The following is a 67299-nucleotide window of genomic DNA, read 5'->3' as shown; positions in this document are numbered from 1 at the left end:
TCTTAAAATAAATAAATAAAGGCTGATAGGCCTGTGTTTGACTTGTAGCACTTTTGCTAGCTCTATGATCTTGGCTAAATAACTCATCTCTTCCAGCATCGATATCTTCAGATGTAAAATAGTAATAATAATTTTACCTTCCATGGAAGTTGTCAAAATTAGAAATGATACAGTAAAATACTTGGCACATAGGAAGTACTCAGTAATACGTAGCTCTGTTAAAACCTCTATTAAAATTGTCTTTTCTGTGGATTTATTAACAAGACATTGATCAACACACTTAGCAAGTACCTTCTCTAAATTTACATCTGGTAAAAACAGTTAAATCTGTAGCATGACCACAGAGTTCCTATGCATGGCTTTCTCCATTCTCTACACAAGTTTTTGTTTTTCTCCATGTTCTTCTAGATATTTTCCTTGTTCTGAATGATTAAGTCAGTTCGTAACAGCTAAAAAACTTAGCTAGAAGAAAATGTAAAGCAAATTAACAGAGGATACATTCTCAACATAGGAACTTGGTGCCAATCTGTATAACTTGTAATCAGTGTCATGAATGAGAGATACAGAATGATATAAGAGCATATGAGAGAGAACCTGACATAACCTAGGGTTCAGGAATTATGAGTTGTTTCAACTGAAAATTAAAGGGTAAAGAGGAGTTAGCCATGTGAGTGAGAAAACTTGCCAGCCAGAAAGAACTGTACATACAGATGTTTTGAAGCAAAAAGTACAGAGCATTCTAAGAATTGAAAGAATATAGTAAGAGTATACCATGCCAGCAGAGTTGTTTTACATGAAACTAGAAAGGTCAGCAGGGTCAGAAGATCCCATAGCCCATGTTCAAGACCTTAGACTGTATCCTAAGAGAACAGGGAAACTGTTGAAGGACTTTAGGCAAGAGAACCAATGACTCTACATCCTTTACACATGGAAATAAGTGGATTGGGCTCTCTCAACCAGCATCCCTCAAACTGTAGCCCTCAGGCAATTTTTTATTTGGCCCAGATGCTAAAAATAGTTTTGACATTTTTAAAGAGTTGTTTAAGGAAAAGAAAGAAGAATATGGAACAGAAACCTTATGTGACTTGTCAAGCCTAAAATATTTACTGTCTCACCTTACTCTAAACCATTCTTTGAATGCTGGGACTTTGTGTTGCTCAAAGTTATTTAGAAATTTGCTTTTGAGAGTAAGACAGAAGAAGAGAGAAAATGAAGTAAGAGTAATGGCACCGATCTTTAATCTCGGCATATTTAGTAACAGTGCACCTGGTAAATGTGTGATCTGTACCTTTCTAGTCTTTCATTTTCTGGCTCACTGGCAAACACGCAACAAAGAAAATGCGAGCAGAAGACATCTGCAGACGGTTGCAATTACAGCTGTTTGCCATTGGGGGAGATGGTTTGAAAGGTGTTCTTTGCTTCTGCCATCCAAATGACAAGAGGACGTACTAGTACACTTAAATGTAAACTTGCAGTTCATTCTTCAACAACTCTTCAGCTTCCCTACTGAGTTTCTATTCAGTGGGTCTGAAAAGGCACCATGGGACAAATGCTTTCAAAGTATTGTATGCTATATTTTACAATGGTAGTTCATATTCGGTGAAGTAATCAATATTCTTGAATTTCAGGTTATAGAATTATAATTTGATAATGATAACAAATAAAATAGCAACTATTCTAGGTTTTCAGCTTGAGGCAAAGAAATATACAAACTCTGAGGTGCCTGGGTGGTTCATTTGGTTAAGCATCTGCCTTTGGCTCAGATTCTGGAGTACTGGGACCAAGCCCCACGTGGGGTTCCCTGCTCAGCGGGTAGTCTGCTTCTCCCTCTCCCTCAGCCATTCTCTCTCTCTCTCACTGTCTCTCAAATGAATAAAAAAATCTTAAAAAAAAAAAGAAATATACAAACTCATATTTGAGTTTTTATATCAAAATGTAAATATTTTTTATAAATTGGTTTTTAGAAGCCATATAGTGATAGAGATAGACAGTATATTTGCATTCTGCCTGTAGAAGTTTATGAAGTAATAATGGCAGTCTTTATCAGTGACTACAGGAAGGTTTGATTTCCTTTTTTTTTTTTTTTTTAAGATTTTATTTATTTATTTGTCAGAGAGAGAGAGAGAGGACAGGCAGGCAGAGTGGCAGCAAGGAGCCTGATACGGGACTTGATCCCAGGACACTGGGATCATGACCTGAGCCGAAGGCAGCTGCTTAACCAACTGAGCCACCCAGGTGTCCCTGCTTTTTTTTTTTTTCTTTTAAAGATTTTATTTATTTGACAGAGGGAGAGACAGCAACAGAGGGAACACAACACAAGCAGGGGGAGTGAGAGAGGGAAAAGCAGGCTTTTCAGAGAGCCCAATGCAGGGCTCGATCCCAGGACCCTGGGATCATGACCAGAGCCAAAGGTGGACGCTTAACGACTGAGCCACTCAGGCGCTGCAAGGCTTTTATTTCCCTACCAACTAGTGTTCCTGATCATTTCTCTTCTAATTTTACAGATTGCATAATGTTAATAATGTATGTCAAATGAACAAGAAATATATTTCAGGCAGTTTAATTGAATAGAGCTTCCTAATTGATGTTTATACCTCAGCTGGCAATCTCCCAGGTCTACTAGCTGCTGAAAAGTCAATTTTTTTACGAAGCTATTGTGTAGGTAGATAAAGTTCAGCTCCATTAACTCATGCAGAAAATGTATAGCCAGTTGGATACTTTTAAAAATAAAATGTTTGTTTGTTTATGACTTAGTAAGCTTTATGCCCAGTGTAGGACTTAAACTCATGACTCTGAGATCAGGAATTCCATGCTTTACCAGCTGAGCCAGCTAGGTGCCCCTAAAGCTTTTTATTTTTATTTATTTATTTTAAAAAGATTTTATTTATTTATTCGACAGAGAGATTACAAATAGGCAGAGTGGCAGGGAGAGAGGCAGGGAAAGCAGGCTCCCCGCTGAGCAGAGAGCCCAATGCAGGGCTCAATCCCAGGACCCCCGGATCATGACCTGAGCCGAAGGCAGAGACTTTAACCTACTGAGCCACCCAGGCACCCCCTAAAGCTATTTTAAAATAACTTTTTACCTCCTGACTTAGAGATTTGGTATGCATTCATTAGGAGCAGTTTGAAGTACTGAAATTTAAAATAAAATGCACATATGAGAGCATTGACCAAATAAAACATTCATGAAATTTCCACTTAAAATTGGGAGTCCAACTTATTAATCAGTTAGTTTTTCTTTTTCTGTAGCTGAATTGTATAAACTGTGCAGATGACTGTAATCTGTTTTTTCCCCCTCTTGTAGCTTGTAGAGACTTCATTAAAAGGAGAAATTGCCTTTGATCCCAGAAGCGCCTATTACTTGTGGTTTGTGATGGATTTTTGTGACGGCGGAGATATGAATGAATATCTATTGTCCAGGAAACCCAATCGTAAAACTAACACCAGCTTTATGCTTCAGCTGAGCAGTGCTCTGGCTTTCTTGCATAAAAACCAGATCATTCACCGAGATCTTAAGCCTGATAACATCCTGATTTCACAAAGTAGGTTGGATACCAGTGACTTGGAACCCACACTGAAAGTGGCTGATTTTGGTCTCAGTAAAGTTTGTTCAGCCTCTGGGCAGAATCCAGAAGAACCTGTCAGTGTAAACAAGTGTTTCCTTTCCACAGCCTGTGGAACAGATTTCTACATGGCTCCTGAAGTGTGGGAGGGACATTACACAGCAAAAGCGGACATCTTCGCTCTGGGGATTATCATCTGGGCAATGCTGGAAAGGATCACGTTCATCGACACAGAGACAAAGAAGGAACTCTTGGGGAGTTATGTAAAACAAGGAACTGAGATTGTGCCTGTTGGAGAGGCGCTTCTGGAAAATCCCAAAATGGAACTTCTCATTCCTGTGAAGAAAAAGTCTATGAATGGGCGGATGAAACAACTGATTAAAGAAATGCTGGCTGCAAACCCTCAGGATCGTCCAGATGCTTTTGAACTAGAACTCAGATTAGTACAAATTGCATTTAAAGATAGCAGCTGGGAAACGTGACACATACATTGTTTGCAAATATCTTGGATGATATGCTGCTTATGTTTTAACAGTGATGCAACAACATAATGTGGCTGAAAAGAATATAAAAAGCTAAACTCCACCTTTTAAGGGTTTAGATTTTATTGTGGGGTATTTTTTTTCCTCATTTTTGTTAAGTCCAAGCTGGCCATTTTGTTAGTATGTTTTAAATGTGTATTACCAATGTGGGTGTACATTTTTAAAAATGATCATTGGTAGAAGTTTGGCAGGAAAATTCTCTAAGAGCCAAGAAGAGAAGAAAGTCCAGTTCTCTGGAAATAAGTCTTAAGTATTTTAGACATTCCTTGTCAGTATTAGGAATTTCCATGGAAGAAGAGGTTTGCATGCTGGCAATGCAACCTTTGAAGCTTTGTAAAGGAAACATATATGTATATATTTATGTATATGTAAGTATGTGAATGTGTGCATTTTGCATTCCATATGAAGAAAATGCCACTTCTGTTTAAATTATTTGATGTAGGTTTGGGTTTTTGAGATTTGCTGGTGAAATCAGTGATGAAAAATAAAAGAACCTTCCCTCATCTTCCTACCCTGCCCCTCCCTCTAATGAAATCATACTACACTTTTTATTTTTGTAATATTATATGGCTTTTTTTAAGGCATCATTTTGGAGGGTCTAAAGTTATCCAATTAAGCATAAAATTAAGTGATCCAAAGCTGCTGAAGTATGTTTGAGCTCTCCAGTGCCCTATAGCTGCAGGAGTCGAAGTAGCCATGCAATCATGTGGTAACAGGTTGGCAAGGACCTTGATGATTCAGTCGTACCTTCTTTAGGTAACCAAGCATTCAATTAACCAATTAAACCATTGCACTGGAACATGTCTGCACTTGAGCATCTGCAATCTGATACAGATCTGAACACAGGATTCCTCTGTTTCTGAAAACTTTGCAATATATGAACTCTACTACTTGATATAGTAAGTTTTGATTTCAAGACTGTCTAAGCCTCAGCATAAAGTTGAAGAAATCAAATGAGCTCTATCCTCACATTGCCTGTCCTGATACGGTCTCTTGTTTAATCACTGGAATTCCTTTCCTTTTGGCACTAATGCTGTTTTCTCTTGCCTAATTTAACACAGTAATGATAGTGATATGGTTGTGTTAAATGTTGATCACCTTTTTCTGAAGTGGGAGATGATACCTATACAGCGTGGTAAATGGATGAAATATTGTGGCATCCACTATATCTTTCAAGTAGAAACTTGCAAGTTACCGATTTTATACAATCACTTGGTATGGTCTATGTCAAAAACCAATAGACTGTTACTCTAATTGAAGTTAGTTTGATTTTTAACCCTAGATGGTTGCCTCCAATTTGTTTTCCTATAAATGCAGATAATTAAAATCTAAGAAAGTTTTGCTAAAACAGAATATTAGCCTTTAAGGTTAGATAGACTTTAAGGCCATTGTATCTAGGTTAGTCTTTATAAAGCACTAGAATCTTTGGTCAAAGTAAAAAAATATATATATATATAAGAATACCAAAATTATTAATAGTTGCATAGTCTCCTCAGCTTTTTTTTCTGAGTTTTTTTGTTTGTTTGTTTGTTTTTTAATTAAAGCATAGTTGACACCCAGTGTGTCTCCTCCTCAGCTTTTTCAAACTTCCATAACTTTTGGAATTTTGCTATCATCATATTTTCCTTACTTAAAATATATTTGAGAACTTGAGAAGGTGAAAAAGCACAAAGAATTAGAGTATGTAAAATTTCTGAATTCTGCATTCATTGGCCTGGAAGTTTAAAATTTGGAATGAAAGGTTTTACTGAGATAAAACCTTCTATTTTCTTCTTAAATAAAACCTTTTAAAATTAAAAAAATCGTATACTTTGAACATCACTTTCAAGCTAATAAATACAAGATTTTGTTGGAAATGAGAGGTGGAAATACACTGGAACCTCATGATAATTGACCCTGTGGATCTCCAAATTACTGTAACACAGATCTGGCCAAGGAGATTGAGTTACTGGAAGTGGGAAGAATCATCATGTTGCATCAGTAAATGGCATTTCAGCAGAGATTCATGGTGATTCGGTGGTAGTGGGCCAGTGCTTCGTTTGCTCTTCAAATATCTATGTGCTTGGAGCCCCCGTTTCCTAAGTACATAGTTTTTGGTCTTGCCTCATTTAAAATAGCTAACGATTATCATTTATTTTGAAAGATTTCACCTGTGAAGTGAATTCTTTGTTTCATTGGCAGCAAAGGTATGAGGGGATCAGGAAGTTTCTCTTGGAATTTTCTCAAGTCCTTATATTCTAAAATAGTCTATGATACCAAGCAAAAGGATAGTAAATTCTTTGTTTTTTTTCAATCAGGAGGTATTTATTCAGTACCTACTGTGAGCTCAGCACTAAAGGTCCGGTGGTAAAATGACAGTTTAAAAAAATGGCCTACAGCCACAGGCCTTTTCCAGCCAGGAGTAAGAAATAAAAGAAGGTTGATGATACTTGGAAATTCCTGGATATTTATTTGCTAGAGGAAAAATGAAAGCAAAAATTTGTGCACAGTGCCTTGCCCATAATAGGTACTCAATAAACAATTATTCCTCAGAGTCTCTTGCCATGGTTTATAGTGTTTTATGAAATTTGTCTTAATTGAAGAAAAGACCAAATATTTCAAATAAGCTTATAGGCAGCTGTGGCCAGTTAAAATATGGGGTTGTACAGTTAGTTCCTAGAATGTTATTTTGCACTAGTTGTCACTTAGAAAGACGGGGTTCCTGTAGATTTTTGGTGCTAAGGGATACTTTGTCATTATGATGAAGTAAGTGTTAAGTGTCAGATAAATAGCACACTGAATAGTTCTTTCTGCTGGTCTGTTTTTCCTCTTTGTTGTTGTTGTTGTTGTTTTTAATTGTAAAATGTTTATCAATCAAACTATTGTAGCAGCTACAAAATAATTCACCAGCATGACAAAATGGTCAAAAAATAAGTCATCAGCACTTCAAAAATGAAAGCAACTTTTGAGATTTTCTTTTAAAATTGTCAAATATATTTTATGAAGAATTTATAAAAGGGGGAAATGATTGTAATTTATTGTTCATGACTGTTTTTTTTTTTTTTAAATAAAGTGAGTTTCAACAAAAAAAGAAAAACTACCCTGAAAATTTTATATTGTTGATTTGGTGGCTCTGTCTAGTTCTGTACTGTTTTACTTCAGGAACATAAAATATAGAGGGTATAAAATTTGAAACAATATCATTTTCATTCAGCCTTATTAAGTGAAACTTTCTGTAATAGAAGCTATTGCTGAGGAAAAGATTATTGAAATTTAGGAATTTCTTTCAGCATTTCAAGTTCTCCAATTTTATTTTAAGAATTTATTTATGTCAGAGAGAGAACACACAGGCAGGGGGAGAGCAGCAGTAAGAGGGAGAAGCTCCCTGCTGAGCCAGGAGCCTGATGCGAGACTAAATCCCAGGACTCTGGGATCATGACCTGAGCTGAAGGCAGATGCTTCACTGACTAAGCCACCCAGGCGACTCTCAGGTTCTCCAGTTTTAATGCTTTCTTTCTGTTTTTGTCAGAAGAACTTGTATTGCCTAAAATAAATGATTTTTTTCATTAACCCTTCTATCTCATTAAGATGAAGATTTATCCCAGACTCAGAATGAAATATGGTAAATGTGCCAGGAAGAGGTATTATTTCAAGCTATAACTTGAAAGCATGGTTTCCTTTCTATAAAGTCAGCTGGCCTACTTTTTTCTTTTATAGCTTTTATTATAGATGCCTTCTTCAGAATAAACAAAGTACTGAAGACACAGTGCACTTACTGGTCCAAAGGAGCAGCAGAGGGAAAGATGGGAGACAGAAAACATTAATGCTACATGTGATCTAGTGACAAATAGGAAAGCAGGCATCAGGAATTGTGGCTGCTTCTGACTGCCACCTTGTCCTGGCATAGCCTTTGTAGACAGGCAAATCTGGCTTTCTATTTAGTGATTAATTTTTTTTCATTGCATCTTAAACTATAAATATTTGCATTTACTAGCTTTTTTGTAATCCTTGGCAGTTTACAAAGAACATTCACTGGTTTTTATGTGTCTTCTTAATGGGTTTTACTTAAAACAAGGACTGGTTTCTTGATGAAATGAATAGTAATACACCAGTTAGGGTGGTAATGGTGTAAGGGTTTTAGAACCTAATCTCAGACTCCAGTTGGAGTTTTCTCTAACAACAAAGCTTTATCTTCCTCACTGAAGGACTGACCTCTGGTTGTTTTGGTCTTTTCTTTAAATTCAAACGTTGCTCTCCTAGTCAACCAATCATAGACGTCCTGTGAAATGCAGTGTAATGACAGACAGTTGGGTTTGTGGTTAGATAATAACTCTTACTTGAGAAAACCTTCCCGCCACACCTCTTGAGGGCTCAGGGCTGTCCTGCCGTCTCTTAAAGGCAGTACTTTCTCTTTTGCAATGATTTCTCATTGGTTAGAAGGGAATTGTTTGGAAAAAAAAAAAAAAAAAAGATGTCTTTGACTTCGCTCTTTCACTTCCTGCTCATTCCTGGTATTTCAAGCTTAGCTTGTTCTGAACAGAAGTTAGGCAACTTGGTATTACTGAAGGCATCATGGCCTAGCAGCTAAAGGATAGGTTTGCTGTAGCAGATCTATTAAACGCTAGCTTTTGCAAATACCTGCCTAATTAATATGTGGCATTGGGCAAGTCCCTTCATTCTGAGCCTTAATTTTCGTATCTATAAAATGGAGATGATACATTGGATGATGATATGTACATTTCAGAATTTTTCTCAGGGTCAGAGATAATGTAGGTAAAGTGCCTGGCATAATACCTGGCACATTCAGTTCTCAAATGGTAGCCATTGTTGTTAATTGTGTTCTGATATTGATAATATGTTGAATGAATGAATGGTCTCTCAATGAGCCAGGCTTAGTAGCTTTCATTTTTCTCCCCTTTGGGAGAATCTGATGAAGGCATTAACATCCTCTCCCTCAGGAAAATGTCTGCCTGTGATTTCAGGGGAAACGGGATTCATAGGTTTCATACATATATAAGAATTCACCACAGTACTTAAATTTAGATACTTTATTTTACATCAGTTATACTTCAATAAAGTCATTTAAATTTTTAAAAAACTGCCTCTGCCTTCGGCTCAGGTCATGATCCCAGGGTCCTGGGATGGAGGCCCGCATCGGGCTCTCTGCTCAGCAGGGAGCCTGCTTCCTCCTCTCTCTCTGCCCGCCTCTCTGTCTACTTGTGATCTCTGTCTGTCAAATAAATAAATAAAATCTTTAAAAAAAAAAAAACTGATCCTTAGGATCCATCTCATATTAATAAAATGAGAATTTCAATAGGAAGGGTACTCACATTAGTATTTTTTAAGTATTGGCGATTCTAATGTGAAAATGGTAAAATATTACAATTGAAACAGTACTGGTCAGACTGTAGGATAGGCAAAAATCATAGTGTAGTAGTATTTTTTAGATTTGCTTACCTTCTAACAACCAACAACACAGACCCGTTTCAGCACCCCACCCCAAACTCAAGTCCCTATCTTCATTTTCAGACTGTTTCTGAGAAACAGAAGACATAATGCATTAAATCATTATCAGGTATGTTATTGTAGGACTGGGCTTCTTAAGTAGGAATCTAACAAGGAAATCCAGCCTTGTCAGTGGACCCACTAGAATTATAAGTAAAATTTTATGTGAATATGACCTCAACCCTTCTGCTCTAATCATATCAATAAGGTGGGTCTTCTAGTATTTCAAAGGAGTGTCAGTGCCTGTGGCCTACAGTGGGCTGCGGAGAAGAAAATGTTCTTTGAGGATAAATTACATGATTATCTGGGTTCACTTTAGGCCGAGCCCCATCCTTAGAAAAGAAATTTCGTGACTTTAGGATTTCTTTTAGGGACATAGGACCAAAAGAGTCCAATGGGGTGGTAATTAATTACCATCAGCACTAGCTAGTTAGGAGCCCTTCCAGTTCTAAGATGCAATGAGTCAATTCGACATGGAAAATTACTAATGGAAAGGATTATGAGACTTACAAAGGAAGGGTCACACATCCCTGGCCCTTGGTTGAGAAAACAAAACACACAATGTGTCACTATAAATTTCCTCAAAGACACCAAGACATAAGAACCACCACATTCCTTCATCCTTCTTGAACAACCATGATTAGAGAGAACTTCTCTAGAATCATCCACCAGACCTGGAGAAAGTCCTCTGGTCTTAACTCTGTCCACTGAGACGCTTACTGACTAAATCCCTAGGCCAGCCCTACGCAAACACCGAGGCCTTAGGCCTATTCCTTCCCATCAGAAATCTCTCTGCCATGGGTCACTCACTATTGGAGCTCAATTCTTACAGAAATCAGCAATACACCGTCCATCCCTTCAGTCTCGGGAGACCCCACCTTTGCCGAGGTGGGTCAGGGTGCTGGTCCTCCTGTCCATTTCATTGCCCTTGAGACTTTAAAAGCAAAGCACTTTTCTCTCCATTGGGACAAGTGAAGCCCTAAGCCTCCAGCATAGAAAGCACTATTGCCCTCTTCAAATGGCAATTGAAAAATTGCCTTTCAAGAAATTTGCACCACTGGGCTGCCTGGGTGGCTCAGTGGGTTAAGCCTCTGCCTTCGGCTCATGTCATGATCCCAGGGTCCTAGGATCGAGCCCCACCTCAGGCTCTCTGCTTGGCGGGGAGCCTGCTTCCCTTCCTCTCTCTCTGCCTGCCTCTCTGCCTGCTTGTGATCTCTCTCTCTCTGTCAAATATATAAATAAAATCTTAAAAAAAAAAAAAGAAAAGAAATTAGCACCACTGTGTGCCTGGGACTTTTTAAGATACTTTTTAAAACTATTGAATTTATATGTGTTAACTAGCTGGAGTTTAAATAAAAATGTGAAACTACAAAAAAAAAAAAAGTGACAATGTTTGGTTTCCAAAAAATAATAGCAGAACTATTTTATTTACAAGAATCCTCTCCTAGTTGACCACTGAACTGGAGGATGCAAATAATGACCCACTCTGCAGGGGAGAAGAGTAAAACCACCTCAAACATATCTGCAGTCCCTGGGTGCCCCTCTCTGCTCTGAATGCTTTCCGTGCATTGACTCACAGAATCCAAACAACCCTGCAAAGTACTTAACACTCTTTACCATTTACAGGTAAAGAAACAGAGGCACCAGGAGGGAAGATAACCCCCCCTTGGTCTACAGTTTGCTCAGGATCTGAACCCAGGCTATGAGAGCCCATTATCTTAGTCACTGCTTCTCACTGCACAGAGCCAAGCCACAAACTGAAGAGAGATCATGCAGATGCCCAGAAGGGCTATTTCGGGGAATGCATGTCAGGACACAGAGTGCACGAAGACAGAGGGATCGGAATACAAAGGGTCTTGGAAGACAGGCAGAGGAATGGGAACTTGTGATCAAGGCTAAAAAATGAATGTGTCTTTTTGTTGCAGCATCTGCTCTCAGTATTATAACAAACACAGATTCTTCATCTAGAATCCATGGACAGATTTCGTAGGATATCAAGCCCCCTGCAATCTTAGTGTATTGGTATCAATGTACATGTTTTTGGAAGAGGATCTAAAGCTTTCCTCGTATTCTCAAGGGGGTCCATGTCTTCCACCAAAGTTTAAGAACCTGTGGAGGGTAAAAACCAATGGCAAAGTCCCTGTTCAGTCATATAGTTGCTGCAACCTTGGGCAGAACTCGGAGCCTATGTTTCCTCATCTGTAAAATAGAGATGGTAATGTCTTCTTTTCTGCAGTAAATGGGAGTGTTGAATCACTATATGGTACACCGGAAACTAATATAATACCGTATGTTAACTACACCGGAATTAAAATAAAATAAGGTAAAATAATGATACCTACCTCCCTGGGTAGTTGTGAGTGTTAAATGGTATCATTATAAATAATAATATACACAGTCATACCATATATAAAGAGACTATTAAATGTCATAAAAAAATAGGAGTTGTGATCATGAAACCTATGTTTTAAACTTTTTCCCAACAATATGGTGAATTAGAGATCTAAGGGACCCTCCTGATGAAAAAAATTAAAATGTTGCATAAAGAAAGTTTGTTGTTTTTTTTTTAATTCTTTTTTACTATGCTGCTAGAGCTGCCATGAAAGTTAGGAGAGTGCCAAGCCCCAAAATGAAGTAGAGAGGAAAGTAAATACCCAAATTGTTCTTAACCCTCAGGGAGCCTGCCAATGCCTGGACACCATGACATCCTCCTTCCCTGTCTGCATAGGACATAGGATACAGAGCATTCCCAGGGCCTTTCCCACTGATAGGAGACCCCAAAGGATAATAACCACAGCACAAGGGCTGATACGAGACAAACACTGGCACCCAGAAGGGAGGACAGTTAAAACTTGCTTGTATCACCTTTGGTCCTGGGAAAAGGGGGAAATAAAATTTCCTTTAAGAGTTCATAATTTGGGGCGCCTGGGTGGTTCAGTGGGTTAAAGCCTTCGGCTCAGGTCATGATCTCAGGGTCCTGGGATCAAGCCCCACATCAAGCTCTCTGTTCAGCGGGGAGCCTACTTCCCCCTCTCTCTCTGCCTGCCTCCCTGCCTACTTGTGATCGCTGTCAAATAAATAATTAAAAAAATCTTTTTTAAAAAAAAGAATTCATAATTTGCAGGGCGCCTAGGTGGGTCAGTCAGTGAAGCTCTGCCTTCATCTGGGTCATGATCCCAGGGTCCTGGTATCGAGCCCCGCATTGGTCTCCCTGCTCAGTGGGGAGCCTTCTTTTCCTTCTGCTGCTCCCCCAGCTTGCTCCTCTCTGTCAAATAAATGAATAAAATCATTTAAAAAAAATTTTTTTAAAGATTTGTTCATTTATTTGATAGAATGAGTGTGCATGAGCAGGGGGTAGAACAGAAGGGGAGAGAGAGGAAGAGAACCTTAAGCAGATTCCCCTGCTAATTTTTTTAAAAATTAAGAGAGGGAAAAAGTACAAAACTACAAATATACATTCCAAGATGAGAAACATAAATAAAAATAAATTAATCTCAATGAATGAGTTTAGAGATAAGGATGCCCGGCCAAATAAAAGAACAAAATCCAGGTGCCTGGGTGGCTCAGTGAGTTAAGCCTCTACCTTCGGCTCAAGTCATGATCTCAAGGTCCTGGGATCGAGTCCTGCATCGGGCTCTCTGCTCGGCGGGGAGCCTGCTTCCTCCTCTCTCTTTCTGCCTGCCTCTCTACCTACTTGTGCTCTCTCCCTGTCAAATAAATAAATAAAATCTTTAAAAAAAAATCCAATGATGTTCTGTTTACTAAAGGCAGATCTAAACATCAGAACACAGACCGACAAAGTTGGGGAAGAGAAATACTAGGCTAAAGAAATAAAAGCTATATTAAGGCAAAAAGCGTCACTAGAGATAAAGAGGGTCATTATATAATGACGAAGTTCAGTTCAGCAGAGGGGGAGAAAGAGAACATTTCTAAACTGGTATGCATCTAATACCATAGCCTCAAAATGCCACGGAGAGAACTGGACAAAGCCACCGTCCCCTCATGGGCTTTATTAACACACCAATCTTAGTAACTGATAGGCCAATAAACAAACAAAAATTCTGTAAGAACATGGGAGATTTGAACCGTATCCTTAATAAGCTCTCCATGGTCCAGTGATCTGCTTGTCTATCCCCTACTGTCAGTACTTCATGGTCGCAATTACTGCAGAATTAAACCAATTACAAGGCAGCTTGTACACCTCCCAGGGCATAGAGCAGGTACCCAGGAGATGTCAAAGACAGCCGCACCAGAAACTGAGTATGTGACTTTACTAAGTGTAGCCGCTTCACTCTGTGAGCCCGTTACCTCTTCTAAAAAGCGGCTATATAATAAATTATCTTTTCAAGTTGCTTTGTAAATGAGAATAATATATGTGAAGATACTTCACAAACTGCAGGAGAAAATATAAATGAAGGAATTACTGCTCTTACCGGTTCACTGGTATTGCAAAGCACCATGCATCAGGGTAAGTAACCATCGGAGTGGGCAGCAGGGAGACAGCAGCGCTGAGGTCGTCTGGGGAGTGCAGAGTAATGCCAGGCAGCGGCCTGGACCCTGGGGCTATTGGAGCTCAGACGGCAGAGTCCGTAGGTGAACGTGAATGGGGAAGGCTTCTTGAAGGGTGAAGCCTGCCCTCTGGTGGATACGCCTGGAATACTTTGCTCCAGTGCAAGGGGCCCTGTGCGCGTTCCAGAGAAACCTCTCAGCAGTCTGAGCCTATACATCCCCTGGACTGAACCGCTGTGCTTCCTCTAGACATTGGAGGGTAGAGTGAGATAATTTGGAAACACAACGCTCACTGTGGCCTTTGGCTCAGTGCCAAGCTTGCCTAATCTCAGAGGCTCATTGGGAGGCAGTCCCTAAGAAGTAAGCAACTGACCACATATGCCGTAGAGCGGGCTTGGTCTAGGCTCCTGACTATCAGTCTCTTCCTGATCGCTAAGGCTGGCAGGCTTGGCCTCCTTACCTACGGCTGGAACCACAGGAGGCCGAGGGGAGCAGACCACTCAAGGTCTAGGCCCTTTATGGGGAAAAGATTTAATCCCACTCTATAGGGAAGGCATTTAAAAATTATCAAGGCTCTAGAACTAGTGGGTGCTTAATATTCATTTGCAGAGCAAATGTTGAAGGGAAGACGTGGGAAAAGGTGTCTAAGACTCAATAAGTAGAAAACTGCGTTGGAGAAGCAGCTCAGAAGCCCCCTTCAGGTTGTGGGGAAGATAGACCCATAACCAGTAAGCAAATTAAAGCAGTCATCAAAAATCTCCCAACAAACAAGAGCCCAGAGCCACATGGTTTCCCAGGGGAATTCTACCAAACATTTGAAGAAGAATTAATACATTTAAAGAAGAATTAATACCTATTCTTTTGAAACTGTTCCAAAAAAATAGAAATGGAAGGAAAACTTCCAAACTCATTTTATGAGGCCAGCATTACCTTGATCCCAAACCAGACAAAGACCCCATCAAAAAGGAGAATTTCAGACCAGTGTCCCTGATGAACACGGATGCAAAAATTCTCACCAAAATACTAGTCAGTAGGATCCAACAGGACATTAAAAGGATAATTCACCATGATCAAGTGGGATTTATTCCTGGGATGCTAGGTTGGTTCAACACTAGCAAATCAATCAATTGATACAATACATTAATAAAAGGAAGAACAAGAACCATATGATACTCTCAATAGATGCTGAAAAAGCATTTGAAAAGTACAGCATGCTTTCTTGATCAAAAGTGTAGTGATAGCATCCTTTCTTTATCTTCACAGTGTAGTGATAGAGGGTACATTCCTCAACATCATCAAAGCCATCTATGAAAAACCCACAGCGAATCTCATTCTCAGTGGGGAAAAACAGAGAGCTTTTCCTTAAGGTCAGGAACATGGCAGGGATGTCCACTATTACCACTGCTATTCTACATAGTGCTAGAAGTCCTAACCTCAGCAGTTAGACAACAAAAAGAAGTAAAGGACATCTGAATCAGCAAAGAAGAAGTCAAACTCTCACTCTATGCAGATGATATGATACTTTATGTGGAAAACCCAAGAGACTCCACCCCAAAGCTGCTAGAACCCATACAGGAATTTAGTAAAGTGTCAGGATATAAAATCAATGCACAGAAATCAGTTCCATTTCTACACATCAACAAGAAGACAGAAGAAAGAGAAATTGAGGAGTTGATCCCATTTATAATTGCACCCCAAACCATAAGATACCTAGGAATAAATCTAATCAAAGAGGCAAAGAATCTGTACTCAGAAAACTATAGAACACTCATGAAAAAAACTGAGGAAGACAGAAAGAAATGGAAAACATTCCACGCTCATGGATTGGAAAAACAAATATTTTTTAAGATTTTATTTATTTATTTATTTATTCATTCATCAGAGAGAGAGAGAGAGCACAAGCAGGCAGAGTGGCAGGCAGAGGCAGAGAGAGAAGCAGGCTCCCCACCAAGCAAGGAGCCCAATGCAAGACTTGATCCCAGGACCTCAGGATCATTACCTGAGCTGAAGGCAGCAGCTTAACTGACTGAGCCACCCAGCCACCCCAGGAAGAACAAATATTGTGAAAATGTCTATGTTACCTAGAGCAATTTACATATTGAATGCAATCCCTATCAAAATACCATCAACTTTGGGGTGCCTGGGTGGCTCAGTCGGCTAGGCCTCTGCCTTCAGCTCAGGTCATGATCTCAGGGCCCTGGGATTAAGACTGGCATCGGGCTCTCTGCTCAGCAGGGAGCCTGTTCCCCCCCACTTCCCCTCTGCCTGCCTCTCTGCCTACTTGTGATCTCTCTGTCTGTCAAATAAATAGATAAAATTTTTTTTAAAATATCATCAACTTTTTTCAAAGAAATAGAACAAATAATCCTAAAATCTATTTGGAACCAGAGAAGACCCCGAATAGCCAGAGGAATGTTGAAAAAGAAAACCAAAGTTGGTGGCATCACAATTCCAGACTTCAAGCTCTATTACAGTGCTGTAATCATCAAGACAGTATGGTACTGGCACAAAAACAGACACATAGATCAATGGAACAGAATAGAGAGCCCAGAAATGGACCCTCAACTCTATGGTCAACTAATCTTCAACAAAGCAGGAAAGAATGTGCAATGGAAAAAAAAAAAAAAAACAGTCTCTTCAACAAATGGTTGCTGGGAAAATTAGACATCCACATGCAGAAGAATGAAACTGGACCTTTTCCTTACACCAGACATAAAAATAGACTCAAAATGGATGAAAGACCTAAATGTGAGATAGGAATCCATCATCTTTGAGGAGAAAGGCAGCAACCTTTTCCACCTCAGCTGCAGCAACTTCTTCCTAGAAACACCGCCAAAGGCAAGGGAAGATAGGGCAAACCCGGGACTTCACCAAGATAAAAAAAACTTTTGCACAACAAAGGAAACAGTCAACAAAACCAAAAGACAACCGACAGAATCGGAGAAGATATTTGCAAATGACATATCAGATAAAGAGCTAAAATCCAAAATCCATAAAGAACTTATCAAACTCAATGCCCAAAGAACAAATAATCCAATCAAGATCTGGGCAGAAGACAAGAACAGACATTTCTGCAAAGAAGACATCCAGGTGGCCAACAGACACATGAAAAGGGGCTCAACATCACTCGGCATCAGGGAAATACAAATCAAAACCACAATGAGATACCACCTCACACCAGTCAGAATGGCTAAGATTAACAAAACAGGAAATGACAGATGTTGGTAAGGATGTGGAGAAAGGGGAACCCTCCTCCACTGTTGGTGGGAATGCAAGCTGGTGCAACCACTCTGGAAAACAGCATGGAGGTTCCTCAGAAAGTTGAAAATAGAGCTACCCTACAACCTAGCAGTTGCACTACTGGGTATTTACCCTAAACATACAAATGTAGTGATCCGAAGGGGCACTTGCACTCCAATGTTTATAGCAGCAATGTCCACAATAGCCAAACTATGGAAAGAACCTAGATGTCCATCAACAGATGAAAGGATAAAGAAGATGTAGTATATATATACAATGGAATACTATGCAGCCATCAAAAGAAATGAAATCTTGCCATTTGCAATGATGTGGATGGAACTAGAAGATATTATGCTTAGCGAAATAAGTCAGTCAAAGAAAGACAACTATCATATGATCTCCCTGATATGAGGAAGTTGAGAGGCAATGTGGGAGGTTTGGGGGGTAGGAAGAGAATAAATGAAACAAGATAGGATCAGGAGGGAGAAGAACCATAAGAGACTCTTAATCTCACAAAACAAACTGAAGTTTGCCGGGGGAAGGGGTTTAGGAAGAGGGTAGTGGGGTTATGGACATTGGGGAAGGTATGTGCTGTGGTGAGTGCTGTGAAGTGTATAAACCTGGCGATTCACAGACCTGTACCCCTGGGGCTAATAATACGTTATATGTTAATAAAAAATTTTTTTAAATAAAGATTTCCTAATTAATTAATTAATTAATTAAATGTCCTGATATTTCTGACAAACTTCCCAAAATTCAACTTGTAAATTCTATGGTTTTGGAAGGCTTTCAGGACCTGGAGCTTGCATCACTCCAGTCCCAAGACCCTCAGGAGAACTTCTCAAGACCCCCCTCCCAGTCTCTCCATGGTTTCTTCAAAATCCATTCATGAAACAATGTATTGAGAAACCCACTAAGTCTTTGGCCACATGTCAGGTGCTGGGAACACATCCGTGAACAAAGTAAAGGTCCCCACCCTCAGCGAACTTACATTCTAGTTGGGGAGACATGTATGAGCATGAACAAATATGTCATTTAGTATGATAGAATTGTGAAGTTATAAAACAAACCGACAAGAAGATGCAAAGGAGAAGTAGAGCACGGCAGCCGTGTTGGGAACACTACAAAAGATGCTGGCTGACTTATTCAGTGAAGCGGTCAGGGGAGATCTCATTGGGGCAAGAGTTTAACAAAGTCTTAAAGGAGGAGAAGGAGTTAGCGAAGCTGAGAGCTAAAGGTAAGGCATTCCAGGCAGAGGGTCAAAGCCCAAAGGTAGACATGGTCGTGTGTTCAAGGAGCAGGCCAGGAGGCCAGAATATCTGTGGCAGGGTGGGTGAGAGGGAGGACAGCCAAAGATTCAGGTCAGGAAAAGCTTTGTAAGCCTTTGGGTGCATTGGGTCTCACTCCAGTGAAAGGAGGAGGAGCCTCTTTCAGGAATTTGGGTTGGAAGTGACTTGGTGATTAACTTCCACTTTGGAAAGGATTGATCTCTGCTGGGTGGCCTGAGGTTAGGAGAGAACCCTGGAGGCTATTGCAGGAATGCCAGCAAGAGAGGACAGCCTTTGGCCCAAGGTGGTAGGAGTGGGGTGGGACAGAGATAACTTAAATCAGGAGATATCCACAATGATGTGGATGGAACTAGAAGATATTATGCTTAGCGAAATAAGTCAATCAGAGAAAGACAACTATCATATGATAGTTGGCTTTGACACAAACTCACTCTTGGTCTGGAGCAAGTCACACTCTCTTGTATTTCAGGTTCTGATATGTTAAAAGGAAGAAAGCAAATTTGACCATGGCGCCCCAATGCTATTCCTTGGTGGATTCCAAATGGCTACATAAAACTTACCTGCGGAGCTTGCTAACAAGACAGATGCCAGACCTCTGCTTTCTGAGAACCTAATTTAGTAGGTCTAGTGGGGAGTCTGAAGATAGGCCAACAGATGGCTTATGGATTAGATGAGGAATGTGAAGGAAAAACATGTGTCCAAGATGACTCCAGGCTTTTGGCCTGAGCGGTTGGAAGGATGCCGAGATGGATTTGGGGGCATAAGAGATCAGTAGTTTCATTTCAGACATGTTAAACAGTGGGTTTCCAGAGATAGCATCAATTCCAAAGTAAATATCTAGTCATGCCTAAAAGGTCTGAGTTTTCCCATCCCCCGTCCTTAGAGGAAGACAGACACTGACACACTATCCACTTGTGGGACCTGGCCTCCTATTCGGTGGGGACATCAGCTCTGTGAACTGGCTTGGATGTGGAAATTAGATGCAAGGCTGAGACTCTCCATTGGGACAACAATTCACTTTAGGCTTCTGGCCACAAGACGTGGAGGGTTTTCTGTGATACAACTCAAGGATATCTAATAAGCTGCTCATCTATTTCATTCCTAGGACACTGATCAAAGATCCCTGCAAGTGAACGAAGATCACCTCATCCTGCGGGGAAAGTGTCCACCTTGACTCTGGCAGCCCTGGCCAAGTTCAGCTTGACCTCTACTCCTTCAGGACACCATCACCCCTAATGAAATCAGGGAGCACATCTCAGTGGTGCCTCTCCCAATATACCCAAATCGCAGAAGACAGAGACCATAAAACTTTCAAGAATGCTGGTGTTATTCTCACTTAGGCTAATCTCAACACCTGGGCAAAGAACTACCCTCTGAGCCCTCATTGGGGGAATATATGCAATCTCATGTGATAAATCTCCAACATTCCTTATCTTTTTAGACGTGAGACATATTAACCAGAAAAATGCTGACATCTCAGCCTTAGTGACTACAGGCCATGTTGAGTACCTCAACTGAACAAGCAATATTAGAGCTACCTTCAGCTGCAAGAGATAACACATTAAATCTAGAATCTCTAGTAAGGGCATTCATATCAATAAAATCAGTCTGACCTAATGTAATATTCTTTCCTTCTTGACTCCTCACTAGACCTACTAAATTAGGTTCTCAGAAAGCAGAGGTCTGGCATCTGTCTTGTTAGCAAGCTCCGCAGGTAAGTTTTATGTAGCCATTTGGAATCCACCAAGGAATAGCATTGGGGCGCCATGGTCAAATTTACTTTCTTCCTTTTAACATATCAGAACCTGAAATACAAGAGAGTGTGACTTGCTCCAGACCAAGAGTGAGTTTGTGTCAAAGCCAAGACCAGGACTTTGGTGTCCTGACCCCTTATGAGAACTTCAACTGCTCTTTCAAGTCAGCTTAAAAACAACAACAACAACAACAACAACAACAAACAAAAACAAAAAAACCTGGAGGCATTTGCTGAGCATTCCAGAGAAATTAGTGTAGAGATGGGTTGCGATAGTAAGCAAAGGAAGGCTGTTCACAGCCCATGCTGCAGGCACTGTGATGAAGGTAACACAGTTCTGGAGAGAAAGTTATCTCCTTCTGGTTTATTTTGACTGTAAGTAACTGAAAAACCAACCCAGCATGGTTAAGCCAAAAGGAAAGGTATTGGCTTCCCTACTAGTTTGCTTCAGATATGACCAGATATAGAAAGCCCCCTCCTCAAGGTCAGTTTTCACTGGCTCTGACTCTCAGGGCTGCTCCTTCTCTGCTGACTCAGTCTTTGGGCAGGATGGACCCTCTGGGCTTCTTGCATTGTAGGGAAGAGAGAGATCTGTTGCCACAGTTTCAGCAAAAGTCCCCTTGGCTGTAATTGAGTTACATATCCATCTTTAAATGAAATATTGGGGCCAGAGAATCATGATAGGCTTTTTGACCCAAGCCTAGGTCAAGCACCCTGCTCTAAGTCAAGTTACACCACTCTGAGAGCACAGGTGGCCAAAGTCAGGGTAGGATGAGAGCAATTGTTGAATGGCAAAACTCACAGATGTTTACAGTGCTAGGAACCATGGAGAAGCTGACAATGACTGGGAAGGAGTGGATGATTAGAATTCGGGGGTAACACTAAGATGTTAGTTATAATACGAGGTTGATATTAGGGGTGATGGTTATAATACTCACCTTTTGGGGTATCTGCCTAGCTCTCAACCTTCACCTTCTCTGTGAATTACCCTCCTCACGTACAGAAAGGTATGTCCCCACCATTGGGTATATTCAGTGTGACACAGCAGCTTACTGGCCATAGCTCAGTGCCACCCTTAGAACTAGCTAGAGGTAGGGATGCCTGGGTGGCTCAGTGGGTTAAGCCTCTGCCTTCAGCTCATGTCATGATCCCAGGGTCCTGGGATTGAGCCCTGCATCAGGCTCTCTGCTCAGCAGGGTGCCTGCTTCCTCCCCTCTCTCTCTGACTGCCTCTCTGCCTACTTGTGATCTCTGTCAAATAAACAAATAAAATATTTAAAAAAAAAAAAAAAACTAGCTAGAGGGATCCATGCCCTTCAAAGGGGACATGATATCAAAATCTCCCCAAAAGTCATTTATTATTTTTTTTAATATTTTATTTATTTATTTATTTGATAGAGAAAGAGAGACAGTGAGAGAGGGAATACTCCCCTACAAGACAGGGGGAGTGGGAGACCCTGGGATTATGACCTGAGCTGAAGGCAGAGGCTTAACCACTGAGCCACACAGGTGCCCCTAAAGTCATTTATTAAAGACCATACAAGCATCTCGGTGCTACACAGCATAAGCTGTAATCCTCACCATCTGCTTTCATACCTGACACCATTCAGCCCTGGGGAAACAAACGCTTCTCCACACCTCTTGCTCTATGTCCTTGAATCAGAAGTCGACCTCATCCATATACCATGAAACTTTGCACTGCTGCTGACATCACAGCCAACCACGGTTCAGGGCATGGAGAAGACTGAGTGTTGACGGACCTTAGGTGAGACAAATGGGTTCTCTGGTCAAATCCTTCCTCTCAGAGATTGGAAGTGCTGTAGTGAGAATGGACTGTTTCCAGCAAGTACTGAACATCCATTTTCTTGCTCCACTTCAAACCTTCCGATGTGTAGATGGATTTTGCAATAGTTAACATATTATGGCTAAAGACTATCTTGCAGGGATGCCTGGGTGGTTCAGTTGGTTAAGCAGCTGCCTTCAGCTCAGGTCATGATCCCAGCGTCCTGGGATCGAGTCCCACATTGGGCTCCTTGCTCAGCAGGGAGCCTGCTTCTCTCTCTGCCTCTGCCTGCCATTCTGTCTGCCTGTGCTCGCTCTCTCCCCCTCTCTCTCTGATAAAAAAAAAAAAAAGACTATCTTGCAATATTAAACAATGCATTTTACTCTTCCATTTGTTTTTTGTCCTTTTAAGTAAGCTCTACACTTGGGGCTTGAACTCCCAACACTGAGATCAAGAGTCACATGCTCTAATGACTGAGCCAGCCAGTAGCTCTGCAACTTTTCATTATAGCAACATACTTGGTAATTTTGCTCAAATCAAAGCAAAAAAAAAAATAGATTTTATGGGATAAAGATGGAACAATTTGTGAATTAGTCACATCTTTATTTTCTTACTCATCCAGTATTGCTATCCCTTGACCAAAATACCCATATATGTTCAATAATAATTAAGTTCTGTCGTGTTTGATATTTTCATGACTTTCTCTGTGTTAAAAAAGGAAATCGGGGCGCCTTGGTGGCTCAGTTGGTTTAAGCCTCTGCCTTTGGCTCGGGTCATGATCCCAGGGTTCTGGGATGGAGCCCCGCGTGGGGCTCTCTGCTCAGCAGGGAGCCTGCTCCCCCCCCCCCCCCGCCTGCCTCTCCGCCTACTTGTGATCTCTGTCTGTCAAATAAATAAATAAAATCTTTAAAAAAAAAAAGAAAGAAAGAAAATCAAGCCGCATTTTTCAACATGTCATTATGAACTCGTAGTTGTCAATACTTGCCGGAGGGTAGATTTCTTGCCGCTGCATTCCACAAGAACCCCCGTTTCTTGCCCACATGTTCCTTCCTGCACTAGGTGGAGACAGGATGGGTTTTGTTCCTGGTACTGGATGTGGAGGCACCTTGCTTAGGACAGCTTTGGGAGGTGGGGATGATGGAGGTGCTGAAGAAGACGCGGACACGGAGCTGGAGGCAGTGAGCACTGCAGCTGGGGCTGCCCTCATTCCAGGCTTCGCTTGCAGGACCGGATGCTGCAGGTACTGCCTTCTGCGGGGCAGGGAGCTGGGAGCTCGTTCTGCAGGCCCTGCTCTCCGGCTGCCAGCTGTGGACCTGGCTGAGATATTTCTCTGACCCGGGCTGCTCCCTCACCGCATTCACATGGCATTTGGTGAGAAGCGGGCGGGGGTGGGGGGGGGGTGGTTACTGCACAGAGTGCCCTGCACATGGCACACAGTACATGGACTTGGCTTCCTCATTCTAACACCCTGCCCCATGCACTGAGAGCAGAAATCCAATCTCTTATTCATTTCGTTCGTTGGCAACGCGGAGGTGCTCCACAAACAACATTTAACGACACCTTCCTCTCCACGCCCCCCCACCGCCATCCCCCCACTTCCCGCAGTGGGTGCGGGGGCGCCAGCTCTGCCCAGAGGCCGCACCTCTCACCGGGAGAAGCTGGAGCCAGGCTATTGTTGTGGCTGAGATTCTTTCCTAAACGGAAGGCCCCGAATTGCACAGTAGCTGCTCTAATTTCTGTGGGGGTGCATAGGGCCAGCAGAGGGGTCCCTCCCTTGGTGCCCACAACAGCGTGAGCCCCTCCTGCTCTCTAAGCCAGACCCCACCCAGAGCCCCATCTCTCCTCGGAGCTGCCTCTTCTTAGGACCCCCACCACCTCACACATCTCCTCACAGAACCTCTCCCTTCTCCACACCCCATATTCCCTCTCAGCAACCCCCAGCCTCTCTCCCTTGCTAGTCCTCTCCTCCGTCTCTCTCCCTCTGTCTCTGTCCCTCTCCTTCACTCTCTTCTCCCTGCTCCCTGTCCCTGCACCCCCTCACTGACCCCCTGGCCCTCCTGCTGTCTTTAGGTCTCCAGCTCTTATGGACCCTCCCCCAATACCCCCCCCCCCCAATCCCAGCCAGGCCGGAAATCCCTTCCTCGCTGCCCCCAGCTTCTCTGGAAGAACAAATGTCCTCCGCTGTCCCCTGCGTTGTTGGCCTCTGTCACAGAAGCACTGCCCTGGCTGGAGCTGTGATCAGTCTGTCATGCCTCTGTCCACCGCCACCGCCACCCACCCCCCCAGCCCCTAAGCAGGCCAAGCTCCCTGAGAGCAGAAACCATGTCTGACCTATCTGCTGACCTCACAGCTCACAGCAGTGTCCAGGATGATTTGTTGACAGCAGCTGAGACTGCGGAGTTAGAGAAAGGATTTGGGCCAGAGGTGTTGGGAAGGTGTCGGGGCTGGGCAGGAGCTAAAAGGCAGATTCGTCTAACATGTATGAGCTCTTTACGGCACCAGAGGCTTTCCCAGTCACCGCAGCCACTACTTCCTCCTGCCGCTCAAGAGCTGAGTCTTGTCATTCCCATTTTACGCTGAAGGAAACTCAAAGAGGTTAAGCTTGTGCTCCAGGCCACGGTGCTAGTGAGCGGCCACACCAGGGTTAGCATGAAAGACAGGTCTGAGGTGCCTGTGGCTGGGGTGAGGGGGGCCGTAGCTGGTTGCTAAGGGCGGGGGTGGGGGCAGAACAACCACCCTCCACCCCCGCCCTTAGTCTGGGGTGTGGGGCGGATCTGAAGGCCTTCCTGAGCAATCTCATTATTCCCGACACTGACCAGAGCTGCCCCCCAGCCTACACCCCCTTCCCCCCAACTCTCTCCTCCGGAAGGAGCCGGTTCTGACTCAGACCCATTCCAATCGATCATCAAGGTGATCCGGGAATGAGCTCAATGAGCTCGGAAATAGGAAGGAAACCTCTCTCAGATTTGGCCTCCCACGGGCTCAAAGTCCTGGCTCTTGCACCGGAAGGAGCCACTTTAAGGATCTCCCTAGGGATCCATGACCAGAAAGACAGAGGATCCGGTTCATAGCAAGTGTGACCAAGAGTCCAGCAGGCGGGCTGCTGGATCTTCACCTCATGATCTCCCCCAACCCACCCCCCAAGATCCCCTCCAACTCCTTGTAGGGGGGTTACGGGGGTCTCTTTTACCCAAAAAGCCGATCTAGTTTGACCTCTCCTTCATGAGCCTCTCTGCCAGTATGTGTCCACTGGCATCCTGGCACAGGGAACTGTCACCCCTCAGACTCCGAGTCCTTGACCACCCCCCATCTTGGACTGCTGAGGGCAGAGCTGTGTCTCCCCTCTCTAACTGGGTGCTCTGAGGCCTGGAGCTCCCCCTCTGACTCTAACAGAGTGCTCCCACAAGGAGGCAGAGTCATTTCCAGTTACCGTCCTCAGACCCGGGCTGCCCCAGGGTGGCACCTGTGTTCCACTCTGAATCCCCTCTTTCTGTAGCCCAAATTCTGTCTTAGTCCCTAGAAAAGAGCTGAGAAGTCCCCTGCCCCCCCTCCAACCCTTACTCTGGCTGCCCTTCCACCCAACCTGGAGGCTCCTTTAAGACCAAAGGGATGGGGGTTGCATCAAGTCAGACACAACAGCCCCATCCTCCCCCTCCCTCACAGGCCAGGTTTCCTGCCATTGACAGCATCCCAGCTGGGCCCTGCCCAGCCTCCATGCTTAACCCCTTCACAACCAGATCTCAGTGCTACGGGCCTGCACATCTGTAAAATTAGGTGAATAAAAGTACCCCTTTCACTGGGTTGTTTTGAGGATTAAATGTGTTAATCACAGAACAATGCCTAGCATATGTTAATCCCAATAAAAGTTAGCTGTTAAAAAAAAAAAAGTTAACTCTTAGTCTATTGTGTGAGTTTGGACGGATCCTTTCACATCTCTAAGCCTCAGTATTATCCGCTGTTAAATGGGGAAGTAAAACCCCCTACTCCCCAAGATTGTCCCAGGAATGAATTGTGAGCATGTAGATAAAAAAAAATTTTTTTTTTAAGATTTATTTATTTGATAGACAGAGATCACAAGTAGGCAGAGAGAGAGAGAGACAGAGAGAGAGACAGAGGAGGAAACAGGCTCTCTGCTGAGCAGAGAGCCCGATTCGAGGCTCTATCCCAGGACCCTGGGATCATGACCTGAGCAGAAGGTAGAGGCTTTAACCCACTGAGCCACCCAGGCGCCCCTAGATGAAAATATTTTGCAAAGATAGATAGCATCAGGATGCAATATGGAACTATTGTGGACCAATAAACAAACAAACAAAAAAAACCAAAAACCTTCCCTTGACTAGGTGATTAAAATCTCTTACCAGCAAATGGGCCTCCTGGTTTTTCAAACTCATTACCTTACTTGACAGGCAGAGGGTGCAGCATAAAGCGCGGGTGGTTTCAGAGTTGGGTTTTGGCCAGATCCCATTTCCTCATCCTTCAGGTGGGGTGGTCACCCCTACCGCCAAGTACACCCCCCCCCCCCCCCCGAGTTCTTAGGAGAAACAAAGGAGATCCAAGAGCACAGGTGTGAATGTGCTTTGCAAACATTAACAGTTCTACAAGGGAAGGAAAGGGGTTTGTGGAAAGTGGCCAGCTAGGGGTGGGGCAGGGGCCTGTTGGGAAGGGCTTTGAGCTATGAGCTCTGGGTGCTGCAGGTTACTGGAGAGATGGGGGCGGAAATTACCTGACACCAGCACTGTGGGGACAGGGCTTCGCCTTGAGACATGAGATGTCACCTTGAGAAGTCCCCAGTGGGGCAAAGCAGAAAGGAGGCCAAAGACACGGGCTTGGCCCCGGAATCATCCCTTTATCTCCCTCTTCCCAGCCAATCCCATTGGCCATCAGAGGACCTTGGGCAGAGGCACCTCCAATGGGCTCCAAGGTGACTGTCGTGCCAAGACATGACATGCTAGGACAGGCTCGCCCTGCACGTCCATCCGCAGCACCAAAGACCCCACCCTTGGGCTGCAGATTCCTGGCCTCACCCCTAGGGAGAGCAGGCCTGCCACCCTCCACACATCCCAGCCAGGACAGGCCTAAACCTGCTACAGAGGAAAACAAGCACAATCGGCTAGAACCCTGCTCTACCTTGTCTTTTAACTAAGAGGTTCTGCCAAGGCCTAGCAGAGGGGGCTGACCTCACATGACTAGCATATCCCTACCCCAGGCCTCTGGAGGGAGCTAGGGAATCAATCAGGAGACCTTGTTTGGGTCCTGACTGTACCCCAACCTTGCTGTGCCTCCCTGCAAATCACCTAGCCTGTCAGGGCCTGTATTACCATCTATAAAATAAAGGTTCTGGACCTGGTCTGAAGGTCCTCTCCAGTACTGAGACTGTGACCAGGAAGGAGTTAACTGGAGACCAGGCTCCAGGTCAGGAAGGCAAGGGTTAATCTGGAGGGGCGGGTGTGGAGGCTCTCTCTCCTTTTCCTGTGGAGAGTGGAGTTTGGCTGCCACCAAAGTTACTTCCAGTCCTTACTGTCCCTCCTGCCCTTGTCTGGTCCTGCCCAGGGACCCCTGCTTCAAGCCTAGCCTCAGTGAGGGCACAGAGGTGAGTGCATCCCGAGCCCAGGGCTGGGGTGGGAAGGTACTTGGGGACCCAAGGGCAGGGACGCTGGCACCAAACCAGTGACCAAATGCTTCCCACCCTCCCCCACCCCACCAAGTCCAGATCTGAAGCTGTGGTCAAAGTTCAGACCACTAACCACAGGACTGGGAGAAGGTGGGCAAAGGGGACGGAGGGCACAAGGATGTCTGCCAGGCTTCTAGGGCGGAACATCTGTGGTCGAGCATCAGGGCCAACCCAGGAGGCAGGGAAGAGACGGTGGATGGCAGACTATTTTAGTCCCTGTGTTTAGGGACTTTTTATAGCCTTGCTGCTCAGGGCTGGGAAGAGGGAAAGGGATGGGAGCATACCCATAAGGTCAGATAAGCACAGTGCCCTCTTGGGACCTTGGAATCGGACCCATTGCCTGGTATAGTTCTTGGGAGCCAGGAGGGAGGTCATTGCCAAGGTCTCCTGGCTGCCTGCGTTCGCAGTCACCAGTCACCAACTACCTATGGACTGACTTACTAGACACTAGATAGTGATGTGTGTGTGTGTGTGTGCGCGCGCGCGTGTGTGTGCACGTGCACACACACGCACGCGCACACACACACACACACACACTCTGGAGTGGGGGGTTTGGCAGGGTCTCTGGCCTCCCCCTATCCTGGAAAGTTCTCTTCTTTTGTGACCTCCTGACTGGAGGTCCTCTCAGCCCCCAAAACTTCTATGTCCCTTTCAACTGAATGGAGGATTCAGGGAGGAGGGAGCAGGGGTGGGAGGGGTTGTGCTGAGCCTTGTGGGTGGCCCATTCTCTTACTGCCAACGGCATCATCAGCTCTTGATTTACAACCCCTTCTGGTCCCCTTCCCCAGTGGCAGAGGAGGTGGCGGACAAGGGGGACAAGGGTCACTGGGGTCTCAGGATGAGAAGAGGACAGAGACCCTGAGGGCAGATTGCTGGGAGTGCCAGTAATTGGGAAGAATCTGTGGAAGGAACTTTTTAGTGAGGCAAAGGGCCCAGGTCTAATGGAAAGTGCTTGGGATTATAGCAGCAAGAAGAGAAGCAAAACATGAGAGGGACAGAGAGACAGGCCATCTGAACTAGTTTTGCACTGCAAGGCTAGAGACCCAGGTTTCAATCCCAGCCCCTACCTCTCAGTAGAGACCTGAGCAAACCCTTTCCTCTCTACCAGTTTTCTTTTCTGTAAATGGAAATGCAGAGGTAGGCAAGGTGGTGTTCACAGGCGGGCACTGTGGAATTCCCTTGGCAGGGGTACAGAGGTGGGAGGTGGCTGGGTGACATGACCTGGTCGCCACCTCTCTGTCTCTTTCCCTGTGGCCAGCTGGGACTGGGCAGGGCAGTTGGCTGTGATTACCGGAGGCTCCTACCCTGTGGTTATATCCCTGACCTTGGGTGCTTGGGGGCGGGAAGGGTGGGCCCTGCTGGAGCCGGCCTGTGGCTGGGGAGCCTTCTTGTCTTGGACTCAAAGTTGCTGGGTTGGGAAGAGGTATTTTTTCCGGTTGAGGCCACTTTCGGGAACTGAGCCGGGACCAGCCCCATTTCCTTTTCCAAGTGTCCCACTTGCTGATGCTTGCTTGGCATGGCTCTATGGCCAGATTGGGGCATCCTCAAAGGAGCATGTTTCTGGGTGGCCAGGGCGCCCCTGCTCAATGTCTTTGAGGGATAGAGAGGGGGAGGGGTAGCCTGAGCCTCTCTGCCCCTTAAGGACGGTACTGGCTGATTTGGATGGAGGAGGGGTGGCTGGCTGATCCTATTCCCAGGACCAACGGCAGGAGAAGTTCAGGGACTCTCTTCCTGACCATTCCTCTTTCCCTGCAGGCACCAGGAAGCCCCGGCCAGTTACTCTTGGCTCCTCAACTAGCTGCCTACTTCCAGTGGCTTATGGGGTACAATCCTGTCCAGCTCCGCTGAGATGATCCTGGCCTCTCCCTCCACCCCGTCCAGGGGACGCACCCCCAGCGCGGTGGAAAGGCTGGAGGCCGACAAAGCCAAGTATGTCAAGACCCACCAAGTGATAGCACGACGCCAGGAGCCCGCTCTGCGTGGGGGTCCCGGACCGCTCACCCCGCACCCCTGCAATGAGCTGGGGCCCCCTGCATCGCCCAGGACGCCCGGGCCCGCCCGCCGGAGCAGCGGCAGGCGGCTGCCAAGGCCTGACTCCCTCATCTTCTACCGCCAGAAGCGGGACTGCAAGGCTTCGGTGAACAAAGAGAACGCCAAGGGCCAGGGGCTGGTGAGGCGCCTCTTCCTGGGCGCCCCCCGAGACGCCACCTCGAGCAGTCCGAGCCCAACAGAGCGACCAGCGGCTCCTGGGGTTTGGGCCGCGCCCCAAGATGCCCCGGAAGCGGCCGGAAAGCGGGCGCTGTGCCCCACATGCTCACTACCCCTGTCGGAGAAGGAGCGCTTCTTCAACTATTGCGGCCTGGAGCGCGCGTTGGTGGAGGTGCTGGGCGCTGAGCGCTTCTCTCCGCAGAGCTGGGGCGCCGACGCCAGCTCCCAGCCCGGAACGTCGCCGCCGCTAGGCTCTGGGGACGCCAGCGACTGGACGTCCAGCGACAGCGACACGGATCGCCCGGACGGAGCTGGCGGCTGCGGTGGCGGTGGTTGCGGCGGCTCGGAGGCGGCGGGCTCGGCGCGGGACGGGCGCCCCCCGGTGTCGGTGGTGGAGCGCAACGCGCGCGTCATCCAGTGGTTGTACGGCTGCCAGCGCGCCCGCGGCCCGCCGCGCGAGTCCGAGGTGTGATCGCGGCCGCTCGGGAGCGGGCTCCCGGGGAGTCCGGGGTCCGGGGTCCAGGGTCCCGGGAGGGCTAAGGGGTGGATGCAGGGCTGGACCCGGGCACGGGCAGGGGCGCCCTGTCTCTGAGGCGCCGGGTGCCTTTAGGAAAGCCCTTCCCTCTGGATTCTTGGTACCCCCCCCCCCCCCGCGAACCTTGGGAGGATGGGACAGAATGATTCGGAAGGCCCTTCCCAGAGCAGACGACCGAGGGGGAGGGGGCAGCTATGTGGCCCCTGTGGAGGCCGGATCTGGGGAGAGAAGCCTGGGGTGGGAGATCGGAGAACCTGCTGAATAAAGCCAAAACGTTGTTTAAAGGAGTCGTGATGTTGGCTTAGAGAGCAGCTATTGAGGAAGGGGGCGGGGCGGGCTTGCGCCGAGTTAAGCGCCTGGGTTTTTGGAATGCGAGTTCCCGGCTCACTGTGTGACCCTGGGCAAGCACTTAACTTCCCCGAACCACAGCTGCACCCCTCGGTGATCAAAATATTTTTGAAATGGTCATAAAACGCATGGCAAAGTGTCCGGCATATAGGAAGTGTTCAATAAACGACAGCCACTAAAACCACTACTGAATCAGTACTAACTCCATTATGATCATCTCCACCATCGACCCCCAGAGGTCGATCCAGGCTAGATCTGGGAGCCTGGAACAGCATGTTTGGGGAGTTCTGGGGAGGGGTCTGCTCCAGAAATGTGGATCTGCTGGCCCGAAAAGGCCCCCATTCCTGGAGATTTGCTGCCCTCTTTGGTTACTAGCTATGAATGGGCTGAGACAGGAAAAATCCAGAATTGAGGACACTAAAGGAAGGGACCATTCAAACCAGGACTTTGATCATTGGCAGCCTCACATAGGGCCACTGTCTTCCTTTCCCTCAAAGACACACAAGGTCATTCGATTGCCTCCAAGTCCACATCTCCGTCTTTGCTTAGGGTCCTCCTTCCTTTGCCTGGGCTACCTTCCCCTTTCCACTCATTCTTCTAAGATTACATGTATTCATTCTCCCTCCGAAATTCCTGAATTCCTCAGTTGGCCTCATCTCCAAGCTCCCAAGTACAGCCTTATTTTTGTGTCTCAACTTGTCACCTTTTGTGGAACCCGCTGGTCGGTGAGTCTCTGACCTTCCCCCAGTGCAGGGACGGTGCGCACAGGAGGGCCACAGGCAACGTTTGTTGAATTAAAGAGGCTGACCAAGGTGATGGGGGCCTGTTCTCTGGGGTTCCCCAGTTTCCTGGAAAGTTGTATCCTAAATCCGACGCCAGGGCTGTCTCGTCATTTTCTCCCTGTACATTTGTGGGGGAAGGGAGTGAGGGCGCTTTGAGCTGGATCTGCCTTGAGGTTGCCCACCCAAAAGCAGTCATCCCCGCCGTCCGGACAAAGGCACGCGGTCACACGGGGTGTCGGGTCAGGGTTTTTATGGGAGTGGGGGAAGAAAGGAGGGGGTGTCCAGCTGGGCCGGCCGACTAGTCGCCCTTGGGCGCAGCCTTCACCCTCATCTCGGCCAGTTTGTGGGTGAGAAAGCCCCACTTGAAGCCGGCCACGTTGTCGGCCTCCCCCGGCTCGGGGCGCTCAGCGGCCTCCTCTGCGGCTTCGTCCCTGGCTTCGGGGTCTGGCTCCGGGTTGGGTTCGGCGCCGCGCAGTATGGACGCCGCTGCCGCCTGCTGCTGCTGCCACCTGCTGGCGAACGCGTCCCAGAATCCCGGCCCGCGCGGCTCCGCCTCCGTCGCGGTCACTGCCTGCGAGGGGGACCGCGCCGCCAGCGGGCTGCGGGATTAGGACGGGTGTCACGGGCCGAAAAGCCCGAGGAGAGGACGAAGAGGAGAGACAAAGCGCAGGCGCCAGTAGTGGGACAGGAAGAGCCAGAGGGAGGTCAGGTGACGGGGGTGGGGCGGGAGACTGGAGGTCCGCGGAGGGCTCAGAGGCACAGGGAAAGGCGGCAGGGATGGGACAGTGTCAGGGGATCAGGTGAGGGGTCTGGGAAGAGGGCACTGAGACCACGATTCCTGGGAAAGAGTCGGGGTCAGGCGTTTAAGAAAGACGGGGAGAGGAGTACAGCCAGAGGAGGGAAGAAAGCCCGAGCCGTGAAGTCTGGAAAGCTGTGGGAGGATCCCGGACGAGGGGCGGGACCCAGCGATGGTTGGGGCGGAGTCAGGCTCGGGGAGAAGAGGTCCGGGAAACCAGGGTTGCAGCCCTGGGGAAAGAGGCGGGGCGGGGCGGGGCGGGGGCGAGCGCGATGGAGGGAAAAGGGGACTGGGAAAATGAGGACACACTGGAGAGAAGGACAGGTGGAGCGACCCAAGGAAATGAGAAAGGCCTAGATGATGGCTTAGTGGGGAGGACGACTGGAGGGGTGGAAAGGCGTGTGGGGGAGGAGCAGTCAAGGAGACGAGTCTTGAGGTGGGAGCCTCAGATCTGAGGAGGAGTCCTTGGAGCTCTGGGAAGGACAGGGGATGAGCGCCAGGAGGGAGAAAGGGACCCCTGGGGAGGGAGAGATGGGTGGGTTAGGGGGACTCCCAGGGGAGAAAGGAATAAGGGAGTGTCAAAGAAAGGGGGTGTGACTGGGCTGGAGGAAAGGGCAGAGCGGAAGTGTGTGCCAGAATGGAGCTAGGAGAAAGGAGCTGCCCTGGGTCCTACCCCTACCCCCAGCATCAAAGCCCTTCTAAATCAGTGGTTCCTAACTAAACTAGTGCCTCTCAGGTCCTCCCAAGCAAGCTGCAAATACAGATCCCAGGCCTCAGCCCACACCTGCCAAATCAGAAGCTTTGACGTTTTGAGGGTCTGGCACAAACTTCCTAGGAGGAGGAGGGTTTAGACCAGCACTGGGAACCACTGGTCTGGACCATCCTCTGTTCTGAACACCTAAATGTTCTCTCTTCTGTTCCTCAACTGTAGGGAGAGGACCACCCCCCAACCATGCAGATGGGGAGGAGAGAGAGTATAAAGTACCTTTCTAGCACCTCAATTCCAACAGCCCTTAAAGTCCTCCTGAGATCTAACCTAAACTCCAGATATGTCGACTTGGCCTCTTTCCTGATGAGAGAAACGTAAACAGCCAGGAGCTGGCTCTCCCCCTGGCTCCCTGGTCAGAAAGATAGACAAATAGATCAGAAGGAAAGGACATTGGGACGTCAGGCCCAGCCCAGCCCCCACCAACACGCACGTACTGGTCCGCACAGGGCTCCGGTGGCAGTAGCTTGTCTTCATCTTCTTTGTTAAACAGAGACGACATTGTCAGCCAACCTTTCACCCCAACCCCCTGAACCTGGGAGGAACGGGCTGGGAGTCAGGGAGGGGGTCACAGCAGCGTCTGCCAGGCGCCCCGGGGCTGGGGTGAAGAAGGGAAAACTCACCCGGCGGGCCAACTGTGACATGGAATGGAAAGCCTCTTCTGCGGGTTCTGCCGGCTCAGATTCCGCTAACGCTGGGTTCCCTCTCTGGGACACAAGACCCCCTCCCAGGATGAGAGAGGCCCCAGAGGAATGAGACCTCCCTCCCTGACTGCTAGCCTGGTATTCACACTCCAGTACCCCAAACCCTCCCACCTAAACACCCATCTCATCCACTCACACAGCCCGTAAATCCAGACAGGTGGCCCTCTACATAAAGCCACGAGTCCCATACCTTACCTGGATAGTAGACCCCTGCAGACAACCTTGAGCACACACCTGCTCACCCACAGACACATCCACACGCACCCAGAAATGTGTGGATAAGGGCATGCATGCCAATGCAGACACATCTGTATGTGAGCAACCCCACACGGCTATACCTCTTCCCTTGTGCTACATGTACGTCCTGGGAGGCACCTCTACAAGAACATGTCCTTGGTTACCCCATTCACACCTGTACACTTACACCAATGCAGATGGCTGCCCGGAGGCCCACCCACACTCCCTCCACCTCTCCACCCCTCCACAGATGCCAAGGCCGAGACGAACACACAGGATAAACTTAACACCTGCCAGTGCCTGCACAGAGGGTCTCCGGAAGAGACATGCCCCAAATCCACACACCCAAAAATCCCTATCTCTAGTTCACGCCCACCCGTACAACTTCATGGACATTCTGCACGGACCCCAGTCCTCATACCAAACCCACAGCTACTTCTACACAAGCCCAGCCTGGGACACCCACCTGTCTAGACAGATGCTTCTTCACATTGACACACACACACACACACACACACACACACCCTTACAGAAATAGTTCCTACCCCTGCAACACCTGTTTGCACAACTGCCGTATATCACAGCATCTGGATGGAAGACGGTTCCCAGTTTCAGAGCCTTTTTGATCTTTAATGTCAGGACAAAGATGGTCCAAGTTCAGGCTCTGACCTGATGCTGCAATGGTGACTCCACGTTAAGTGCCGCTTTTCCTACTTCCAGTCCCATAGGACCCTCTTCCTCTCAAGGCAAGCCATCTGCATTCCACTGAGCCCTGCCCACTAGAAAGTCATGTCAAGCCCCATGTACCCCCGGTGGCTACTGCCCACTGGTGCTGGAAGGATCTCTTCCATGCGGTAACCCTTGAGATCTTTGGAGACAATGACTATTCTTCTGGTGGTCCCCAAATCTTCTCCCTCGCTTTTCTTCAATACCCTGGCTTTCTGCACCATGCCATTTGTCATCCCTGAATGTGCTGCTGGCTTCTGCACAAATGTGCCCTTCCCCCAGAGCCTGTCCCTTGCCCTTCCTTGTAACTTTCACACCTGCTGCCCCTCTTCCAGGACCCACTCAGCAAGCATGGATCATACCCACCTCCTCTGCCAGGTCCTCCTCAGGTTCTCCACTTAGGGTCTGTAACACTTTGGACTTGTAGGTTTTCCAGAAGGCCTGGTTCATGGCTGCAGGGGAAACACACCTGGCACCCTAGTTCAGGCAGGCAGTGACTCAGTGGTCACCCAGTGGGTCTGGCTCCAGGAACTTGGTGAGGCCAGGAGCCTGTCCCAGGGATCAGGTGACTTCATTAAAGATGCACCAGTCTCCCCATCTGGCACAGTGTCCAGCAGGTGAATCTGATCCAGAGGAGTCTGGGGTGGGGATGGGACAGAGCTGGCTTCTGTGGCTTCAGTCCCTGGTCTTGACCCATATTGGCCAAGAATAATGAAGACATCTCCATGGAAGCCTCTTTCCTGGCCCTAGGGGTTCTTGAGTTTGAATTTGATCTCTCGGAATGGCTCCAGGAAAAATCTGTTTTCATTCACAAAGTCCATTTATAAAGTCTTTGGGCCCAAGACCCACTCTGGTGCTCCTGTGTCTGTAGACACACCAGTTGTGCCCTAAGCAGGGCCTGCCCTAGATCCCTACTCATCTGTGAACTGGATTGAGGAGGTTCTAAGGCCCCCAGTTGGTACCCTGGGCTTACATTTCATTGCTTTGTCTGGGCTGGAAACTGATTCCCTTCCCCAGGGATGCACGTGCATGTCTACCTGTTTCCTGGCAACAGGTTCCAAAGAGCTGGAGTCCCTGAATTATTGCTGAGCTCCTCTGGTCAGCCAGAAAAGGCACCAGGCTCGGATGAATGGGGAAAGGCTCTCTGGCCCTCTCCCCATTCTGAGCACACAACACCTCGGCTGTATTTGCCTTTGCTGCCAACCCATGCCTGGGAATCCAGGGCTCAGAGAAAGGGGGCAAAGATGAGAGGTCCTTCTGTGCGCACTTCCTCTTCCCGTGGGAGGAGCTGACCCGCATTCAGTCTGAGGACATGCCTGTGCACTGTCCTCCCCAAGGAGGAACACTCCTTGCTCACAGATCTGACTGGGGTGGATGAAGGATGGAGACCCAAGGGAATAAGTGGGGAACGGTGAGAAGTGGTGAGGGCTTTGTCAGGAACTGGAAGTATCTCAGGAATCTTTGTGGGGGCCAGGATCGCAAACGTACTCACTCTTACTCATTAATTCATTTATTCACATCACGGACATTTTTCAGCGCCTTCCAGAGATGCGCGAAGCATTTTCCCTCTCTCGACTGACCGCAGAGTCTAAGATATGGGAAGAAGCTAGGGGTGACAGTGCCCGGGGATGACGCAGAGATACGCTGGGCCAGGCAGGACGGGAGGGCAGGGACCGGAATCCCCCGGGGACACGCACCACCCAGCCGCTCCCCAGCAATAGCCTCGCTCAGGTCCGATGAAGCCGCTTCTGGGCCCCGCCCCGCGCTCCGTCACTGACGTTGACGGCCGCGTGGGGGCGCTCAAGACTCCAACAGCGCAAGTGACGTCATCTGAGGCGGTCTGGAGGAGCCTGCTCTGCCCCCGGGCGTCACGTAACGTCATCCCACAATCCGGAAGCTCCCACACGTGTGTGCCCGACCCGGCTCTGGGCGTCCTGGCCCCTCTGTCACCGGCCATGGGTCGCTCCCGCCGGACGGGTGCGCACCGAGCCCACTCCCTGGCCCGCCAGATGAAGGCGAAGCGGCGGCGGCCGGACCTGGATGAGATTCACCGCGAGCTGCGGCCCCAGGTTCCCGCGCGGTCTCGGCCAGACCCGGGCCCTGAGCCTGACCCCGACCTGCCAGGGGGCGGCCTGCATCGCTGTCTGGCCTGCGCGTGAGTCCCGCCCCGGCCTGGCCTGGGGAGGAGAAGCATAGGCGGGGCGGGACGGACGGGGGCGTGAGGTCCGGGCCCTGGGACGTGCAGGGTCTTTCTCGTGCGACCCGTGGGTCTCCTGGTTTCCCGTCCCTTCAGGTTCGCTGCCAAGTGTCAGGAATAGCTAGGTTCGGGGAGATAGGCATACCTGAGAGGCATCACCTCACTCTTTTTACCCACCTCCCATCCCTACAGGAGATACTTCATCGATTCCGCCACCCTGAAGACCCACTTCCGATCCAAAGACCACAAGAAAAGGTATGAAGGAGTAAGGAGAGGACTGATGAACGTCTGGGCAGACAGGGCTTGCGTCTGGTCAGCTCCCAACTCTCATTCTTCTTTCTCCCAGGCTAAAGCAGCTGAGCGTGGAGCCCTACAGTCAGGAAGAGGCCGAAAGGGCAGCGGGAATGGGCTCTTATATGACCCCCCAGCGACTGGCAGTGCCCACGGAAGTATCCACTGAGGTCCCTGAGATGGACACAACTCCCTGACATGACCTGAGGATGCAAGTCAGGGGAGCTGCCCGTGGACAGCAAGGCAAGGGCTATGCTGGGAGAGACTGTGCCAACTTCTTTTGGCCCTGGGCTTGGGGAGTGGATGGCCTCACCCCCAATAAAGGAACTGGTTAGAGAAGATTTGCCTCTGACCCTAACCTCCAAGCCACTCGCCCCCCCCCCCCCCCCCCCCCCCCCCGCTCCTGCCCTGGGTGGGGGTGGGGGCGGGTGTTTCTGCTACTTTTGTTTACAGGGCCTAGGGTGTCTATTCCCTACTTAGTCCAGCTTTGGAACCTACAGCCTTGCCTTCCCTCGGGGATCCTGCATCTTAGCTGGAGACCCAAAGTGGAACCCAGGTCAGTGAACGGGAGAGGAAGGATCAGGTTTATACTGTCCTGCTCTCATGAGAGCAGGGACTGGCCCTCGGAAAAGAAATGGGCTCCGGAGATTACAGCCCCCACTGAGTCACCTCCCCCAGGACCCAGGTAAGAGGCCGCCTACTTTATCCTCAGGCCTGTGGCCGCTGCTGCTGCCCCACCATCTTCCAGACAGCATAGCAGGAGCCACCCAGTCCCAGGACAGCCAGCAGCGTAGCCACAACCCCAGCCAGCGGACTTCGGGGCTCTGCTTTCAGCTCCCCAGCTACCTGCATCTGGAGATACACAGAGGCTCCATCTGAGGAGTGGGTCAGTTGAGACTTCTGGGAAGGTAGAGGGTGGGAAGGAGCGGAGAAGGGACGGCTGGGTGAAGGAGATACGTGTGCCATTGTTGCCCCAGGGAGATTCCATCCCAATCCCTCTCGCTTCACTGCCCATCTGGGCCCTGGCTGCTCAGGCGGCAGCAAACGTGACAGCCTGGCTTCTGGGGGTGTCAGCCCAGCTATGGTAATGGAAAAGCGGGGGGTCGGTGGCCGAAGCCATCAGTGAGAGGTACTTACCTGTAATACCCGGAAGTAGCCGGGGGTCAGGCGTCGGAATTTCATGGTGGATGCCACTGATCTCCCTGGCGGCCTGTGAGGTGGAAGCAGGAATGAGGGGTAGTGGTGTTGGTGATACCCAGGAGCGGAAATCAGGGCATAGAGGTTTCTGACCTCCCATATGCATGAGAGCCATGCCTGAGAGGATGCTCACCAGTGTTTGCTCTCCCAGGTCTGGCAGGGGGCGGGGCAGCTAAACCTTTAAATCTGGTCCCTTCCCCCTCCTGTCCATCCTGCCAGCCTCAGGAACAGCTGTCAAGAGAGATCAGCATCAGGCCTGAGCAGCACCTCCCCCACTCGCCAGGGAGGCCAGGCTGGGTAGGCAGGAGAGGCCTTGCCTGGCAGCGCTCAGGAGTCTTAGACCTGGATCAGGTACTGGGAGGGTCTCCCCAGCCCTGGTTCTGGCTCTTTACCTACCCCTCAGATGGTTGGATATCACCAGTCAGTCCTCAGCAAAGGAGGAGCAGAGTGCCTTATTAACTTCCTATCCTCCCAAACATCAGTAGGCCTTTTCACTTGGTTTCTGTTGGATCAACGGCCCCTACCTTGGGGAGAGGCACATACCACTTCTTTCTCCAAGATGAAGTTCCTATAGGGACTTTCCTATTCTTGGCTTGAGAACAATAAAAGGAGATCAGTATATACTGATTAAGAAAGTTGTCCACGGCATGCTAAAAACCAGTGGCCAACCGTGACAGGCAGTATTCTAAGCAGTGAATGTATATTATTTTATTTGGTGTTGACTATCTCCTAAAATGAAAAACATAGCATGTGGCGTATCTGCCTATGTAGAGAATGGAAACTTTCAGTAGTCCCCGTTTGGGAATGGAAGAGAGAGAGAGAATGCCCTACTGTTAACCTTTGAATGTTTTACAGCAAATGTATAGAAGTAACTCTTATAAACTCGTAAAACTACTACCATTTACTCTACCCTTACCTGCCGAGCCCTACCAGGTACACAAAATAAAGGCAAGGTTGTGGGTGTGAGGCCCCCAGGCCTTTCAGGGGAGCAGTTGAGTATGAGCGGTGAGTTCCTGTCTGTTTCTCCCCTGCAGGATTTCGTGTTCGGGGAGGGCAGGGGCCGGCTGGCTCAGGGAAGGTGTTTGACGAAATCAGGACGGTGGAGACAGGGTCTGTGTTTATTGGGATTCTGCAGAGTGCCACAGGAAGGCTGTTGAAGGAAGAGGCAAAAATGTGAAAGGGGGGGTGCCGCGTGGAGCAGTGATGGAGGGACACAGGCTGCGCAGGGTGTCAGGAGGCGTCAGGCAAAGGAGGAAGCCAGAGGTGAGGGCTGTGTTGCACATTTGGAGCCTCCTGGGTCACCAGTGAGGGAGCAAGGCCTGCAGGGACCTGCGGGGACCTTGAAAGATACAGCCAGCAGTCTGCATTCATGTTCGATGCCCCATGTGAAGGTGGGAAGGGGTCAGCAGAGCTGGCCAAGGTCCAGAGACCTGGATTTGTATGTGAAATTATTCAGTGATGACAACTGAAACACACTATAAGAGCCATCCATAGGCCAAGTGCAGAATTTGGGTTTTAGGGCAAGATCATGACAGGCCTTGAAAGCATTGGGGCACTGGTAGGGATTCCAGAGTGACACAGCCAGAGGGCCAAGCCCCTCTCCACAAAATCAAAGCAATAAACTCCTGTGTATCCTATGTGACAGATTTCAAAGTACTTTGAGCAAATCTTCACTGTGCTAAGGTGTAGATGTCCCTGTTTTAGATGGGAAAAAACAGTTTCAGAGAGGTATTGAGGTTAGTCTCAGTCACACAGCAGATGGAACTGATTCTGTCTGATTATGAAGTCCGGGGAGTCTCCTGGCATGGGATGATGATGGTGATGGTCGTGGTGAGGATGGTGACAGTTCTAAACAGTATGTTTCAGACTTGTTCAAAGAGAAGGGGTCTTAACTGGGATTCAGAATTCAGGGGCCCCATAAATTTGGATGGGAAAAAATGTTACATTTTTCACTAACTTATAACCAAAATTTACCATTTCCTTCTATACGGATTGACATATCAGTAGTATCTGTGTCTTTGTCACCTATTGAAATCACAGATATTTTCATATCAAAATACAGTTGTTCAACGGTCTCCACATTATATATGCTTATGACTATTTCAAAATCATGATAGTTATTAGCCCACTGCTAAATCACACTCTTTCAGACACTCCTGCTACGTAGCCACCATTGATTGGGCAGCTGTGGCCTAGCAGAGGATCCGTGACCAAATGGTGCATCTCATCTACCCATTCTCACGCTGGTAACCTAGGCTTCCCCATTTAGCTCCTGCATTCCCTCTGCTTAGTTGTTAACTGATAAATACATGCAAAAAGGTGAATCAAAGACCCCCCCACAGCTGAACGTTCTTCTAGGTGAACAACATGCTGATATCGTTACAAAAGGAAAATTTAATAGTCTTATTTAATGCTAATAAACATAATACTATATCATAAATTTGTGGTGTGTTTTAAAGATTTTTTTTTTAAGATTTTATTTATTTATTTATTTGACAGAGATTACAAGTAGGCAGAGAAGCAGGTGGGGGGTGGGGTGAAGCAGGCTCCCTACTGAGCAGAGAGCCCTACACCGGGCTCGATTCCAGGACCCTGAGACCATGACCTGAGCCACCCAGGCACCCCTAGGATTTTTATTTTTTTAAGTAATCTCTACACCCAACGGACATGGGGCTCAAACTGAGATGAAAAGTTACACATTGTACTGACTGAGCCAGCCAAGCACCCCAATCATAAATCTGTGTCTTGTTTTGTTTTAAGATTGCATTTATTTGCCAGAGAGAGAGGGAGAGCACAAACAGGGGAGCAGCAGGCAGAGGGAGAAGCAGGCTCCCCACTGAGTAAGGATCCTGATTCAGAATTGGATCCCAGGACCCTGGGATCATGACCTGAGTCAAAGACAGACGCTTGACTGATGAGCCACCCAGGTGTCTTATAAATTTGTGGGATGCTTCCAAAAGCAGTATTCTGAGAAAGGGTCTGTAGCTTTCATCAGAGTGCCAGAAGGGTCTGTGTGCCAAAAAAGAGGGGAACTAAAAACCCCTGTTCCAAAAAGCTTTAGAGCTGTTAATGCAGGTACTATGCACAGCAGCCCATTTTGCAGACAAACTGAGGCTGGACAGCTAAGAAGCTGCGGAGGGGACATTTGCAGTCAGGGCTCTGGCTCCCTAACCTCTGTGCTTTGCTGCTGCACTCCCTGCTCACCTTTTTCTTTTCTTTCTTTTTTTCTTTTTTGAAAAGCCTGAAAGTCAAAGTGCAGTTTGGGGCGGGATCCTAGGGTCTCACAGCAGGGACACCGCCTCGGGTCGGGCCGCGGAGTAGCCGGAGGACGCCTGGAGGGCGGGGTAGGAGGCGGGCCAGCGGCGGGCCAACTCACCTGGCGGTGCAAGTTGGGCCCAGGTGTGCGGGTGGCTCCGCCCCGCGCCCGGCCCAGGTCCCTCCCCAGGCCGGACTCCGCGGGCGGAAATTCCTGCGCGGGCGGGACCCGGCGAGAGCAGATCCCAGCGGGCGGTCTCGGCCATGGAACCAGTGGCGACCTGGACCCCCGGGAAGGTGGCAGCTTGGCTGAGAGGTGGGCCTGGGCAGAATCGGGCTTGAGGGGCGCTGCGAGGGGAGAGGGAAAGGAAAAAAGGACGAGCCAGGTCTGTCGGTTAGTCAACAAGTCCTGTATAGACGGTCTGCCAGGTACCCGGTACTGTGCTAGGCAGAAGGATCGGCGGCATGACCCCGGGGGCCCCGAGAACTCAGAATGGGTCTCCCGGCGCCCCAACAACGCCGGTGGCGGCCAGGGTGGCGGAGGTGGTGTCAAAAAAACAGAGAGACGGCCCCAGCGGCCCCCGCCCACTCAATCTCCTTTATCTTCCCTCGGCCCCAGAGCTCAGTGGGCTGTTCTTAAACCCATTTTTCAGAAGCGGAAACTGACGCACTGAGCCAGGAAGTGATTTCCTTGGGCTTTGGAATAGGCCCGGTCCTCCTGTGTTTTCCTTTCTCCCCACCTTGAGGTTCCCAGTGAGAGAAACAGAAGGCCCAGCCAGACCGAAGGGGTTGGTACAGCCCCACCCTGGGGGCCTCCAGGGAGGACATGCTGGCCAGCGTCAGCCCCGATGGGTGGGAAACGGCCCAGACTGCAGTTTGGAGAGGGAAGGGGAGGAGAGTCCTGACAGCCTTCCTGGGAGGGAAGCTCGCAACGGAGTGGAGGGGAACGGAGGACGCTGCTGGCAGGCTCAGGGCTCAGAGTGACCAGCCCTTGAAAAGCAGGGATTCAGGCCTGGAGTCAGACTCCTAGGCGGAGCTCCAGGCCCCTCCCCTCCGCTCACCAGCTCTGCGACCAGAGGTCCCAGTTTCACCATCCATAAGGTGAGAGTCAGCAACTCTCATGAGGTAGACAAAATGAGACAATCATGGCAGGAGCCTAGCCTGTGTGGCTCAGTGTAGGAGACTTTGGGGAGGAAGGCAGTGCAGCAGGGTCACTGCGCAGGGCAGAGGGGCTGTCCAGGGGCTGTATACCTGGAGTCACAGGTTTGGAAACTCGCAGTCCAGTGTTCTTAATGTCACCTGGGGAATGAAGGAGAAATATTCATGACACTCACACTCCCTGGTGATAGAGCCTGACTTGGAATGGAAGGAATTCGTTCAAAGGGTGAGCAAGCTACTTTTTTTTTTTTTTAAAGATTTTATTTATTTATTTGACAGAGATCACAAGTAGGCAGAGAGGCATGCAGAGAGAGGAAGGGAAGTAGGTTCCCTGCTGAGCAGAGAGCTTGATGCATGGCTCCATCCCAGGACCCTGGGATCGTGACCTGAGCCGAAGGCAGAGGCGCCCCACTACTTACTCTTTGTATCACTTTGTCCACCTGTAAAGTGGGGATGACAGTAGTCATTACCTTCTACACTCAGTGAGCACCAAATGTGTTAACATGTAGATTGCCCTTGAAATTTTGCCTAGCCCATGATACGCTTTTAATAGATATTATTCCTATTTTTGGTCTGCCTTGTCTACCCTGTGCCAGGCATGGGCTAGAGTTCAAGATGAACAGTTATTTATGGCCCAGAACTTGAGGGGCAGTGGGAGCAGGAGAGCCCCGGACCCGCTCTGGGGAGTTATGGAAGGCTTCCTGGAGGGAGTTGTATTAAAAAGGCAGGTAAAGTAGCTAGAAACACCCAAGCAGAAGAAATAGCACATACGAAGACCCTGAGGCAAAAGAGCATTCCAGGAGCCCCAGGGAGTTCGTGCTCTGGATCTAAAGTATTGAGTTCAAGGGGCTGTGCCAGGGGGTGAGACTGGAGAGGCAGGTGGCAGCCTGCTCATACAAGGCCTTGTAGGTTGGGCAAAGAGTTTGCTAATGATACAATGGGAGATGTCACTACCATGATTCAGGGAATGGGCCAACTGCTTGACATGTATCCTGTCATTTGGTACGCACTGAATCAGAAAATAGGTGCTTATATTACTGCCATTTCCCAGCTGAGGCACAGAGCAGTTATGTTACTCAGTAGTCTCATCTGTGAAATGGGCAGAACCCAGCCTGGGTCCCAGGATTGTGGTTAGGAACAGATGGGAGAGAAAGGGACTTTGTGGGAGTGAGGAAGTGGCCCGAGAGGCCATGGCAGTCCTGTCCTTTCTCCAGGCCTCGATGACTCCCTGCAGCATTACTGCTTTGAGGACTGGGAGCTGCCCGGGAAGTACCTGCTCCAGCTCTGTCCCCGCAGCCTTGAGGCCCTGACTGTGTGGCCTCTCGGTCACCAGGAGCTCATCCTAGAAGGGGTGGAACAGCTCCGGGCCCTGGTGAGTGAATGAATGGTGGCCACGCTGGCCGAGAATGGGGGGCTGGCTGCTGCCAGGAGATAACCTGCCTTTTTTCTGGTCCAGAGCTCTGGCCTACAGACGGAGAACCTTCAGAGCCTGACAGAGGGTTTGCTCCAGAGGACCTATGCTTTCCAGAGCTTAGTCCAGGGCCACCTGGAAGGCTGTCCCAAGCCCCCTGCTGATGTCCTCAGTGCAGCTGTGGAGCTGGTGCATGAGGCCCGTACCCTCCTTTTCTGGCTCAATAGGTACCTAAAACCCTAGTGGGGAGGGGACCCTTCTCATCCTTGACCTCCTCTGCGGCCTGGGAGAGAATAGAGCTATGCTGATGTTCAGATGTTGTGGAGATGGGCAAAGAGGTTATTTGGTCCATGCAGAGGCACTGGGAAGCCTGGGTTCCCATTCACCCCGCAGCTCGTCATCATAACTGTCCCGACACTGCATGGAGAGCTTCTCCACTCCCTTCAGCTGCTGCTGCTGGTCCCAAAGATGCCAGCTCAAATGTCAGTCCTCTGGGAAGCCTTCCTGTTGTAGGTTCTCAGAGCTCCCTACATCTCACAGCTCCTGGAGTTACATCATCATTGATGTAATCATGTGTGTAAGGTCTCTCCCTAGTGCTTGGAATAGGGCCTGGCACATCCTGGGTGCTTGACAGATGAGTCCTGTGCTAAGCTCTGTCGATGTATTAGTTCTCTCCTTTACCCCAAGCAAAACCTGTCAGAGCAGATATCCCCCCCCCCACCCGCCACCTCCCGTGTGGCAGACGAGTAGTTGCCCATGAGTGGTTCCATGACTGACTGGTCATCACAGTCCCCTAACCACTGCCCTTACCATCCTGCCCCCTGCCAGGTACCTCTTCTCCCACTTAAATGACTTCTCGGCCTGCCAGAAGATTGGGGAGTTGTGCGGGGAGCTGGGCCAGGCCTTGCAGGAGGTAGGAGAACCAAGGGCCAGGCTTGGCCCAGGCCGTAACAGACCAAGTCAGGCTAGAGCTTTTTATAACCTGTGAATCAGCACAGGATCGCATGTGGGGGTTGGGAAGAGACGGGCAGGAAGAAAGGAGGCCTGACCACGGGGTAGGGGGCGATGGGGGCATGGGGTCTTCTAGCTGGCAGGGGCGGCTCAGAAAGTTCATCTCTGGGGATGGGGGTGGAGCGGGGGAGGGTATGTATGGTGATTTCTGGGGCTTGGCATCAGCAGAAGGAGACCCTGGAGCCAAAGCTCTGAGGCCTTGTCATTCTGGGAGGAGACCAGCATTCAGGTCACGGGAAGGGACCACAGGGAAGCCCACCCTTCCCTTGGGCAAAGGCAGTGCTCCTGCCTCAGGGAAGGCTGTTGCCCTCTCTGCTTCCAGGACAGTCCGGCAGCCGAGAGGGAGAGCCAAGTCCTGAGGATTGTGAGTGTGGCTTCAGCTGAGTGGGGGGTTGGGGTGGCGGTGGGATGGGACTCGAGGCTCAGCTTCCCATGCCCCCTCCCCCAGTGCAGCCACGTGGCCGGGATCTGCCACCACATCCTGCGCTGCAGCCCCCAGGAGCTGCTGGAGCAGAGGGCCCTGCTGGAGCGTGTGCAGCTGGACGACCCCTTGGTGAGCGCTGACCTCTCAGCAGCCTTGTCTGGGCCCTGAAATATGGTTCTAGGAGCCCCCGGAATGCTGTACAGTTACCGCTGGAAGCCCTCTTCTGTGCAGCTGGTAAAGGCCTAGAGGACTTAACTGGGGTCTTAGGTCATTAAGTACTTTCTCCAGTCCTGGGGGGCTTTAGCTGATGTGGTCTCAGGGGACACATTCCAGCCCTAGGACACAGATGTGGCAGATTACGGGATTGGGGAAAGGACACAGACTTAGTTGCTTTAATCTTTGACTGGTTGAAAACACCAGAGTCCCCAGCCCTGCCTTTGTCCTGCCCCAGCCCTACTGATCCCTTCAGGAGGGTGGCTGAGGATCTGAGACCTCATTAGTCAGCAAGCCCAGCCTCTTCCTGGCCCTTATTAGAGGAGGCAGCAGGGGCCCAGAGAGGAGTGACAGGCCCAAAGTCACACAGCAAGTTGGGCAGCACCTACCTGGGGCCAGCTGTCCCCCCAGTTCCATCCACAGAATAATCCTGGCCCCCCAGCACTCAGTGACTACGGCCTCTGCTTGGGCAGGGCCTGGAAATCCATACCACCGGTAACTGCCTGCACTTCGTGTCCCGTGTGGGCCCCCAGGTGAGAATCCTACACCCTTCTCAGCTGCCCGCCCCAAGGCCCTGCTCTCCAGTTGAGCCCGCTTCAGGCCTGTGGAGAGCGAACCCCATAAGCCCCACCCCACATTCCAGGTCGCTGCTGACTCCCCGCTGCAGATCCTTCCCGGAGACGAGATTGTCCAGGTCAATGAGCAGGTGGTGGTGAGTGAGGAGGAGAGGGATGTGGCTGTTCGGGGCAGAGGGGGGTGGGGTGGGGGTGGGGTGGGGAGGTGGTGAAGGGGCTGCTGAGAAAACCCAGGGCGGGTGGGGGGGCCTCATGCAGTCCCTTGTGGAGACCAGGCTTGTAGGAGCTGCTGTCTGTGAGATGAGCCAGAGTGGCCTTGGCAGGGCCAAGGGGAAGGGGCTGGAGGGGGAGTGGCCGGAGGCTGAGGGCAAGGGTGGGGGGCTGTTGGCTTACTCCAGAGCCTCCTGGGCCGCTGCCTCAGCCCAGGATCCCTGCCCTGCCCCGCCCCCTGCCCTGTCCAGGTGGGCTGGCCCCATAAGAACGTGCTGAGGGAGCTGTTGCGGGAGCCGGCCGGGGTCAGCTTGGTGCTGAAGAAGGTCCCCGTGCCAAAGACCCCTCCTCAGGTACCAGTCCCCCAACCCTGCTCCCATCCTGCTTTCAGACCCCTGTCAGCAGCTCCGTCACCATTTCTGGTTGTTCCCCAGACCCCTGCTCAGACCCCGGGCTCCGCACCACTGTCGAGTCCACTGCTGGCTTTCACCCCACTGTCTCCCAGGTAACAGGCTCTGCCGCTGGTGGGTCTGGGCAGGGGTGCCACAGGCTCACTCACCACATCTCCCCTTGCTCTCCCCAGGGCCCCATCCGAAGACGTCTTTGCCTTTGACCTGACTTCAGACCCAAGTCCTGCACCCAGCCCTACCTGGACAGGTAGTTGCAGAGTCCCAGCAGGTGGCAGATGTCCCCGGGATGCCTGGGGATCATGTGGGATGCCTGGCTCTGACCCTGCTCCCCCCACCGACTCTGAGATCCTCACCCTGCTGCCCAGCCTGGGGCTGGGCTCATGGACCCTCCTCTCTCTCCTCTTTCCTGACAGACTCTACCTCCCTTGACCTTGAGTCCCGGCCCGTTCACCCTGCACCTCTAGCAACATACCCAGCAGGGGTAGCGGAGACTCAGGAAGCCCCAGAACAGCCTGACACGGTAAGGAGAGAGCTCCGCAGGGAGGGGTGTGTGGCTCTGGGCCCAGACCCTTCTCTAACCATTTAGGGCCTTTTCAGAGTCCTGTTTCTGGTCGGAAGAAATCAAAAGGTAAGAGACATACTTGATTGGCTGAGGGTCCCCTGACAGGAGCTCTTCAAAGTCTTTCCAGTGTTTAGCAAGACGCATCCACCACCCCTGCCCATTGCACACACAGCGTCTCCTCAGCAGCCTGGGCCTCTCACCAGCTCTGTGGCTTTGGGCTATGGGCTCCTCTGATCTTCCATTTCCTCGTCTCTCAAATGGGAAGAGTCAGCCCTACCTCAGGGGGAGACCTGTAACACTTCAAGCACAGTACGGGTTCAGAAGGATCAGCTGGGAATGCTGGTACAGGGGGTGGGGGGGCAGGTGGGGGTGTCTGGGGTGCCTTGCTAGCCCTTGATCACCCGGGCCGGGCCGTGCTCCTGCAGGCGTGGCGACGCGGCTGAGTCGCCGGCGAGTGTCATGCCGGGAGCTGGGCCAGCCGGACTGCGACGGCTGGCTTCTGCTGCGCAAGGTGCCGGGTGGCTTCATGGGCCCTCGCTGGCGCCGCTGCTGGTTTGTGCTCAAGAGACACACGCTCTACTGGTACCGCCAGCCCCAGGTGAGCCCCCCCCCCCCCCATGCATGGGTCAGGGCGGGAGTCAGAGCCACGGTCATTGTCCTTATTCCTCCAGCCCCTCCATCTGTGGTCACAGGCAGGCCACAGATGCCCCCACCCCACCCCAAGCCCTGTCTATAAAATGAGCTCGCTTTTTGGAGAGAAACGAACGGATACATTGTGTGAAAGCAGGCTGAGAAAGGCATCATGGGCAGCGTAGAGAGTCCTGTTCGCTCTGCCCACCTTTCTTTCCTCTTCTGTTCCTCCGTCTGTCCCGTTTATTCACTCCGTGAGCATTCCAGTGCCTGCTGTGTCCCCCACTCTGGGCCGCATACTAGGGACGTAGGGCAGATGGGGACAATCCCTGCTGCTCTGGGCTGGCAGTGGGGGGAATACAGATACACTCAAGGACAGTTCAGGGAATGCACGCTCTGATGAAAAAAAGCTCAGGGATGGGTAGGAGCCCAGTGGCGGTGGCCAGTCCAGCCTCAAGACCTGAGAAGGCCCCCTGGAAAATTAATGCCTGGGGGTCATTCAGATGAAAAGAAAAAAAATAAACCAGGAAGGGAGAAGAGCATTTGCAAAGCTCATCGGATAACAGAACAAATGCATAAGCAGTCTTCTCCCTTGTGGCTGTTCTCCTGGCTGCCTTTGGCTCCCCTTTCCCGGCTTAAGAGCCCCCCCACCCCAGATTCCTGCCCTGAGCTCTAGGCACTGGGAGATTTGTGGTTGGAGAGCCCAGGAACCACTCTCTCCTCTCCCTGCCCCCAGAGCCTGACTGGGCCTCCAGGGTAATGGGACTTCAGGCTGACCCTCACTCTGTGATTCCCCCCAGGATGAGAAGGCTGAGGGCCTCATCAATGTTTCCAACTACAGTCTGGAAAGTGGACAGGATCAGAAGAAAAAATAGTTAAGTCCTGGAGTGTGACACATGGGGGGCTGGGGCAAGAAAGAGAGGAGGAGGAGGAGACCGGGGCGGGGGGGTTCCTGGGGCAGCCTCCTGGGTTCTGGATGGGCACCACCAGGCTGAGTGAGGCCTCCCATGGCCTCCCTGGCAGTGTGTTCCAGCTCACGCATGACGTGTACAAACCCTTCATTTTTGCTGCTGATACCCTGGAGGACCTGAGCATGTGAGTGCCACCTCCCCCTCATATCCCCGCTCCCACATGAGGGCTTGTGAGCCTGGCTCAGGAACCTGAATCCCGAGCCCCGCTGTCTGATAGTGGCTGGTCAGGGCACTCACTTCTCCAAGCCTCAGTTTCCTCATCTATAAAATGGGTTAATAAGAGTTCCTACCTCTCAGAGGTGCTCTGCAGATGAAGTTAGAAGATGATAAAGGTGTTGGGGGCGCCTGGGTGGCTCAGTGGGTTAAGCCGCTGCCTTCGGCTCAGGTCATGATCTCAGGGTCCTGGGATCAAGCCCCGCATCGGGCTCTCTGCTCTGCGGGGAGCCTGCTTCCTCCTCTCTGCCTGCCTCTCTGCCTACTTGTGATCTCTGTCTGTCAAATAAATAAAAAAAAAAAAAAAAAAAAAAAAAAAGATGATAAAGGTGAAAACCCCCTGGCATATGGTAGATGAAAACTCCAAGATGTGTTTGCCACCCCCCCCCAACCTCCCAACAGGTGGGTACGCCATCTCATTACCTGCATTTCCAAGTACCAGTCTCCAGGCCGGGCCTCCCTGCCACGAGAGGAAGGTGGGTATCTCACAGGGGTGGGTCCCACCAGGTGGGTCTCAGTTGAGCCTCTGTCTCTCCTAGAATGGGGGCTGGAAACTCCAGTGCCCTGGCCTGCTCCCTGGCCTCCCCAAACTCTATGGGCTTAGTGGGCTCCCTCTCTGCTCATCTTCCCCCCCCAGACTGCTACAGTGAGACAGAAGCAGAAGACCCTGACGATGAGGCTGGGTCCCGCTCAGCCTCGGTGAGTAGGAGACTGGTGGGGAGCTGAAAGCTGACCATAGGGCTCAGAGTGACACCCACCTCTCCGTATACCCTGCCCACAGCCCAGCCCAGCCCAAGTTTGGAGTCCACTCCATGGAGACACGTCACCTGCAGCTACCCCCACCCAGGGCAGCCCACGGACTTCCTTTGGCCCGCCATCAGGTGTTGCACTGGGGTTCGGAGCTGAGCTGGAGGGTGGGGGAAGCTGGGACGGGCACATCCTCATCTGCTTCTCCCTCCCACAGACAGCAGCGAAGGGGCGCTGGAGGGAATGGCGCAGGGGCTGAGGCAGGGGGGCGTGTCTCTTCTGGGCCAGCTGCAGCCCTTCACTCACGAACAGTGGCGGAGCTCTTTCATGAGGCGCAACCGAGACCCCCAGCTCAATGAGCGAGTGCACCGCGTGCGCGCGCTACAGAGCACGCTCAAGGTCAGCTGGAGGGCACTGGGCATGGGGAGGGACTGGGCTCTGGATTTTCTGTTTTGGTTGCTGGCCCTGAGCGCTGGGCTCAGCTGTGGACTGGGCCAAGTTCTAGGTTCCTGGAGCCAGCCTCTCAATGTGAGGTTTGGGGCTAGGCCGAGCCAGGTGCTGGGTTCTAAACCTGGACTCCAGAGTGAGCTCTGGACTTGGGCTCTGGCCCCTCTCCCCACGTGATCGTGGCCCCTTAACCCCCCAACTCTCTTCACAGGCAAAGCTGCAGGAGCTGCAGGCCTTGGAGGAAGTGCTCGGTGACCCGGAGCTGACAGGAGAGAAGTTCCGGCAGTGGAAGGAGCAGAACCAAGAGCTCTACTCAGAGGGCCTGGGAGGCTGGGGAGTGGTGCAGTCTGAGGGCCCCTCCCAAGTCCTGAGCTCTGACTCCAGAGAACAGTCTTCCCACCCCCTGCCCTCTGACCCTGAGGAGCAGTCCCATCTCTGCCCCCTGACCCCAGAAAGCAACCTCCGACCTCCTGACCTCTGACCCTGGTCCATACCCTGGCTCCTGACCTCTGGCCTTGAGGACCACCTCAGCCCCCAAGTCCTGACATGTCCAGGACAGAGCATCCCTGGGTTCTGTTCAGGGTTGGAAGTAGTCTGTGTGTCACTCCCAGAGGCCCCCCTTTGCCCACGTGTCCACCATTTCTGCTCCTCTCTCCCTTGGAGTGGGTCAAAGTGAAGTGTACTCCGTGCCATCTTCTTTCTTGCCAATGAAGGAGTGGCAAGCTGGGCTGAAATTTCTCCCCCTTCATCCTCCCACCTGTGGGGCACAGACCTGTCCCCCTCCATCTCTGGCCCTTCTCCCTTCCCCAAACCAGTCTTGTATAGGTGCTCATTTTACACAAACACTTTCAACAAAATAAAATCAGTTTATTTAAAATGAATCTGCGTGTGCCTTTGACTGCATATTAGAACCCCGAATCTGCTCCCACAGGGGACAAGGATGGAAAGTATCAGGAGGACATGAATGTAACTAGTCTTGGTAACTAGTTAGTCTTGGTAACTAGTAGTTGGTTGGGAACTAACTTGGTAACTAGATAATCTTGGCAACTAGGCCACCATGTGTGCAGACCAGCGGCCTGGGCCCTGTAGCTGAAGTCTGTGCCTGTCAGGATGCTGAGTTGCTGATCCATGACGAGTGAGCGCTTCCACATAAGCATCTCTCCAAGCACTTCGGAGATCAGGGCTGCTCTCCTGCCTCATCCTCAGTGGGGGCACGAACAGCAACAGATGGGCCTTTTACTCTAGATGGAGAAGCACACCTTGCATGGAAGGACAGGGTGAGCAGCCCTGGGTACTGGGGTCATGGGCGACATAGCTGGTGGGAAGCAGTACAGTTTGAGGTCAGCTGGGAGGAGGGCCTCGGGGCCTCTCTTCTCTCCTCCCAGTCTCACCTCTAGCTCCTGGACCTGAAGAAGGGACAAGCCCCGTGTCTCCAACCAGGCTGCACAAGAGCCCTGACCTTCTCCCATCAGCCTCTGACCTCTGACCGCAGCCCAGCCCCTTGGTGTCCCTGGCTCTGTCCGTGGGGTACCGAGGGCAGTCAGTGGGAGGAGCTTTTCTCGGTATCAGAATTCCTTGGTGGAATGCAGACAGCTGGAGGTCACAGAGTCCTCTATGATATCACCACGAGGGGGAGCAAGACCACTTGGAAAGAAGTTTCTTTGACGGGTGGGAGGAGACTGAGCAGCTATGATAGGTAATCAAGACAACTGGTGGCAGCAGTGGACCGATACCAGTATTAAACCTTTGACTATCCTGGTAGGTGGCCCCTTCCTCGGTCCACCCCAGCTGGGCATGCCAGGGAGGGGCAGGGCGCAGGGGCATCGCCCTGGGTCCCAGGGGCTGCAGCTGCACTGATGGGCCCTCTGCTGACCGTTGCAGAGGGCCCCTGATGAGCCCTACGCCCGGCCGGAGGAGCAAGTCCTCATCAACCGCCAGGACATCATGAGCACCAAGGTAAGGAGGAGGCTGGGGCGGCGGCCTGCAGCTCCTCCCCCGCCCCCACAGTCAGCCTTGTGCCGCTGCACCCCAGGGACCACGGGCTGCCACCGTAACTCTGCCCCTTCTAGTTTCTTTTTTTTTTTTTTTTAAGTTATTTTATTTATTTTATTTTTTTTATTTTTTTTTAAATTTTTTTTTTTTTAAGATTTTATTTATTTATTTGACAGAGAGAAATCACAAGTAGACGGAGAGGCAGACAGAGAGAGAGAGGAAGGGAAGCAGGCTCCCTGCTGAGCAGAGAGCCCGATGTGGGACTCGATCCCAGGACCCTGAGATCATGACCTGAGCCGAAGGCGGTGGCTTAACCCACTGAGCCACCCAGGTGCCCCTGCCCCTTCTAGTTTCTAAACATCCACCTGAGGACCCTCCCGGTGGCCCCTGCAGTGACGCCCTCATGGCACTGTAGTACCCACCTGGCAGTGCTCCCCATGGGAGCCCCGTATAATGACAGTCACTTACCAGCTGAGCCCTCAAAGGTCTCCCTTGCAATGACTCCCACAAAGATTCCCCAGCAGTCACCCCCTTTCAATGGCCATTTAGGTAGTGATCCCCTACATCGACACCCCCATTTCAAGACCCCTCTCAGGCAGCTTCTCCCCCTAGAGCGGCCCTCATCCAGGGGCCCCCATTCACTGAGAACAAATGTCCAGGCCGAGGCCTCCCACGTGACGCCTGCCTGAAGGAAGGTCCCCCGCCCTCTCCCAGGATGCCTGGGACATCCAGGAGTTCATCACTCGCATGTATATCCAGCAGCTGCTTCGACACCCTGCCTTCCAGATGCTGCTGGCCTTCCTGCTGGTGGTCAACGCCATCACCATTGCTCTGCGCACCAACTCCTTCCTTGGCCAGGTGGGACTCTAGCCTGAACTCTGCCCCCACGGATCTAACAGGGGGCCTGGGCAAGCCACTTTCCTCTCTGGGCCTCAGGCCCCTTACCTGTTCATGACGGTTGCATTGAATGTTCTTCATGGGCCTGCCAGCTCTGACCTTCTAGGAAATTAGAGATCAAGGAGGACTTCGTGGTGGAGGGGGCCCAGACTTGTAGAGAGGGTGGGAGAAAAATAGTGTGAGCAGAGGCAGACAAATGGGTGCCTGGTGGGGGAGGGTATTCCAATTTAATCAAAAGTCACTATGAGAAGTTCTAGGTATGATCACAGCAGACCGAATGCTGTCTCAGACACAAGCATGTCATTACGGATACCTGAGTGTCACGGAGTACGTGGAAGTTCAAAGTAGGCATCGAACCTGCCTAATCTGTACAGTTAGGGAAGGCTTCTTGGGGAAAAGAATGCTTCAGATGGGAAGAAGGAGTAAGTAGGAGTCATCCAGGCAGAGAGAGGTGGGAAAGAGTGTTTAGGGATGGAAGAAAAATCTTGTGAGCAAGTTCTGTATGTCCATCTTGAAATCCAGTATGCTTTTGGTCTTATCCTTGATGTGTGTGGGTTTTTTTTTTAAGATTTTATTTATTTATTTGACAGACAGAGATCACAAGTAGGCAGAGAGGCAGGCGGGGTGGTGGGGGAAGCAGGCTTCCTGCTGAGCAGAGAGCCCAATGCGGGGCTCAATCCTAGGACCCGGAGATCATGACCTGAGCTGAAGGCAGAGGCTTAACCCTTGAGCCACCCAGGCACCCCTGTCCTTGATGTTTTAATTTCCTACAAGGAATATGCTACATATATGAACTGCGCCATTTGAAATCCGTATTGTAAAAGTGTCCAGTGCCATGGCTGATGATTTCAGAGAAGTGGTCAGCACCTAGCTGATGGAGGGTCTTTAAGTTATCTTAAGGAGGCTGGCCTCTACCCTACGTCATTGGAAAGCCAAGGAATGGTTTAAAGCATGGAAGTAACCATGATTTAAACATATGACCAGACATGTGTTTTAGAAAACTTACACTTGCTCCCACAGGGTGAAACACAGAATGGAGGGAGCTGGGAATGGGAAAAGATGGGCCAGGCAGACTGTGTTGTGTTCAGTGAAAGATGGTGGGACTTGGACTTGGGCAAGGGCCATGGGTGAAAGAGGTCATGTGTCTAAAGTTCTGTAGGAGTCAAATCCATGGGCCTTCCTGACTGGTCTTTTTCTTTCTTTCTTCCTTCCTTCCTTTCTTCCCTTCTATCTTTCTTTCTTTCTTCCTGTCCTTCTTTCTTTCTTCCTTTCTTTCCTTCATTCTTTCTTTCTTTCATTCTTTCTTCTTAAGATTTATTTTCTTGAGAGAGAGACAGAACAAGCAGCGGAAGGGGGCAGAGGGGGAGGGGGAGAGACTCTCCACTGAGTGGGAAGCCTGATGTGGGGCTTGATCCCAGGACTTCAAGATCATGCCTTGAGCCTAAATCAAGAGTCAGAGGCTTAGCCAACTGAGCCCAGGTGCCCAGGCGCCCCCGATCACTATTCTTTCCAACAAACAGTAAGCGCTTAATATATGTACACTGTTTAACATACCTTATCCTCTCACACATGTAGAGAAAGGGAGAGCAAGGACTCACATTTCTGGCTTGAGCAACTGTGTGGGGACGGTGCTGATTTTTGGGATGTGGGGGACACAGAGGGTGTGGGGAAGAAGCTGGGGTCAGATTGAGTTGAGTGGTGTGGTGGTTGGAGGTGCCAGGGCAATAACCACACAGAGAGGTCTAGGGAGACGTTGGAGGTCAACTCTGAACCAAGAGATCGGGGATAGAGATGGCAGCGTGAGGGTTGACAGCATCTGGGCATGTGGTGGCCAGAAGCTAAAGGAGATGAGGCCACCTGAGGAGAGAGTGTCCAGTGAGAAGGGAAGCACCCCAGGACAGAGCTCTGAGGAGAGCCTTCGAGTGAAGACAGAGAATGGTGGCGGCCAAATGAAAGGAGAATAAGGAGGGGTGGGCAGAGGAGTGGGAACACCCGGGAGAATGGGCTGTCGGGGAGGGTGGGGTGCAGGGCCAGAGAAGGTGAGACAGGAGGCCAGAGAAGTATCATGGAGCATCCCTCAGGTTCAGTTCTTGTGGCCTTGACAAGAACGGCCTCTGGTGTGGTGGAGGCGGAAACCCAGCAGCCAAGATGGCCGCTTCTACCCCTCACAGATCGCGAGATGGGTCCAGACTGCAGACACCAGCCTTCTGAGATAGAATGAAGCCAAATGAAAAAGAAGGAAGTAAAAGTTGTGTGTGTGTGTGTGTGTGTGTGTGTGTGTGTGTGAGAGAGAGAGAGAGAGAGAGAGAGGCGGGGGAGGGCAGGAGGAAGAGAGAGTACTCTGCTGCAAAATACAAAGCACATCCATCTTCCCATGGGTTCTGGTCAAAAATGCTGATATGTGTCCATGAAGGTAAAATCCTAGAGGCCTGTGAATGTCAGACTGGTTTTGACCTGGTTCAGACCCTGTAGGCCATCGGGAGCAATGGCAGGCTTGTGGGCAGAGGAAGCAAACTCTAGAATCTCATGACTTGGAGAAGGCAGGAGGCCTACTCAGGAAGGTCACGTAGTAAACAGTGAGGAGAGCTGTTGCCTCCCAGGGCCAGCGGGATGGAGCTGAGGGGACAGATGATGGGAAAGAAAGTTCTTCCTTGTTGTAAACAGACATCCCTGGCCTGTGATGCCCTTTGGGAATGTGGAACAGGCAGCGGGCTCATAACCTTAACCTCCCATCTGGGTTTAAGGAGCTCTGCTCAGCCTCTCATGAACCAGAGGACATGGGTGCTGGTAAGGTGGGGGAGTCAGGAGGCCTCTGTGTGTGGCAGTGAGCTTTGAGGCACTGAGTCTGGACCATGGAGGTAAAGGAAGGGAAGAGTCTTTACAAGAATTTTGGTAACTGCCAGGGTGGAACCAGAGGTTCTCGGAGCTGTTAGTGGGGTCACAACTATAGTTGGGTCCGTATGGTATGAGAGATTGGGGGGGGAAGTGAGTTGGATTTCAAAAAGAATTCAAGGTCATCCATCCATCCATCCATCCATCCATCAGTCCACCCAGGGAACTGGACCCAGGAGTATGGGGGATACACAGGAGTTTGACCAGGCTTTGCCTGGGGGATTTGGGAGCTGGAGAAGCAGGAGTGGCTGGGACAACCAGAGAAGGAAGGATGAGGCTTGTATCTGCCCTCTCAGGGGCAAGGCCTTTCTTCCCAGTCCTGGGGCCTGTTCTACCTCTCCCGAACCCCTTTCTTGCGTGTCCCTATTCTAGAGGTTAGGAGGGAAAGTTTATGGCCAGACAACAGTCTTTCTTGCTAACTATCTGACCTTGGGCACCTGATTCCTCCTCTGTGAGATGAGAATAAAACCTACTTTGTAGGAGGGGGTGATGCTAACATGAATGGCCTATGTACATGGAAAATGTGCTCTAAAGGGAGCCGCAAGGATATTGAGGCTGAGAAGCAGCAGGAATACAGGCCTTCCTTCCCCCGTGGATGCCCGCTCTCTCCGGCCTCCCCCAGGCTCTGCTCCACTGACCTCTCGGCTCCTCTTTTTCTCTGTCTTCCATATAGAAACACTATGAGTTGTTCTCTACCATAGATGACATTGTGCTGACCATCCTCATCTGTGAGGTTCTCCTTGGCTGGTTAAATGGCTTCTGGATTTTCTGGAAGGTAAGATCCTGGGCCCTCCCTGCCCTTTCCCCAGCTCCTCCTTAGGGACTGTACCCCAACCCTGTGCTTCTGCCCCAACAAGCTGAGAATGTGTGTGCGCGTGCATGCGTGTGTGGGTGTGTCTGTGTCTGTGATGTGGAGAAAGAGACTGACTATTTCTGAGATGTCTGTCTGAGATGCAGCAGAAAATAATTTGTCCTAGAAGTGCATCCTCCCTGGGTTCCAGTCCCTGGATTAGTCTTCCCCAGTTCTGTGATCTTGGGAAAACCTTGCTTTGCTTACCTGAGAAATGGGCTTGAGAGTCTCCACCTTAATTTACAAGGTTCAAGAACAGAGGTCAGCAGACTTTCTGCAAAGGGCCAGGTAAGTATTTTAAGCTCTGTGGGCCGTACAGGACCTGTGACAGACACTGACCTCTTCCCAGAGCACAACTGCCCTGTAAACAGTCCAGACATGCTGACCATGGCCGTGTTCCCAGGAAGCTTTTTTCACAGACACTGAAATTTGAACTTCATATAATTTTCACATGTCACAAAGTACCGTTCTTTTGATTTTGCCCCCTAACCATTTAAATATATAAAAACCATTCTTAGCCTGAGGGTCTTACAAAAAATGGGCTACTGGCCAGATTTGACCCAGAGGCTGTAGCTTGCTGACCCTTGTTCGGGAGAGTGTCAGAGCTATTTGGGTGGGAACAGGTCTTAATGCTACATTAAATGAGACTCAAGCTTTGCTTCACTAGGACTTCTGCAGTCAAGTGGTTTCTGAAGTCAAGGGATTTATTTTGCCTTTGGGCATGTTTGAGAAGAGGCTTTAAAAAGACCTATCAGGGGGGCACCTGGGTGGTTCAGTGGGTTAAAGCCTCTGTCTTCGGCTAGGGTCATTATCCCAGGGTCCTGGAATAGAACCCCGCTGCCTGCCTCTCTGCCTACTTGTGATCTCTATCTGTCAAATAAATAAATAAAATCTTAAAAAAAAAAAAAAACCACCCAAAAACCTATCAGGGAGTACCTGTTTGGCTTAGTCAGTAGCATCTGACTTCAGCTCAGGCCATGATCATCCCAGAGTCCTGGGATCAAGCCCTGAGTCAGGCTCCCTGCTCAGGGGGAGCCTGCTTCTCCCTCTCCCTCTGCTGCTCCCCACCACTCACATGCTCTCTTACTATCTGTCCCTCTCTCAAGTAAATAAATAAAATCTTTTTTTTTTTAAGATTTTATTTATTTATTTGACAGAGAGAAATCACAAGTAGATGGAGAGGCAGGCAGAGAGAGAGAGAGGGAAGCAGGCTCTCCGCTGAGCAGAGAGCCCGATGCGGGACTCGATCCCAGGACTCTGAGATCATGACCTGAGCCGAAGGCAGCGGCTTAACCCACTGAGCCACCCAGGCGCCCAATAAATAAAATCTTAAAAAGAAAAAAAACAACAACAATCGGGGGCCTCAGTTGGTGGAGTGTGCAACTCTTAATCTCAGGGTTGTGAGTTCAAGCCCAACACTGGGTATAGAGATTACTTAAAAATAAAATCTTTAGGGGTGACCGGGACGCTCAGTTGGTTGAGCATCTTGATTTGATTGAACCCAAGTCCTCTTGGTTTCGGGTCAGGTCATGATCTCATGGTGCTGAGATGGGTCCTATATCGGCTCCCTGCTCAGTGGGGGGTCTGCAGACTCTCCCTCCGCTCCTTTCTCCATGTGTGCGCACATGTGCTTTCTCTCTCTTAGATAGATAAATCTTTTTATTTATTTTTAAAAAAGATTTTAGTTATTTATTTGAAAGACAGAGATCACAAGTAGGCAGAGAGGCAGGCAGAGAGAGGAAGGGAAGCAGGCTCCCTGCTGAGCAGAGAGCCCGATGCGGGGCTTGATCCCAGGACCCTGAGATCGTGACCTGAGCCGAAGGCAGAGGCTTTAACCCACTGAGCCACCCCGGCACCCCAATAAATCCTTTTAAAAAGTAAAAATGAAGGACGCCTGTGTGGCTCAGTGCGTTAAGCCACTGCCTTCGGCTCAGGTCATGATCCCAGGGTCCTGGGATTGAGTCCTGCATCAGGCTCCTTACTCGGCAGGGAGCCTGCTTCTCTCGCTGCCTCTGCCTGCCTCTCTGCCTGCTTGTGTGTACTCTCTCTCTCTCTCTCTGGCAAATAAATAAAATCTTTTAAAAAAATATCAAGTACTGGGTGCCTGGGTGGCTCAGTGGGTTAAGCCACTGCCTTCTGCTCAGGTCATGATCTCAGGGTCCTGGGATCGAGTTCCGCATCAGGCTCTCTGCTCAGCAGGGAGCCTGCTTCCCTCTCTCTCTCTGCCTGCCTCTCTGTCTATTTGTGATCTCTCTGTGTCAAATAAATCAATAAAATCTTTAAAAAAAATCAAGTACTTATACCTTTTATAAAAATAAACATTCATTTATTTTTTTATTTTTTAAAAGATTTTATTTATTTGACAGACAGAGATCACAAGTAGGCAGAGAGGCAGGCAGAGAGAGAAGGGGAAGCAGGCTCCCCACTGAGCAGAGAGCCCGATGAGGGGCTCAATCCCAGGACCCCAGGATCATGATCCGAGCAGAAGGCAGAGGCTTTAACCCACTGAGCCATCCAGGAGCCCCTCATAGTGTGTATCTTGCAATCATAAGTTAACATGTATGTATCTTAGTCCTCCCTTTCCTTTGTCCTCCCTCCGTTTGTACTTGGCTTTTGTCACTTAATGGATCCTGGCAACCTTTCTGTATCAGTACACAGAGATCTTTCTCGTTCCTCTTTTTTGGCTATGCAGTGCTCACTGACTAAATGCTCCGTGTTTTACTCAGCGGTGTCTCATTGTCAGACACTTTAGTGGTCTTCAGCCTTACACAAATGGCATTTTGTACTTGGATCAGAGTCTCCATGGTTCACATTTTAGAAGTTGGATCACTGGTTAAAAGCTAAATGCATCCATGGTTTGCTACATAAGTTTCCATCTTCAGTGGCTATGCTTGAACTTTTCATACATGGGAGCTTCCTTCCTCTGTCCCTATTCCTCTATGACTTTATTCCTTGCTGGACAAAGGGCTTGTAAAAATTCCCTGTGTGTCTCTCTCTCTTGCACAGTGAGAGCTTGTCCACTTCTAAATTGGCTACCGAAGCTGTATTCTTTAATGGTTTTCTTGGTTTTTATTTTCATCTTTTTTTTTTAAAGATTTTGGTTATTTATTTGACAGAGAGAGGGACAGATCACAAGTAGTCACAGCAGCAGGCGGGGGGGGGGGGGGCAGGCTCCCTGCTGAGCAAAGAGCCCGATGTGGGGCTCGATCTCAAGACCCTGAGATCATGACCCCAGCCGAAGGCAGAGGCTTTAACCCACTGAGCCACCCAGGCGCCCCATCATCTTATTATTAATTGTAGCATGTGTCACACAAAGCCTGGAGCGCCCAAACCCTCTTCTGTCCCCTAACTGTAGGTCAGGGCCATTTTCAGCACTGCACTGGCCAAGGCCAGTGCTCAGCTTGGGAATCAGCTGTGTGTATGAGAGTCTCCACCGTGTGTCTCCCAGAATACACTTGGCTGTTGACATACACAGGAGACAACGAGAGCCTGTGTGTTTTGTGGCACATTTGGGGGGCAGCAGGAGAAATAACAGCCGTGGATAGCAGATGACTGGCCCTGCCCTGAGAAGAACATTGAGCTCCCCCATCCTTGGGGTGGTGGGAGGGCAGACCCAGGATGTCCCCACGGGCTGGGTCTGATAGACACCATTGGGGCTGGCCCACCTCCCCATCCCCCACCACCCCCAGGACGGCTGGAACATCCTCAACTTCCTTATCATCTTTACCTTGCTCCTGGGGTTGTTCATTAGCGAACTCAATATCAACGCTATCACCTATACCCTCAGGTGAGCTGGGAACTCTGGGGAAAAGAAGGGCACCTGTCTGGACCCCGGGAGAGAAATGGGGTGGGGATCGTCTCTGCCCCTCTGGGCAGGTTGGGGGTAAGTGGGGCGGAGGGGCGCGGGAGGGGCCGAGGGGCACCCCTGAGAGGCTGTGCCATAGGGCACTTCGTCTGGTACATGTGTGCATGGCGGTGGAGCCTCTGGCCCGGATCATCCGTGTCATCCTGCAGTCGGTGCCTGACATGGCCAACATCATGACCCTCATCCTTTTCTTCATGCTGGTCAGTGCCCTCCCCCACCCCCAGCTGCTCCCTTTCCCTGACCAGAGCCCCCAGGTCACTGGGGACTGGGGGGAGGGGGTCGATAGAGAAGAGGAGAGGCCTCTGAGCCTGAACCCCTGGATTCCCTTGGCAGCTTTGCATGGCAGCTGCTTGTCCTGTCTCCAAGGTGGTTGGGTAAAGTTCAGGCATCTTCTTTGGTCTCTCCGGCAGGTGTTTTCCGTGTTTGGGGTCACTCTCTTTGGTGCGTTTCTGCCCAGGCATTTCCAAAACATGCAGGTTGCTCTGTATACCCTCTTCATCTGCATCACCCAAGATGGCTGGGTGGATATCTACAATAACTTTAAGTGAGTGTCTGCAGGGTATCTCTTCCCCCCTCCCCCGACCCCCAGTGGGGCAAGGCAGTAGGAGTGGAGATCAAGGGCTTAGGAGGAGGATGGCCCAGCAGGAGGGGGCTGCCTGGGCCTTCAAATCAGGGAAAAGGAGACCCCCTAGGACTGGTCTTGGTTTTCTTGAGGCCTTGTCCCCCTTTCGAAGTCCTACTGCAGACCCATTCATGAAGATGGCCCCTGTCACGCTAAACAGCTGGGTAGCGAGACCTTGAGCAAGAGAGCAGATCTGTGGTTTCAGGACAGCCTCCCAGTCCCCATTCGAGCCCATCAAACTGCCTGGACTCCTGGGAGTCTCATTTCATTCATTCATAGAGCTGCTGCCCAAGGTCATTTTTAGCCACAGATGGCCACCAGGTTCTGTTATTTATGTCTTTTCCATTTACATCTCAACCCTACTTCTTTCCCGTCCCCTCCAGAGAGTAGATCTCTCTGACTGATACCTTTTTTCTCTTGAGGGAATAGAACAGTTGGCAAAGAGCTTCTGCGGGCATTGCCCAGTATGATGTAGGCAGTGGAAAAATCACAGGGTGAGCAGTAAAGGTAGACTGAAGTCTAGGCTTTTGAGTCCTTGCTCCATCACACTAGCCATGCAACCTTGGAGAAGTTACTTCATCTCTCTTCTAAGCCTCAGCTTCTTTACCTGGCAGTTGGGAATTGTAATAATTAACTATATCTGAACTGCTATGATCAATAGAGAAAAGCTGTATAAATCTCTTAGCATAGAGCCTGGCACAGAGTGTATATATACATTTGTGTGTGGTGGCGGGATGTATGGAAAGAGAGAGAAAGGGAGAAAGACCTTCTTACTTAGGAGATTCATAATAAGGTATTAAGAATGGATGGGCTTTTTTCCTGCATATCTCACTTCTTCCTTCTGATCCTTCTATAATGAGCTTGAATTACTTTTGATAATAAGAAAAACATGAATAAAGAGTATAGCCAATAGATAAAACTTGATAATGCCGATGTACAAATCCCTACCTTGGAGGGCTGGCTTGAGGCCTATGCTCTGTCCCTGGCAGGACAGCAGGTGCTCAGCAAAGAGTGGATCCTTTGACAATCAGAGCAGGCACTAGATCTGCCCAACAGCAGTGAGGGAGCAGAAGTCCCGGGAGGTCTTGAGATATTGTCCGCATTTCATAGATGGGGAAATGGAGACTCAAAGGACCAGGGTGGTGATGGGGCCCCTGCCTGTCATCTCCAGGATAGAGACAAGAGAATATGCAATGGAGATTGGGGGCGCCATCTACTTTGCCACCTTCATCACCATTGGTGCCTTCATTGGCATCAACCTGTTTGTTGTCGTGGTCACCACCAATCTGGAGCAAATGATGAAGGCAGGAGAGCAGGGGCAACTGCATCAGATAAACTTCAGTGAGGTAAGTGGGCTGGGGAGGGCAGAAGGGAGGAGAGGGTGAATGTATAGGTGCTGACTGGAGCACACGTGTGTGTGTGTGTGTGTGTGTGTGTGTGTGTGTGTCCATGTGTGCATACACGCTTAAGGGCCTAGAGAAAGTCAAGCCTGAGACATGGGGACAGCATCCCCCACCTTGTGAGCCATCTGAGGGGTGTGGGTTCCCTAGATGTCTGGTTTCCATGGCAACTCAAAACGGAGTGGCTGGGTAACCTTAGGGCAGGTAACCAATCTAAACCTTGACGTCTTCTTCCGTAAAATGGGAATAATAATAATATTGCTCTCATAGGACTATTATGAGAATTATGTGGATAAATGAACAGTAGTGGGCACACAGGTAGAACTCCTTAAATGTTAGTTACAGTGTTATTCATTCATGGGTAGGACTTCCAAAATGTTGGTGGAGTGGAAGGGGAGTACGTCCCAAATGTTGAGGGCTGGGAACTATGACTTGAGAGTAGGTAGAGCTTTAGAGGTTGGTTAGGTAGGATTTATCAGGAGTGAAACTGGGTGCTAAGTTTTGAAAAGGGATGAGAATTTTCCAAGAGGTGGAGGAGGGGGTAATGCATTTGAAGCTGAGCTCCCGCAGCAGGGTGGGAGGGCTAAGATTGGTTGGAGCTGAAATGAGGGGCATTAGAACCCTGGTGTCCTAAGAGACTCATCCTCCCCCAAACCAAGAGGGAAGGGGCTGGGGGAGGGGTGCCGGCTGAGCTGTCTGTCTCCTCTCCATTTCCCTCTTCCCAGGGAGGCAAGCAGGAGCTGGATGAAAGTAACGAGCTGCCGGTGGTGCACTGTGTGGTTGCCCGTCTGGAGATGTCTGGCGTCCCGCAGGAGCCACTGTCGGGGGGCCACCTGTCTAACCTCTCAGAAAACACCTATGACAACTTTTGCTTGGTGCTCGAGGCAATACAGGAGAACCTGACGCAGTACAAGGAGATCCGAGATGAGCTCAACACGTAGGGCGGGTACTGGGGGTACCCCGAGTCCCGTGAGTCCGGGCTGAGCGGAGCCTCAGATTTTTCTGGCTTCACGCCCTCACCGTTTTATAAGGCGGACCCTGCGGCTCAGAGAGGTTTCAATGACTCGCTGGGGGTCGGTGGGTGGAGGAGCCGGAATCCAGACCTTCCTGTTCCTTCCATCTCACACGAGCGCGCAGCTTGGCTTGGATCTCCATAGGAGCGAAGGGGGAGGGCGGAGCGGAGTGGAGGCCAGGGAAGAGCTGGGAAGAGCCTCGCTTCTTCCACTCGCTCAGCCCTCGGAAAGTACTCACCCTTCCGCCCGCAGGATAGTGGAGGAGGTCCGCTCCATCCGCTTCAACCAGGAGCAGGAGGAGGAGCTGTTGAACAAGCACTTGTCACTGAACCTGTCGGTGGTGAGCGGCTCCTCCCTGGACATCCGCGATATGACCTACCAGCAAGACTTGATCACGGCACTCATCAACAGGGAGAAGGTGCGTGCAGCTTCCCTCTCCTACCCAGCAAGTGCTAGCCCGCCTCGCACCCCCAGGCCAGCCTAGCCTCTGCCCCATGAGCCAAGCTTTCTGTCTGCTCCGAGATCGGATCCCCTGCTTGGACCCTCGCATGCCGGCGGCAGCCTCGGCGGGTCCCTTCAGTTCCACCCCTTCCCCCTCTGAGAGGCTCTGCCTCGACCCCTCATCAGGCTCCTCCCACTGAGTCACTTAAGTCCCTGAATCCCTCAAACCTACTACTCCTTCTTGGGGTGGTAAGAACCAACTCCGTTTCTGCATGGTGGCAGATACCTAGGCTCACTGTGGGCAGAGGACCCCTGGGTTCACAGTAGAGCTCCCCAGAACAGCCTCCTCCAGAGGGAGGAAGCTTCTAAGGAGAAAAAGGCACACACCCATTTTCCATTTTCCTTAGTTTCTTTCTCTGCTTCCCATACCACCTGAGGGGGCTAGAATGACCCAGAGCCTTGTGAATGTCCACAGCTGCCAAGCTTGGAGAGGACACTAGGCAGCTAGAGTCAGACATAGGAAGGACTTCCCTGGGAAGCCCGGTGGGGTAGCTGGTAAAGCTAGCAGAGGGGAGTGAGGGGGTGTATGCCATGTGAAGGTGGGGGACTGACACAAGCCCCTTGGTTTGCAGGTTCAGGAATCCAACACAAACGTACTCCTTAACAAAAACAAGAGCAGCCGCTGAGAGGCAGAATGGGAGCCAAGGGGCCTGAACACACACACCCTGCGGCATTTTCCTGCATCTCTATGTGACTTGGCACAGTCTGTCCTGAGCCCACCTTCTGCCTTACACCCAGGCAAATCCATGGGGCTGTGAAGGGGGTGGCTTCTCCAGGGCTTGTGTCTGTGAGCCCCAGGTCCGGAGGAATTCAGATGGAGAAGGGTGCTGGATGAGAGAAGGAGCCCCACAGCAAAGAGAGAGTGCGGAAAGGGAGTGATGGCCAAGGCAGCCAAGATTAGTCCTAAGGATGGACATCCCTGGTCCCCTGCTTTAGGCCAGAGCTAGCTGGGGCCCAAGTTGACCTAAGCACTTAGAGGAGAAAGGTGAAGCCAGTGGGGCCAGGAATCTATGTATTGACAATAAAGTTTTGTGTTGGGATCAATATGTCTGACTGGTAGATCTCCAAACTTGGGCCAGTCTTGCCCCTTAAAAGCCTGTTTGTCTGATGGGAGAGTTACTTACTGCCCTCTAAAGCTTTCCAGTCTAATGGGAGAGAGAAAGTACCCTGAAAATTTCTGACTTAATGTAATCTCCCCTTAGTGTTCTAAATTTTTATTTTTGGCAGGGGAGGGGGTGGGAATCTGGTTCTCATGGTTGGGAGCCCTAGTCTGATGAAGGAGTCAGCCCCAAGATAGAGAAGACTGGTCTTCATTCGGGGGGGGCGGGGGGCTAGTCTGATGAGGTCACACCGACCAGTCATGCAGGTACAGCTTTACAGAGGAGAGGAGCCCTGGAGCTTGCTGGAAGGTCGCAGAAAGAGTTTGTGGGTCAGATGAATGAGATCTGGTGGGATACTTGGGACCTGAGAGGTCTCCTTGGGACCTTCACACTAAAGACTATTGAGAGCCACAGCAAGCTCCTGAGCTAGGAATGCAGGAATCTAAGAAAGCTGTGGCAGTCATAGGCATTAGAAGACCTGCCCTGGAGGGCTGGATTCTTATCCTTGGGTAAGTCATTGGACCTCATTTTCCCCAGCTGTGCAGTGGAGAGATGGTGAGATTGATCTGCAGCTCTAAAATCAAGTGGCCAGCTCTTAGCCCAAGAGTTGGGAGACCAGTAAGATCATCCATGTCATTGAGACTCAGATTCCCTGGTGGTGTGCTGGGGGGAAGGCTGGAAGGCCCAGAGTTCTGCCCAGCTGGTCAGCAAAGGCTGACAGAGGCCTTGGGAATATTTACCAGTTGGAATGGGAGTCCCCAAAGGCCCACTCATTGCAGCTGGTGGGAAACTTCACCTTCCATCCACCTCTTGTCTGCATTGGTTCCAGCCCTGTAAAGTCCCCTGGGGCCAGCTAGGAAGGAGTCTGGACAACTGGGGACAGGGGTGGTAATATACTCAGGCAGAAGAGAGACGGCACCAGTGCCAGCAGTGCCTCGCTGTCTTGGATCGCCTGCTGTCTGTTCCCCTGTTTGAGCTCAGTGCTCTCCAGGACCATCAACCAGCAGGGCCATGGGTATCCAGTGATTTTTGCGACTACTGCCATCTCTTTGGAAGGAGACCTTAATCTTCCTGGTGAGCACCCACATTATACTTTTTCCATCTATCCTGCTCTGGGGGCTCTCACAGACCCAAATAGAGGGGAAGAAGCTGTCAAAAGAAGAGACAGAAGGTAATGTCCCCAAGAAGATCATATAATGTGAGTATAGCCACCCCCCGCCCAACCCTAAGTTGTCTGAATGGCTTGGGACACCAGTGAATTTGGAGGCAGGAGCATGACAGGATAACCTCCAAGGGACTTCTGGCTTTGC

At 50.0% G+C, this 67299-nt stretch overlaps 6 protein-coding genes across 16 annotated transcripts in view; 5 read left to right on the top strand and 1 right to left on the bottom strand.

Annotated features, from left to right (window-relative positions):
• Positions 1–7311, top strand: part of PDIK1L (PDLIM1 interacting kinase 1 like) — a 12035-nt gene extending 4724 nt beyond the window's left edge. For 2 of the 3 annotated variants that reach the window (XM_032302291.1, XM_032302292.1), the window contains exon 3: positions 3305–7311. In XM_032302291.1, the coding sequence (XP_032158182.1) occupies positions 3305–4045 (741 nt within the window). In that variant the 3' untranslated portion in view covers positions 4046–7311. The remainder of the gene's footprint in view (positions 1–3304) is intronic. The other variant, XM_032302290.1, reaches the window with a different exon arrangement.
• Positions 7312–27638: 20327 nt separating this feature from the next.
• Positions 27639–31108, top strand: FAM110D (family with sequence similarity 110 member D). Of its 2 annotated transcripts, none has more exons than XM_032302907.1 (2): positions 27639–27752; positions 29589–31108. In XM_032302907.1, the coding sequence occupies exon 2, from the start codon at positions 29683–29685 to the stop codon at positions 30511–30513; it is 831 nt and encodes a 276-aa protein (XP_032158798.1). In that variant the 5' UTR covers positions 27639–27752; positions 29589–29682; the 3' UTR covers positions 30514–31108. The 2 variants fall into 2 exon arrangements, with proteins under 2 accessions (XP_032158798.1, XP_032158799.1); XM_032302908.1 differs by lacking the exon at positions 27639–27752 and adding an exon at positions 27806–27923.
• An 838-nt stretch (positions 31109–31946) lies between these two features.
• On the bottom strand, positions 31947–35459 carry C10H1orf232 (chromosome 10 C1orf232 homolog). Its single transcript, XM_032302909.1, has 4 exons — positions 35302–35459; positions 33892–33975; positions 33706–33803; positions 31947–32305 (listed from the first exon to the last, which is right to left on the bottom strand). The coding sequence occupies exons 1-4, from the start codon at positions 35383–35385 to the stop codon at positions 32005–32007; spliced, it is 567 nt and encodes a 188-aa protein (XP_032158800.1). The 5' UTR covers positions 35386–35459; the 3' UTR covers positions 31947–32004.
• Positions 35460–36779: 1320 nt separating this feature from the next.
• Positions 36780–37762, top strand: ZNF593 (zinc finger protein 593). Its single transcript, XM_032302916.1, has 3 exons — positions 36780–37090; positions 37325–37387; positions 37479–37762. The coding sequence occupies exons 1-3, from the start codon at positions 36891–36893 to the stop codon at positions 37618–37620; spliced, it is 405 nt and encodes a 134-aa protein (XP_032158807.1). The 5' UTR covers positions 36780–36890; the 3' UTR covers positions 37621–37762.
• Positions 37763–41984: 4222 nt separating this feature from the next.
• CNKSR1 (connector enhancer of kinase suppressor of Ras 1) lies at positions 41985–51738 on the top strand. 4 transcript variants are annotated; one of them, XM_032302856.1, is made up of 21 exons: positions 41986–42191; positions 44248–44405; positions 44490–44671; positions 45273–45357; positions 45778–45819; positions 45904–46008; positions 46566–46625; positions 46736–46804; positions 47129–47230; positions 47312–47382; positions 47461–47534; positions 47701–47807; positions 47885–47915; positions 48275–48447; positions 49280–49353; positions 49503–49574; positions 50066–50139; positions 50301–50362; positions 50445–50544; positions 50628–50809; positions 51069–51738. In XM_032302856.1, the coding sequence occupies exons 1-21, from the start codon at positions 42140–42142 to the stop codon at positions 51336–51338; spliced, it is 2145 nt and encodes a 714-aa protein (XP_032158747.1). In that variant the 5' UTR covers positions 41986–42139; the 3' UTR covers positions 51339–51738. The 4 variants fall into 4 exon arrangements, with proteins under 4 accessions (XP_032158748.1, XP_032158747.1, XP_032158749.1 ...); XM_032302857.1 differs by lacking the exon at positions 46566–46625 and having other exon boundaries at positions 41985–42191; XM_032302858.1 differs by lacking the exons at positions 41986–42191; positions 44248–44405; positions 44490–44671; positions 45273–45357 and adding an exon at positions 45386–45499.
• Positions 51739–52508: 770 nt separating this feature from the next.
• On the top strand, positions 52509–65922 carry CATSPER4 (cation channel sperm associated 4). 5 transcript variants are annotated; one of them, XM_032302626.1, is made up of 12 exons: positions 52509–52615; positions 52739–52813; positions 53564–53707; positions 57312–57413; positions 57736–57776; positions 61240–61275; positions 61433–61553; positions 61764–61897; positions 63147–63321; positions 64101–64312; positions 64641–64806; positions 65462–65922. In XM_032302626.1, the coding sequence occupies exons 1-12, from the start codon at positions 52547–52549 to the stop codon at positions 65513–65515; spliced, it is 1329 nt and encodes a 442-aa protein (XP_032158517.1). In that variant the 5' UTR covers positions 52509–52546; the 3' UTR covers positions 65516–65922. The 5 variants fall into 5 exon arrangements, with proteins under 5 accessions (XP_032158517.1, XP_032158515.1, XP_032158516.1 ...); XM_032302624.1 differs by having other exon boundaries at positions 53609–53707; positions 61178–61553; XM_032302625.1 differs by lacking the exon at positions 57736–57776 and having other exon boundaries at positions 61178–61275.
• Positions 65923–67299: the final 1377 nt, after the last annotated feature.

Source organism: Mustela erminea, chromosome 10 (genome assembly GCF_009829155.1).
Source record: "Mustela erminea isolate mMusErm1 chromosome 10, mMusErm1.Pri, whole genome shotgun sequence".
Taxonomy (NCBI): Eukaryota; Metazoa; Chordata; class Mammalia; order Carnivora; family Mustelidae; genus Mustela; species Mustela erminea.
Note: the sequence above shows the minus strand (reverse complement) of the source record. Positions and strands in the feature narration are given on the sequence as shown.

Excerpts from the sequence above, each read along its gene's own strand:
- FAM110D (XM_032302907.1), top strand. The coding sequence starts at position 29,683 with ATGATCCTGGCCTCTCCCTCCACCCCGTCCAGGGGACGCACCCCCAGC.
- C10H1orf232 (XM_032302909.1), bottom strand. The coding sequence starts at position 35,385 with ATGAACCAGGCCTTCTGGAAAACCTACAAGTCCAAAGTGTTACAGACC. Across the intron at positions 33,804-33,891 it reads TGTCACAGTTGGCCCGCCGG|GTTCAGGGGGTTGGGGTGAA; the intron begins GTGAGTTTTCCC and ends CGTTCCTCCCAG. Across the intron at positions 32,306-33,705 it reads CCGGAGCCCTGTGCGGACCA|CCCGCTGGCGGCGCGGTCCC; the intron begins GTACGTGCGTGT and ends CTAATCCCGCAG.
- ZNF593 (XM_032302916.1), top strand. The coding sequence starts at position 36,891 with ATGGGTCGCTCCCGCCGGACGGGTGCGCACCGAGCCCACTCCCTGGCC. Across the intron at positions 37,091-37,324 it reads CATCGCTGTCTGGCCTGCGC|GAGATACTTCATCGATTCCG; the intron begins GTGAGTCCCGCC and ends CCATCCCTACAG. Across the intron at positions 37,388-37,478 it reads TCCAAAGACCACAAGAAAAG|GCTAAAGCAGCTGAGCGTGG; the intron begins GTATGAAGGAGT and ends TCTTTCTCCCAG.
- CNKSR1 (XM_032302856.1), top strand. The coding sequence starts at position 42,140 with ATGGAACCAGTGGCGACCTGGACCCCCGGGAAGGTGGCAGCTTGGCTG. Across the intron at positions 47,535-47,700 it reads ACCCAGCCCTACCTGGACAG|ACTCTACCTCCCTTGACCTT; the intron begins GTAGTTGCAGAG and ends CTTTCCTGACAG. Across the intron at positions 49,354-49,502 it reads CAGGATCAGAAGAAAAAATA|TGTGTTCCAGCTCACGCATG; the intron begins GTTAAGTCCTGG and ends CCTCCCTGGCAG.
- CATSPER4 (XM_032302623.1), top strand. The coding sequence starts at position 52,547 with ATGATAGGTAATCAAGACAACTGGTGGCAGCAGTGGACCGATACCAGT. Across the intron at positions 63,322-64,100 it reads ATCAGATAAACTTCAGTGAG|GGAGGCAAGCAGGAGCTGGA; the intron begins GTAAGTGGGCTG and ends CCCTCTTCCCAG. Across the intron at positions 64,313-64,640 it reads ATCCGAGATGAGCTCAACAC|GATAGTGGAGGAGGTCCGCT; the intron begins GTAGGGCGGGTA and ends TTCCGCCCGCAG.